General features: G+C 33.9%; 3 protein-coding genes across 4 annotated transcripts; all 3 read right to left on the minus strand.

Moving 5' to 3' along the window:
* Positions 1–796: 796 nt before the first annotated feature.
* On the minus strand, positions 797–2,501 carry LOC114423725. The gene is made up of 4 exons (XM_028390620.1): positions 2,428–2,501; positions 1,866–2,070; positions 1,319–1,524; positions 797–998 (listed from the first exon to the last, which is right to left on the minus strand). The coding sequence occupies exons 1-4, from the start codon at positions 2,499–2,501 to the stop codon at positions 797–799; spliced, it is 687 nt and encodes a 228-aa protein (XP_028246421.1).
* Positions 2,502–24,177: 21,676 nt separating this feature from the next.
* On the minus strand, positions 24,178–26,813 carry LOC114414922 (mitotic-spindle organizing protein 1B-like). Of its 2 annotated transcripts, none has more exons than XM_028379383.1 (2): positions 26,626–26,813; positions 24,178–24,721 (listed from the first exon to the last, which is right to left on the minus strand). In XM_028379383.1, exon 2 carries the CDS (start codon positions 24,671–24,673, stop codon positions 24,449–24,451), a length of 225 nt encoding a protein of 74 aa, XP_028235184.1. In that variant the 5' UTR covers positions 24,674–24,721; positions 26,626–26,813; the 3' UTR covers positions 24,178–24,448. The 2 variants fall into 2 exon arrangements, with proteins under 2 accessions (XP_028235184.1, XP_028235176.1); XM_028379375.1 differs by having other exon boundaries at positions 24,178–24,736; positions 26,626–26,811.
* Positions 26,814–57,703: 30,890 nt separating this feature from the next.
* LOC114414937 (glucose-induced degradation protein 4 homolog) lies at positions 57,704–63,140 on the minus strand. The gene is made up of 8 exons (XM_028379394.1): positions 62,992–63,140; positions 62,784–62,839; positions 59,580–59,723; positions 58,748–58,821; positions 58,554–58,608; positions 58,416–58,478; positions 58,188–58,315; positions 57,704–58,004 (listed from the first exon to the last, which is right to left on the minus strand). Exons 1-8 carry the CDS (start codon positions 63,122–63,124, stop codon positions 57,926–57,928), a joined length of 732 nt encoding a protein of 243 aa, XP_028235195.1. The 5' UTR covers positions 63,125–63,140; the 3' UTR covers positions 57,704–57,925.
* Positions 63,141–72,089: the final 8,949 nt, after the last annotated feature.

Genomic DNA, 72,089 nt, shown 5'->3' on the forward strand with positions numbered 1-72,089 from the left:
CATTGTTAGGGCTAACCTCACACACAAGGCTAAGGTCTCTAAACTATTATGAGAGATCCAACTCTTTAACCATCATGACAGATATATGTAGGGATTTCACACTTAAGGCATCAGCCACTACATCAGCAAATTGTCAGGATGATAGCTAGGCTCAAAATCATAATCCTTAAGAAACTCTAACCATCTCCTCTTACGCATGTTCAAATCTTTCTGACTAAACAAATACTTGAGGCTCTTATGATCATTGAACACTTCAAACTTGAAGCCAAACAGGTAATGCCTTCACATCTTAAGGGCAAAAACTACAACAACCAACTCCAGATCATGGGTGGGATAATTTCTCTCATGAGTCTTGAGTTGTCTAGAAGCATAGGCCACTACTTGGCCATTTTGCATCAACACTCCTCCTAAACCCATCCATGATGCATCACAATACACCTAAAAGGGTTCTCTCGAGTTAGGCAAAACTAGCACGTGAGCGATCATCAACTTTTCCTTAAGGGTTTGGAAACTATGCTCACAGTGGGTATCCCACACAAAAGCTTGACCCTTACGAGTCAGTTTGGTCAAATGTAAAGCTAACTTGGAGAAACCTTCTATGAATCACCGGTAATGTTCCGTTAAACCCAGAAAACTCCTAATCTCAAAAATAGACTTGGGACTCTCACACTCAAGGATAACTTCTATCTTAGAGGGATCTACAGCTATACCCTATTGAGATATCATATGCCTTTGGAAACTAACTTTCTCCAACCAAAACTTACATTTGGACAGCTTAGCATAAAGTTGTCGGTCCTTAAGGGTCTATGGCACAATCCTTAAGTGCTCTTCGTGTTCCTCTATAGTCTTTGGAGTATACCAAAATATCAACTATGAATACCACCACAAAACTATCAAGGTAAGGGTGAAAAAATTTATTCATGTAATCCACAAACACACCAAGAGTGTTAGTCACATCGAAGGGCATGACCAAATACTCGTAGTGACCATATTGGGTCCTAAAAGCAGTCTTCAGAATATCGTCAGACTTCACTCAAATCTGATGGTAACTTGACCTAAGATCTATCTTGCTAAACACATAAGCTCCTACCAGCTGGTCCATAAGGTCATCTATTTTAGGCAAAGGGTACTTATTCTTAATCGTCACCTTATTTAACTGGTGGTAGTCTACACACAACCTCATGGTCCCATCTTTCTTTTTCACTAACAACACTGGGTCTCACAAATTTCTTATCCAATAACACCTCTAACTGTTTCTTAAGCTCAACTAACTCTATAGGAGACATCTTATAAGGGGTTATGGATATGGGTCCAGCACCAGGTACCAGGTCTAAGGAGAACTCTATCTCTCTTAAGTGGCAAATCAAATATATCCTCAGGAAACACTTCAGGAAACTCTCTGACAACAAGAAGGTCACCCATGGAAACCTTTGTCTCTACTTCCAGGTTAAACATGATCATGTACACTTGAGCATCTTCTTTTAAAGATGTCACAACTTGGTTGGTAGAGATAAACATCCTATCCTTACTTACTCCAGAATCATCAAACACCACAATTTTATCAAAATAGTTTAGCAAGACATGGTTGGAAGATAACCAGTCCTTACCCAGAATAACATCAATTTCACTCAAAGGTAAACAAGTTAGATCAATCAAGAATGTTCTACTAGAAATTTCCACAGGACAATTCAAACGCACATTAGAAGTTAACACATGACTGCTAGTTGGGGTCTCTACCACAAGATCATTATTTAAAGAAGACACAAGGAGCTTAAATTTCTCTACACACGAACAAGATATAAAAGAATGGGTTGCACTGGAATCAAATAACACAAGTAAGGGAATCACACTTATGAAACGTTTACCTTGGATTTTGAAGCTTCGACACCGTTAAGAATAAAGACCCTTCCCATGGCCTTCAGACCTTTAATTTGGTCATTCAAATCCCTACCATTCTGCTTATTCTTGAGATATGGACAATCTCTCTGAATATGCCCCTTTTGCTTACAGTTGAAGCAGATCATGTCCTTATCGGTACAATTTAAGGAGATGTGGCCTAGCTTACGACACCTGAAACAAATTATCTGAGTGGAGAAAGGAGTGGGTTTGCTACCACTACCACCAACAAACCCCATAACAACAGTCCTCTGATTGTTGGGGCGATTACTATGTTTCTTAGGAGAGGTTGGGTATGGGTTTCCTTAATTTTGAGGTCTATTCTTTTTATTCTTCATTATGCCCGTACTCCAATAGTAGGCCACCCTGTCTCTGGAGTCTTCATCCCAAATTTGACACATGTTCACCAATAATGGAAACTGACGAACACCTTGATAGTTCACAGCTTGTTTCAACTTAGGCTACAAGTCGTTCAAAAACTTCACACATTTTGAACTTTGACTATCTCTTCCTTGGCAGTGAGGAAAGTACCTCACCAGTTCCTCTAACTTAGTTGCATATTCAGCCACAGTCATGTTCCCCTGCTTGAGCTCTAGGAACTCCATCTCTTTCTTGTTCCTAACATCCTCATGAAAGTATTTCTCCAAAAATAGCCTCTTGAAGATTTCCTAGGTCATAGCTTGACCTTTAACCTCCAAGCATTGGTGAGTGTTTTCCCACCAATACTTAGCTTTTTCCACCAGAGTATATGTACCAAAAGCAACCTTCTGCCCCTCCGAAAATGCCATCAGTCATAATATTTTCTCAATCTCCCTTATCCAATTCTAACCACCATCAGGGTTGTATCCTCCATTGAAAGCAAGGGGATTGTTTTGTTGGAAGTGGTCCAACCCTTGATACTCAGCAACTCTAATAGCATGTCCCTTATTTTGATTCCCTATAGCCTAAGCTAAGGCTTGGAGAGCATAAGCTATCGCACGATCATTCCGGCCAACCATCACTCCCTATGCACACCAAGAAGTGAGAACGTGGAAGGAATACACACAAGAAAAAGAACAAAACAAAATCACACCTATCTTAAGTCCCTACTTAGTTACTCTTGAGAGTTGATGCCTCAAGAAATTACTCCTCTAAGACAGTCCTCTCTCGAGACATTAACACTCATTTTCCATCCTTTGTATTCCTGACTGCTTTCCATATCATCCCATTGCACTTCACAAATTATACAGATGGTCAGTCTAATAACTCATGATAAGGCATTTAAACTCATGGTATAGCATACATCAAGGATACAAACATGTTATGACTACACCACTCAAATCTCTATAACTCATGGAAATACAACAAGGTGAGTAAGTTCCAACTACAAACAACTAGAGTAACTATCAAACAATCAAGTACTCAAACATTAAGCATTCAACAAGGCAACCATAGAATGCACAAAGAAACATAGCAGACTCTCAACTCACTGGCCAAAAGGTTCAACCTGGCTCTGATACCACTAATGTAATGACCTGCCTAGTAGCTATGATATCACTACTCTAAATCGTGTAAATTTCAATTTTTAAATGAAAACCCCGTTTATTTGCTTTTGAAAAATGAGAGTAAATTTTTTGCGATATACATTCAGCAAACAATGGAAAAACTTGATTGAATACACAGACACATACACACACACACACACACACCCCACACACACACATATATATGTAACTCAATACACATCATTCATATGACGGAAAGTAAATTATTTTATACATATAATTAAATATTTGATTTACATCCTCAATTAAAAAAGAATCATAGCACCTGCTACGAAGGAGTTGATTAACAAAACACAACTTTCTCCAAAAATAATGTCAATGTCATCACATCGACTTGGCGGATCCAACAAAAGAATCTCACTCCATGTAATCTATTGTTGTCCATCTGCTCCCATGAACGAAGGTTCGTGATCATTACATGTACCAACCACACGACACAAAAATTAGAAGGGTGAGTTTAATATAAAAGGAATCAACATGAAAATCAAATGAGCATGATTAGTAAGAAAACATTAACAAATATCATAATCATACACAAATGTCCATTAGTCCAACATACATTTAACAAGTAGTCATCAGTTTTCCACAATTCCAATCAATCATGCTTAGTATGATGCATGCACTTGACCTTAACCCTCAAATGCAATGTGGTACCATTCCTTAGGAAATAGTATGAGCGTTTCCATGTGACACTCACACTAAGGAAAACTAGGCGGAAAGTGTCGAGGTCACCCTGTCATGCATAGGCAACTCCCATCCCCCATCCCATGGTGATCAACGTAAGTCACAAGGGAGTTCCAAACTGAGTGACATGCCCCCAAGTACAAGTATTTTCTCTCATGAAAAACTACAAGTACGTATTGACAAAGTTTATACTATTTTCATGTAGTATGAATTATGACACATGGGCACCATCAATGCACTGATCATGGAAATCCACTTTTGGCACTGAGTTCGGCCTCTTGCGCTGAGCGCAACATCTCACACTGAGTGAATTTCCTTTTTTGTTGGGAATTACGGTGAGCGCAGCCTTTGGTGCTGAGCAAATTTCCTCTTGGGTTGGGATATGCGTTGAGCACGACATTTCACAGTGAGCGTAATTCCTCACAGGTTAGAATTGTGCTTAGCGCACTTGTATCGCTAAGCGAGATGTCCAAATGTGTTATTTTGAAAATTCTAACAGTCAAAGTGTGAAGACGTGGGTTACGAACTTACAGTCCAGATTTGAAGGCAATCCAACGGTTAACGAATCTGGGATCGCGGTTTTACCGGAACATGTTTAGGTAAAACTTGACCTAATATCCAACAGTTTTACCGGAACAAGTTTAGGAAAATCCCACAGTTTCAACATAGTTCAATCAAACACCACATAACCTAATATCCAAATCAAGTAATCACACATAACTAACTGACATAACACCTCAACTCATCCAAATCAATCAAATAACACAAGAATTACATTAACCATCAATTTTAAGTTATCAAAATTTTAGGGCATCACAGTGCCAACATATAGTTGTCTTCTAGGAAGGCCTTGGATTCATGACACAAGAGCAGTGCCCTCTACTTTGTACCAGAAACTGAAATTCTTTGTTGATGACAAACTGGTCATTATTTTTGCTAAGTAGGATCTACTAGTCAGTAAGCCAACATCCACTCCTTATATTGAAGTTGTTGAGGAAACCTTGGAGACCTCATTCCAAGGGCTTGAAATTGTAAATGCTATTTATGTGAAGGAAGAGAAGGCAATTACCTAACCGTTAGGTCCTTCCATGATGGTAGCAAAAGTTATGCTAGAGAATGTGTATCAATATGGCCATGGACTAGGAAGACATGGATAGGGTAACATAATCACTTGATTTGGTGCAAAACAAAGATTGATTTGATATGGGCTACAAACCATCAAAACCTGATAAAAGGCAGGTTATGCTTGGAAAAATGGAAAGAAGACTAGCTCAATAGGAAAGCATAGAGCCTAGAATTGAGGGGGTCCCTATTTGCGATTTACAAGAAAACTTTTGGAGTGTTGGGTTTGAGTTTCCTAACACGATAGTAGCTTCCAAGGAAGACATTTCAGAAGACAAGTCTTTCAACTTAGTTCCTGCTTGTCCACCAATCTTCAAGTTCAACCATTGGAAGATTATCAAGCTCCTTATAGATATGAATTCAAATTTAAAACTTAAGAATGACACACTTGAAATTGGCAATGCTAGTATCACATCAAGCAGTTTTGATTGTCCCGATAATCAATAAGATGAAGAAAGCAAAGACAAAAAAGGTATATCTTCAGGGTTATTAAGGTTGGTAAAGCAAGAAACTAAACAGATTCCCCCCATAAAGAACCAGTTGATATAATTAATTTGGGGTCTTAAGATGAGAAAAAAGATGTTAAAGTAGGAACATTAATAAGCGAAAACGAGCACAATAAGCTGATAAAGCTCTTACGTGAATATACTGGTGTCTTTGCTTGGCTATACCGAGATATGCTAGGACTTGATGTTAACATAGTGGAGCATAAGTTGCCATTGAAGCTAGAATGTTCTCTAGTCAAACAAAAGTTAAGGCAAATGAAACCAGAGCTATACCTAAAGATTAGGGAGAAGGTCAAGAGGCAACTTGATGTAGGATTTATAGTTGTTGCCAAATACCCACAATGGGTTGCCAACATAGTTTCAGTACCTAAGAAAGATGGAAAAGTTTGAATGTGTGTCAACTACCGAGATCTAAATAAAGCCAACCCAAAAAACGATTTCCAATTACCTCATATTGGCATGCTATTAGATAATACAACATGTCATTCTTTCTTTTCCTTCATGGATGGATACTCAGGATACAACCATATTAAAATGGCTGAAGAGGATAGGGAGAAAACCACATTCATCACGCCTTGGGGCACCTTTTGTTATAAGATCATGCCGTTTGGGTTGAAGAATGTTGGGGAAACATATTAGAGGGGGATGGTGACTTTATTCCAAGACATGATGCATAAAGAGTTCAAAGTTTATGTGGATGACATGAAGTCTAGCCAAATGCACTTTTGGCGTCAAATCTAGCCAAATGCAGAAGATCATGTAATCCATATGCAGAAATTGTTTGAGCGGCTACGGAAGTTCAAACTATGGCTAAATCTAGCCAAATGCACTTTTGGCGTCAAATCTGACAAATTATTAGGTTTCATCGTCAGCCAAAGAGGAATTGAAATGGATCCTGACAAAGTTCATGCAATCTTGGAAATGCCACCCCTCGCACGAAAAATGAGATTTGAGGTTTCTTGGGAAGGTTGAATTATATTGCTTGATTTATATCCCAACTAAAGGCAACATGTGAACCTATCTTCAAATTTCTACGTAAAAATCATCCTTCGGAGTGGAATAATGATTGTCAGGAAGCAATTGAGAAAATAAAGCAATACTTGCAAAGTCCCCCAATCTTAGTCCCCCCCAGTTGCTGGAAGACCCCTCATAATGTATCTAACAATGCTTGATGGATCTATGGGTTGTGTATTAGGGCAACATGATGATTCTGGAAGAAAAGAGCATGCTATATACTATTTAAGCAAGAAGTTCACTGGTTGTGAAACCAGATATTCATTTTTAGAGCGAACTTGTTGTGCTTTGTCATTGCTGAAGGCACTATATGCTAAGTCACACAACTTGGTTGGTGTCTAAAATGGATCCAACCAAGTATATTTTTTAGAAGCCTTCTCTTATAGGAAGGATCACTCGTTGGCAAGTTCTTTTATCAGAATATGACATTGTACATGTGACACAAAAAAACAGTTAAAGGTAGTGCTCTGGCAGATTATCTAGTACACCAACCTGTTGAAGATTATCAGTCAATGCAATGTGAATTCCCGGATGAAGGCATAATGGCGTTGTTTAACAACAAAGATTCGTCAAAAGGAAGAGGATGGATCATATGGTTTAATGGTGCTTCCAACATCATGGACCACGAGATAGGAGTTATATTACTCTCCCTAGAGAAGCAGTATATCCTAATCATGGCTAGGATATGCTTTAATTGTACCAACAATATATCAAAGTATGAGGCATGCATTTTGGGGTTACAGGTGGTTGTGGAATCAAAAAATAAAAAAACTTGAGGTTTATGGTGACTCAACACTGGTGATCCATCAATTAAAAGGTGAATGAGAAACTTGATATGCAAAGCTAACTCCTTACCAAACCCACATTAAGGAATTGGTTAAACAATTTGAAGAAATCACATTCGAGCACATTCCTCGTGAAGATAACCAATTGGTAGATGCACTAGCCACTTTATCATCCATGTTTGCATTGAGCAATGATGAGGGCATGCCACTTATAAGGATCCAACGTCATGATCAGCCTGCATATTGTCGCTTAGTAGAAGAGGAATCTGATGGGAAACCATGGTACTTTTACATCAAATGTATATCAAGAGTTGAGAGTATCCTCCAAATGCCTCAGAGAATGACAAAAGAACATTAAGAAGACTAGCAATGAGCTTTTTCCTAAATGGGTATGTATTGTATAAGAAAAATCATGATATGGTGTTGCTCAGATCTGTAGATAACATCAATAAAGATAGACTATTATAATTATGTGAGGAAATGTCACAAGTGCCAGACATATGCTGATAATATCAATGTTCTACCAATGTCATTGAATGTACTATCATCTCCTTGGCCTTTTTCTATGTGGGGAATGGATGTCATTGGGCCCATAGAACCCAAAGCGTCAAATGGGCATCACTTCATTCTAGTAGCAATTGATTATTTCACTAAATGGGTTGAAGTTGTTTCATATGTCAGGGTAACTCGAAATGTGATAGAGAAATTCATCAAGAAAGAATTGATTTGTCGCTATGGCATACCAAGCAAACTCATCACCGACAATGCAACTAATTTGAACAATAAGATGATGACAAAGTTGTTTGTTGGCTTCAAGAGTCAACATCATAATTCTATCCTATATCATCCAAAGATGAATGGGATAGTTGAAGTGGCCAAGAAGCACAACAAAAAGATCATTCAGAAGATGGCAGTGACATACAAAGATTGACATGGCATACTCCCATTCACCTTACATGGATATTGTACATTTTTCCGTACCTCAACTAGTGCAACCCCATTTTCCTTGGTGTATGGGATGGAGGCAGTCCTTCCAATTGAGGTTGAAATCCCTTCCTTAAGAGTATTAATGGAGGTCGAGTTACAAGAAGCAGAATAGGCCCAAATGCAATTCGATCAGTTGAAACTCCTTGAGGAGAAAAGGTTGAATGTGATATGCCATGGTCAACTGTATCAAAGGAGACTAAAGAAATGATTTGAAAATAAAGTATGCCCTTGAGAATTTCAGGAAGGAGAATTGGTACCAAAAAAAAATCTTCCCAGCTTAAAAAGATCGTCTAGGAAAGTGGGCCCCAAATTATGAAGGACCTTATGTGGTTAAGAAAGAATTCTTTGGAGGAGATTTGATCCTCACAAACATGGATGGAAAGGACTTACCATATCATGTGAACTCTGACGTAGTGAAGAAATACTATGCTTTAAAAAAAAGAAAGAAATAAAGAAAGCTCACTAGGTTGAAAACTCGAAAGAGCAATCTAGGCAAAAATTAGAGTGACCCGTTGAGTTGAAAACTCAAAAGAACAGCTCAGGCAAAAAATTAGGGTCAAAATGGGGGCAGATGATGTCTTGAGGTTATCAACCAAGGCAACAGGTGCGTTGAATCTAAAGTGGGACAAAAGGCATGATGATTTACATGGAGCATGCTTCTTCAAAGAGCAATCAATATCAATGATGTGATGCTAGCATTATTTATATGAAAAGCGTCGTTTCTACTATCATTTGGTTTCAAGTTCATTGTATATACCTTTCTCTTTGTTATGAAATGACAATCTCTGTAAATATATTCTTTCTTTCTGGAATAAAATTTCCTCTTTTCTTTGTTTGTTTGTTCATCGTGCTTTTAATAATGATGTACTGAAAGGAAATGGTATTTTAAATTTTAAAGCATTACATTTACTTTAATAATTTTTTGAAAGCTACAATGGGTTTGATGAATCCTGACAATGTGACAAGCAGAATAGCCTCACTACTGGCTCATAATCTTTAGCAGTAGCTTGAGAACAACCTAAGGAAGTACTCCGATGTTGTTTGACCAAAGGTGAGACGAGTCATAATTCCTCCATCATCCATGAGCTTAGGGCGCATGACATCATAAGGATTAAGGATCCCTTACTTTCTAGAGAAAATCAAGCAAAAAGGAAAAGTGCAGTCTAATAGTTGGTGTCTCATGATATCTTTGCATCATATCTCATTTGCATTGCATTGCATTTCATGTGCTTCATTCCCATTTGAACTTCTTAGTCCGTGAAGCCTCTAATTTTTTCTTAGACCTTCAAGGGAGTAGCATACGTTCCTTTAGTTACAAAGTTACCTAGCCCCTTGCCCTTTCTCTTCAAGCCAGTACTTACCAGGCACCTTTTAAGCCCAGTACCTACCTTGCACAAGTTACAATGTTTTTCTTGAAGCCCAATACTGCCTGACACAACTTACAATCATTTCAGTTTCAATGACCAAGTTGCCTAACATCAATATTCCATCTTCAAAGCCCGTAACCGACCCAGCACCAGCAGTCAAAGCCCATAATCGACTTGGCACCGGTAGCCAAAGCCTGGAATTGACCCGACACCAACAGTTAAGCCCATAATCGACCCGACAGCAACAATCGAGTCCAACACCAGTAGGCAAGGCCGGAGCCGACTCAACACCATCATTCAATCCCGAAAACGACCCAATACCAACATTCAAGCCCAGAATCAACCCGACACTTGCTACATGCCCAGAATGTACTTGGAAAATGTATTCAACTCCTGAACTCAAGCCTGACATCTGCTCGACAACTTCGAAGAGCCTCTACTTGCTCATCACCACATATTGGGTTCCCGAATAAAATTGATTCACTTCTTTACTTGTCTCTTACCTTAATAATCTACAAAACATCATTATTTAGATTATTTGATAAGACACCAATAAAGAGGGGCAACTGTGAATAACCAATTTTATCTGGAAGAATATTTTAATTTTTTAAAAATATTAAATAAATATAAAAATAAGATATGGTTACAAGAGAAGATCATGTCATCATAAAATATCTTCAGTTACAAAAAGAAGATTTTTTAGAAGATAATAGTTAGCTAAATAAGAGAAGACTGAGTCAAAAGGGATAAGTTGGTTACATAATTGACAAATAGTGGACAGTGGAGAGAAATAGGTGGATGAGTAGGATTCAGTGATTACAACAAAAACCTAGAAGAGGTCTATAAAAACTACACTTACATACCGACAAAAGGAGGATGAAAACAAAATGGAAAAAATAGAGAGGAGAAGGGTGAAATTTATGCACAACTCGGAGGCATATTTAAAAGTTTTGACGGCTATAACTCAATGCAACAATTAAAGAGGCACACACAAAGTTTTGATTTACTCCATTGTACGATTTCTCATGTTGACTTATTAAAATGAATGAAGTGCATTGTTATTTCTCTCTTTTGTTTCATTACGTGCAATTCATATATATTTTCTATAATTTCTTTTTTATGTTAATTTGCATGATTCTTATATATGTTGATTGTTTTTATTATTCTTGCTATCATTCTTTTCGTGAGCGTGTGTGCATCATTGTTTCTAGGATATGAATATGGATTAACTTGTTTTTACTTTATACATAAAAGAAAAATAAATTGTCAAAAGGAATAAATTAGATTGAATGCATGTATGTGCTAACCTCATGCTCCACTCATTTCATGGATGGTGCAAAAAATTCTTGCTACAATTCTAAATCTAGTTCCTGACATATTTTATTTTGTGATGAATTATATATGTTGTGAAAATCGCATGTATAATTCTCTTTTAATCAAGAACAACAAATGTAATTCATGGTAAAATAAAAATTAGGGATTATAACTTTGAGTGTTTGAATCTACTCACTTGTGATGGATGTGATTCTAAATAATCTATTTTTACTTCATGCAATGGTTTGATAATATTAATTGATAGCAATTCTACCTTTAATGTTTTAAAATCATAACAGCTTATAGAATAGCCATTTCCTATCATAAACTCTTGGGTTAGAATAAATTTAAAAAATCAAAATTTTCAGAAATAATATTTTATTAAAATAAGCAACAATTTATGACATTAATTGAATACTGAATCTATCTTTAACATTGTGAATTATGAGGATTTGATGACTAGTCATTTGATAGCTTAAATGTTTGTGCTAAGTTTTAATAGAGTATAAAAAAAGGAGTCTTTTTATAATAAGATTCAAGAATATATTTTTTGGGTTAAAGTAAATATTTATAAAATTAATAATGTTACACAATTAATTAAAGATACCGTGAGCATTATAGAGTGTTAATATCTTCTCTAATTGTAATAGAATCTCAAACTCATTTCTGACTCCAAAATTTATTTTAAAGATTTTTTAATGTTTTTCTTCAATTTAAAATATTATAGTAACAACTCCATTTTAAATAAAAAATTTACATCATTCCGTTGCGATCCCAATTGTGACACTTAATTCCTAGTGCTCATCTGATTTTTCAATGTAATTATCAGTAAATTGTACTGTGAATGAGTATGCAAAATTAACAATAGACCTTGGTTCATGTGATCCTTTGTTTACATCATCATTCAAAGCAGCCTTCGCCATGGCCAAGGTGCCGTCAAAGTTTTCGTTTCCACCAATAAATATCAGCAGTTAGAAAATTCTGGTCATGGTGATATATTATAAGGACACGACTTTTTCATCAGAACTTTTTTTTTTTCTGGTCATTATTGATGAACCTCAATAATTAAAAATGCAACATAATTGGAAATTGGTATATCAAGTATATCCAAACATATAGCCCAAATAGGGCTCATTGATAAAGATTTACTCGGTTTAACAAAAACTAAATTTGACCCACTTTACATGTAATAACATCGGAGTATTTTTCCAAGGCCAGGGTCCTCAAGCCTTAGTAAGGATTTTTAATTCCACTTACAGATTTCCTATCAAGGTATTCAAGTGAACTATTTTGATCCTTACAAGTTGAACCTACCCACATCCAATAGCACATATAGATATTTTAAAGAGATGTATGATTTACAAATATATATATATATATATATATATATATATATATATATATATATATATATATATATATATATGCATTTGCATCTGTAATAATATAGGTTTTCTTCCTCTCTCCTTTCGATAATTTCTATGATCTCTTCATGCAACTCACTGAAAATTAGGGTTGAGCGAAACATCTATTTAGCCCAAACAACTCTTTGGTCCACCCCACTTTAAAATAGCATGTTTGGATAGAGTAATTCAGCAGAGAAATTCATTTTTTAAGGAATTTAAAATGATTCATGATAAAATAGTTTATTTTGATAGAATATTTGAAAGCATATTTAATTTTTGGTATTTTTATGAATCATTTTGATTGAATAAAATAATGAGATTTCAAATTCTCTCAAAAAATATAGAATTTGAAATTCTTTTTTCAAAGATGCTCACTCTAATTCACGTTCTTGCTCGCGACTTTTTCTCGCTCAACACTCACAACTCCGGGTGACCAAAGTTTTTACGGCTGACATCGATATAAGTTGTTTCATTGATGTTGGCCGAGGTTTTTTGGGTCAGAATTTTTTGTATGATGTCAACCAAAGTTATTTTTTGCCGATATCGGCTAAGATTTTTTTAGATGATGTTGGTTAGGGTTATTTTCTCACTAACGTTAGTCATGAGAATTTTTTGTTGATGTCGGCCAACGATTTTTTTTTTTGCCGTTAGTTGATGTTGACCAATGATTTTTTTGGCCGAAGTTGACTAGATTTTTTCTACTGGCATCAATCATGACTAACTTTTAAGTAGACACCTGCTAGGGTTTTTTAGCCGACGTCAACTAGGTTTTTCCACCCAAAGCTATTTTTAGCCAATATCGACTAGGGTTATTTTTCAATCGATGTTAGCTAGGGTATTTTGGCTTATGTCAACTAGATTTTCTTAGCTAACATCGTTTAGGATTTTTTTTGCCGATGTTGACTAGGATTTTTTGGCTGACATCAGCCAGAGCTATTTCTTAACCACGTTAACTATTTTTTTTGTTGATGTTGTCTAGGGTTTTTTTTGCTAACACTAGCTAAGTATTTTTTACTGACATCAGGTATGACTATTTTTAGTCGACATCGACTAGGTTCTTACAGTCGACATCGACTAGGTTCTTACAGTCGACATCGACTAGGTTCTTACAGTCGACATCCACTAGAGTTTTTTCGGTCGACATCGGTCAGAGCTATTTTTTAGCCAACATCAGTCAAGGCTATTTTATAGCCGATGTTGGGTAGGGTTTTTTGTCTGATATTGGTCAGGGCTATTTTTTAGCCAACTTTGACTAGGAATTTTTTGGTCAACGTTGACCAATGATGTTTTTCGACTGACATCGGGTAGGTTATATTGGTCGGCATCGACCAAGCTATTTTTTAGCCGATATTGGGTAGATTTTTTTGTCAACGCCTGCTAGAATTTTTTAGGCTAACGTTGGCTAAAAATAGCCTTGGTCAATGTCGTTCGAAAAGACCCTAGCCAATGTCGACCAAACAAACCCTAGTCGATATTGGTAAAAAAACCTAGCCAACATCGGCTAAAAAATAGACTCAACCAACGTTAACCGAAAAATAGCCCCGGCTGATGTCAGCTGACAAATATTCATGACATACTTTGACAAAAAAATCCTATTTGATGTCGACCGAAAAATAGTCTTGGTTGATGTCAGTTTAAAAACATCACTTGTGGTTAGGCAAAACAACCCTAGTTAAAATTATCAATATTTTGTATTTTTAAGCTATTAAAAATTGAAAAATATTTTTTAATTAATATTTCAAAATTAGATTGTGGTTGTTTTCTATAAAGTTTAGTATTTAAATTTCATCTATTTAAAATATAAAATTGAAATTTTGCTTATGGAGGAAATTGAATTGTCCTATCCAAACAAAGAATTTAAAATTGAAGAAATTTGAATTGATGTAGGCAGTGTCTCTCTCCCCATTTAAACCATGGATTTACCTTTGTATATGTTCAATTCACATTTTCTATAAAAAAAAAAAAAAATCAATTGGTGTTTACAATGATATCTTTTCGCATACAATTATTTTTCATCATGTCCTTTCTTATGTAATCATACACTCGCTTAAACATTCTCAATTGGCAATGGCTTGTGACATCTAGTGGTGGTGGATTGTGATAGTAGGAGAATGGCAATGGTGGGTGGTGATGAGTCTGCCTTCAATGGCATGTCACGGTGACTAATGGAGCAGATGAATCTAGAGGAAACTAGATTGGAGGATGTAAGATAAGAGTGGTGAGATTAGATGAATCTAATGGTGAATAAAAGTGGTGTACCCTAGACCACATGTGAGGGTGATGAACCCTAGAACTCGTCTTATACTAAAGACTTAATTGCAAAATTCATCCCCCTATTTTGCCTATTTCACCAAATCGGTCTTCTTATTTTTTAATTCAGTATTTGAGTCTTCCTATATTTCAAAATACAATATCTTAGTCCCTCAGAGTTGATTTTAACCGTTGATTGTTAAATTGTAAACGTTGACTATACTAGAAAGTTGATCAACATTTTCTTAAAAAATAAGAACTTAAAAAAATGTTTGATGAAGCACACTCTTTTAATATTGTATTTTGAAATAAGAAGCACATGTTAGACATATGGCCTCAAAAATCTTAAGAAAGGGTGAATTAATTTTCCACTAACAAACTTTTAACCCCCCCTTCTAAAAGAGATAGGCTCAGAATGCAGAAAGCAATCAATTTAATAATGTTCTTTAAACATGCAAGACACAATTTATTGCAACAAAATAAATAAGATAAGGGAAGAGAGAATGCAAACACAGTTTTATACTGGTTCAGAAAATTTCGTGCCTACGTCCAATACTCAAGCAACCCACTTGAGATTTTCCACTCCCTTTGTAAAAATCCGTTTACAAAGTCTGAACCACACAGGGACAACCCTTCCCTTGTATTCAGCATTCCTTACAACTTAAGAGACCCTCGGTCCCTTAAACAATCTCTTTGAATGAGAAGAAAGAAAGAAGAATTCTCTCTTGAAGAGAAGGATATTACAATTGATGTCTATGGATGAACTCTTAATGGATTTGTAGGTGTTTGCCCAAGAGTTTCTTTTGAGATAGCATTTGACAATGAAATTCTCTTGGAATCTCTCTCATTTTCTTTTGAGAGGACAAGACATTCTGGACAATAAAAACTCAAGAATTTTCGTATCCCAAGTCACTTATATATAGGCCTTTGATGACCATTCAAAAACATTTGAAAATATGTGACTGTTGGGAGTTATATTCGAAAATCCTTACCAGTAATCGATTACAATAATGGTGTAATCGATTACAAAGTTACTTCTGAAGAGTTATGACTCTTCTTATTTGAAATTTGAATATTTAAACACTGGTAATCGATTACCAACTTACTATAATCGATTACATAATTTTGAAATTTAAATTCAAATTTCTTATGGCTATTTTAAAATGTTTCAAACCTCTGGTAATTGATTACAAGCCATGTGTAATCGATTACATGCTTTCTAAAATATTTAAAACCTTTTCAGAAAGCATATTGGCCACTGATAATCGATTACATCCTTTGGTAATCGATTACCAGAGAGTAAATCTCAATTTAAAATGATTTAGATAAAATTCTTTGGCCAAACCTTTTGCTTTTTCAATTTGGAAACTTCTTCCTAAGATTCTAGAGATCAACTTGATCATATATCTTGATTTTCTTGGATTCTTGGATTCTTGTCATGAATAAAACTTGAGAAGCACTTGATCCTTTGGCATCATCAAAACATCAAAATATCTTGCTTCTACAGCACACTCATGATCCTTGAAATGAAACACACTCTTTTACCACTACACCCAAGTAGTCATTTTAATATTTGGTACAAAATATAGCATTAATATAAGTTTTATACTAAAATAGTTTAAAATTAAACTTTATTTTTTTAATTTATTATATTTTTATAATATTATATATTATCTTTTAAAATATAATATATAAGATTAAATTCTATTTTCTCATAAATTAGAATATGTGAAAATAGTTCAAAATTCAAATTTTGTTCTTATTTTCTTAAAAAATAAGAACTTAAAAAAGTGTTTGATGAAGGACTAGAACCATGATCCTTGAAGTAAGAAGCACACTTTTTTATTACTACACCCAAGTAGTCATTTTAATATTTAGTGCATAATATAATATTAATATAAGTTTTATGTGAAAATAGTTCAAAATTTAAATTTTATTCTTTTTTAATTTATTATATTTTTATAATCTTATATGTTGTCTTTTACAATATAATATATAAGATTAAATTCTATTTTCACATAAATTAGAATATGTGTATTTATATAAGTTTTATTTTTATTTTATATATTATATTTATCTTTTATAATAATGTTTGTGATTTAGTGACAATATTTTTAAATCTATATTAATATATTCATGTTATTTATTGTAATATAGATTACAAAAATAATGTCAATAAATCACATGCATAAATATTTTTAAAAATAAAAAATACTATCGTTTCATTTAATTATGTATCTTTAATATATAATTTAATTCTTTAAAAAATTACATACATGATTAAATAAAGTTAAATATAAATAAAAAATACTATTATAATAAATAACAACAATATCTTAATATATGTAAAAAATACTTTCATTAAATTACATATATAAATATTTTAAAACATAATAAAATACTATCATTTTATGAAGTTGATTTATATAAAAAAAAAAGAATATACATTAAAAATAAAATTTAAATTATATATATTTATTGTATAAAATAAGTTTTGAATAGTCTCATAAAAATACATAAGATTATAAAATATAATATATATAAAATTAAAATAAAGCTTATATAAGTAAACATATTCTAATTTATGCGAAAATAGAATTTAATCTTATATATATATATATATATATATATATATATATATATATATATATATCATTTTAAAAGATAATATAAAAGATTATAAAAATATAATAAATTAAAAAAATAAAGTTTAAATTTTGAACTATTTTTACATAAAACTTATATTAATGTTATATTTTACACCAAATATCCAAATAGTCACGTGGTTATAGTGGTAAAGGAGTGTATTATTCACTCCAAAGACCATGGTTCTAGTTCTTTCTCAAATATTTTTTTTAAGTTCTTATTTTTTAAGAAAATATTTATCAACTTTTTAACGTTTAAAATTTAGCATTCGGTTAAAATTTTGGGGACAAAGATAATGAATTTTGAAATATAGGGGGACTCAAATAGTAAATTAAAAAAATAGAAGAATCGATTTAGTGAAATAGACAAAATAGAGAAACAGATTTTACAATTAAGTCTATACTAAAATAAATAATTTTGAAATATGTATTTAATTATACTAAGAAATTGAACATTTTCCTTTATATATAATTAAAGATAGTTAAATAATTTAAAACTATAGGCACTACTACATATGTAATATTTAACATTTTTTTTCTTAACAATTGGTAAAAATATTGTTAAAAACTTTTGCCAACATTTAAAAAATGTCATCAAATATGAATAAATGTTATTAACATTTTTTCTGACATTTTATCAAATATTGTGCATTTCATGTTAGTAAAACTTTTAATGACAAGAGTTATACATCATATTTGATAAAATGTTACAAAAATATATGAATAATATTTAATGATATTTTTTGAATGTTATCGAAAAAGTTTTTAGTGCATAGCGAGTTTTTAGTGCGTAGGGAGTTTTTAATGCATAGCGAGTTTTAGTTACAAGTATCCATGTCATCTAGAGTTTTAGCTAGCCACGAATTATTCCATGGATACTTTTATGTCATCTACATCTAGAGTTACTAAGAATTACTGTTTTTATACGGTGACTGATTCCTAAATGAATCAAATAATTATTTTAACCCATAAAAAAACTTGTGATTGTAAATTAAGATTTTCATGGAGAATGCAAGCTTTAAAAAATCAAGAAATAGATTAGACCATTTATAGAATTACACTACTTTAGTCTTGAGTAATAAGTCATTTACCGTATACACTAGGCAATATTAGAGAGACAAAATAGACAAACATTTATGCGCACATCCACAAGGACAACCTCCTCCTCGTGCGTTCACGCACACTATTAGCTAAGCTAGGGTGGCAAATTAACAAGAAACCCACTCTTGCATTTACCCCATTTCATACGGGACGTGTCCTTCTTTTTATTTCCCTCTCTCTCTCTCTTTAACTTCTCCTTGCCACTTTTTGTACCAACCGTAACTACCCAACCACGCTCTCCAATCTTTCCATAAAAAATAACATTATATTAATGTAACTTATATATATCCCATCACCATTCATATTTCATAGTATCTATCACACAACTTCACTTTCAGTCACCGAGTACCATATTGCTCTAGTCATTGAGAGGACCTCCATGTTAAACTCCAATGATAATATGACAACAACCCTCCCCTTGTGTTTCACAACTTTCCCATCTTTAGTTGTAAACTCAACCTTCTTAATTGACTTAATGAGTGTTTGGATTTCAGTTTCTTCCAACTGAACTTACTTTCGACTCAATCTCACACTCACATTACTTTTCAGTTTGTGCGGCGGAAAATGTGATTTTTCCATTCGATGTCATTCTAACAGATTTCCAAACACACCCTTAATTAATGTGTTTGGCTTTCTGATATAAAATAAAATACATACATATATAACACAACATATACCTTTATTACAAAGCAAGTAGTTATTTTCCTTTTGCATGCCTGGAAATTTGTGCCAACCAAAAGGCTCACACGTTGTTAAGTTTTAGTTTTCAATTCATGGTTATGTATGGATAATTTGCTATGTGATGAGGTGTGGCTTTCAAAGTCTGCAAATACTTTTGAAGAAGTTATTAGTGACCCTGTTGCACTAAAGAGTTATGAAAATGAAGAGTTTGAAGAGGCTTTTGCAGTGTGTCTAGAGAAGGAGGTCTTGTGCTTGCCCGAACCTGACTATACAAAGTACTTACACTCCAACAATTTGATTTTTCCTAGGTGTAGAGTTATTCAATGGTTTATCAAGGTAAGTTTCCTTTGGCATTTCAAACTTTAACACAAATATATAACTTAACTGCTCTTTTTGTGAAAATATTTTCTATCTTTATTTCTTATTTTAATAATAACTTTAGAAAATTTTACTTTGTTTGCACAAAAATATTCAAAATAAAAATAGATGGCATTTGTAATCATTTGTGTGTAAAGAAAATGACTTCTCAGGCTAAATGGTGTCCTTACCTTGTACTTTGCTCTGTCCATTTTTGCTGAACAAAGTACATCATTAGTCATCAATTAACTTATTCCACTTGATTCTTTCATGTGTATGCAGTGTAGAAGACGCTTTAATCTTTCTTTTGGGACAGTTTTCTTGGCTTTTAATTATCTTGATCGCTTTGTATCCATTTGTCAATGCAATGTAAGGATTGCTGGCTATTTATCAGTTTGCAATATTTGTTGATTACTTTTTGAATATATATGAGAAGTGATAATGAGCATTACTTTTACCAGGATTGGGAATACTGGATGCTTGAATTGCTTTCTATTGCATGCTTATCAATTGCCATAAAGTTCAATGAGATATCAGGACTTTCGTTGCATGAAATTCAGGTGACTAATTGTCATTACATCCATCATTTTATGTCATATGATATATTAATTGTATGGGTAGGGTTATATAGAAGCACTTATAGGATAAGAAAATAAGCAAAAAATAATGAAATAAGTTTTTTTGTAGCTCAAATCAGTTCATGCATAAATTAATTTGTAGAATTTTTTTTAACTGAAGAAGATATTATGAGAGAGTTTTTACAAGTTAGATTATGTATAAGCTAATTTTAACTTATGAAGAAACTCAATTTTTTTTTTATTTTACAAATGTTGACATGAATATATACTGATATATAGAAGTGTTGTGGCTTTGTCTTTAATTTGAAGGTGGAGGGCTTGGACTATTCATTCCAATCAAACGTAATTTTGAAAATGGAGCTGATCCTATTGAAGGCGTTGGGGTGGCGCCTTAACTCTATGACAAGTTTTTCTTTTGCAGAAATGCTAGGTTTTGATTTCTTGGAACCTCATCATCATGTGAAGCTTATTTCACGAGTCACTGATCTCCTTGTCCAAGCTACTTTAGGTATGTGTGCAAATCATGGATCTATTTGATCATAAGATTTTTTATTTATTTTTAATTACAAAAATATCACATTAATTTTTTTATTTTTTATTTTCAAGGATTTGTAAAGAAAATAATGAAAATTTATATAAACCTTTGCAAATAAAAATAAGATATAACATTTTTAAAATTAAAAGTGAAAATAAAAAATGTTTTCTGAAAAACAAGTCCTTAGTTTGGAAAAATGTTTTTCACATTATTTTCATACACCTCTTTATACTTTTTAAATAAAATGTAGAGAGAACAGAAAATATGAAAACAGAATAATAAAAGATTGATGTGATTTCATAATAGGGTCTAGGGTATATATAAAAGCAAATAATGTGAAAATATCTTGTAACTTCATAAGATAAGATGGTGAAAATATCTTCACCAGGAAGGTGTCAACATTTTGCTTATTTATTTCCAAACCATGTTGCAGATCAGAAAATGATGGAATTCAGGCCAAGTGTTGTTGGTATGTCTGCATTGTGGTGCACTCTAGACCAGTTATTTCCACCAACATCAGACACTTACATTGCTTATATTATGAGTATCTTAAACCAAAGCCAGAAGGTAATAACTAATCAAGAGGATATTTATATTATGCTTCTATTTGTACTCTTTATTGATATAAAATAATTTTACGTTTTCATTGAGGTCTTAATTTCTCTTCTTGCAGGATGATATCATCAAGTGCCACAAGTTGATGGAAACACAGACTTCAATGTGTGTTGAAAATCACCATTATTACTGCCCTTTAAGCCCAACAACAGTACTATTGAACACGCATGACTAGCATTTATGATTGCTAAATCAATGTCTTCATCTTTATTTGTCAGTTTGTACACATCATTGATCAAAGGAACTAGAAGAATTACCTAATTAAGTGTTTCTATATGTACGTAGTTTATGTAATTGTGATCGATCTTTATTTTCTGTAGTCAGAAAATAGGTACGAAAGTGCAGTAGGATATTATGTTGGAGGAGAGTGGGAGCAGTCAAATTAATGTGATGAAAATATTCAATAGAGAAAAACAGACCAAATATTTAATAAAGTCAGATTATTCATTGGGTTCATGGATTTTATATTTTCCCTTTTAGGTTAAAAAAATGAAATGCATTTGTATACTTTTTGTAAATTATTCACTTGTTTTTCAGTTGAAGGCTTATTAGATAGTGTTAGTATTTTAGGGCACAAATTAATTTTTGTAGGTTTCTATTTAAATATGCTATGATGTGCCTGTGTTGAATGGCTGGAAAAAAAAAACAAATTTTCAGTGATATATAGTACAGTTTTTGCTATAAGATCCATATTTGCAATGGCTGCTACAGTTTTCTTCAAAGAAAGGGGAAGAAAAAAAATCTTCCAAACTGCAATTTTTGCTATCAAGCCACTATTTGCAATTAATGTAACATATAGCCTTGGGCTAGCTAACTTTTTTAATAAATTGCCACAAAATGGTTTCATCCGTTCTCTATCAGCTTTAACTGGTTGTAGAGTAACTTGACACCATTGAGTGCGACCAAAAAATAAAAAGATTATTTCAGTTTAACCGGTTATCTCAAAGAATATATAATTGTATTAAACATTTCAAGGAGAAAAAACTGTCCATCATGATTCAATCCTAACATGTTCCATATTATCTTCGGTAGAAGTTATATTTGGTCTCTACCAAAAATAAAAATAAAAAAAGAGTAACATTGTTACCTAGTTTCTGGAACTGGATTCTTAAATTAACTGACCTGGAACCTAATTGATACATCAAATTTTGCAAAAGGTGGTGTTGGAGATGCAAGTTGATTAACACTGCTAGATTCAGCGATTTGGGAAAACATGTGCTTAACCTCTAGGACAAATTGAAATCAAGCAAACGTGAATCTATGATGCTCGTAATCGAGCTTGTGCAGTGCGAGTGAGCAAGACGCTTTTAGTGGTCCTTCACTCGTGGACAAAACGCAATTTGTCCTTCCCTTCCTATGAGCATTGCCAAGCCTTGAATGTGCACAGATTGTAACAAATTTTTAAAAACCAGAAACAAGGGGAAAAAATAATACTAAAAACTCAAACTAAACTGAAACCACCTGAGCGGGGCCTTAGAGGACGGGGCATTGGGACAAGAAACAAAATAAAATTTTACTCTTTAATATATTTTCCTAATATAAATTTAAATTTTTTCATATATTATTAACTGCTTCTTACTCAATATCATTTTACAGTTAATTTGATAATTATTAATATTATTACACACGTCTCAGTATACATGTGTGTGTTAGTATAGGTTTATATTCTCTTTCAATAAAAAAAACAGCTTTATATTTAAAATGAAAATTTTGAAATATAATTATAAATTACCTTAAGTTAAACTAATTTTTAATTAATTTAATTGTGTAAACCAAGTTTTAAAAACGATGAGACTGCCTCTTAAATGAATTTAAGTTTACTCAAGTTAATTGAATTTAATCTAATTTTTAAATATGCAAGATCTCTAATAATAAAAAAAAGAAGTTAAACATGTGTTTCAATAGTGTGCAAATCCACGTTGATTAATTTTTTCCAAACATGCACTTCAACTCAGAATCGGTCCATAGTCAATTCCTTAGTGTAAAATCAAACATATGAAATGTTATCTAAATCATATTAATTGTTATTTCAACGCAATTTTAAAAAAAATGTTATCTAAAAACATATGAAACAAAATATTTTTTTAATTAAATATCTAAATTTATATTTATTCTGTAATAAGATCTCCATACTATTTGGAATTAATTTTCAAGGTTTGAGTTTTTGTAAGTATCATTCGGCTGCTGCCTATGAAAATGAATCCTATCTTGTATGTTGTAACGCAAGGGCACGATGAAACTTCACAAACATGCCACCTGGGCTCATTGAACAATGTTAATCTTCATGTTAACCTTTGAACGTGGCATCTCCCCTGCCCTCATATGAAATGAACCCAGTCATTAATTCTACTCAGTTCATGCCAAAGTACTTTCATTTTCTAGAACTTGAACCGTTTCATTGTACCATTCTTCCCATTGCAGTGACTAAGGATCTCATCTCTTGTGTTATCCCAACTTCACCATTTTGATTAGTAATGAGTGCCATTCCTTTCTTAAAAACATTATTTTTCTTTTTTCAAAATAAATGTGCAAAATTTTTAGAATGGTTCAACTAAATAGTTTAATTTCTCCCGCCATTTGTGATTTGTGGCGATGGGTTTCTCGATTATTTTATCAATTTTGCTGCATTCTTAGCAACTTTGAGAAAGAATACAAAGGCAAGAGAGTGAGTGATAAATGAGACGAGCAAAGTAATGAAAAGGAAGATAGAGACAGAAGGAAGTGTAAAGTAAATGAAAAAGAATTGGCTTGTGAAAAGATCAAGTTGCAGACTAGCAGCACAAAATGGTGTTAGAGCTCTGTGCAAGAATGTAACTCAACTATTTTAGCCATGAGAAAATTTACTCAAAGATAAGCCTTCAAATAGAGTTCCTAATTGCAACATATCAGTTTTGTGCTATAACAATGCCACTATACATCTAATGAAGAACATGCAAAAGAACAATCAAAGCACACAGAAATTCAATGAACCAGATCAAGAACAGATAAACAGGATGGATTATAAAAAAACTTCAGCCAGCATAAACAGAATGGCATATAATAAAAAAAAAAATCCATTTATTTATGGCAAAGAAGAAGGAGCTGCAGGAAGTGATGATGATAGAGAGGGTTTCTCTTTTCTTAGTTCCTTGACAACAGCAGCAAGTGCTTCAGGATTGACTCCAAGATCACAAAGTGCTATAAGAACAGAAAGTGTGTGACGGTCTAGACCAGTATCAAGTATATTGGACATATGGAACGCCAGGTCAAGAGATTCTCGAGCAGTTCGTGCAGCCTCCGGATCCATGCTTTAAAGCTGAGAACTGGGCAGAGTATGCTCAACTCACCAGTATCACTAAAATGAAAACACCTGAGCACAGGTCAGACATTCAGACATTAGTGTGTTTGGATAAATCATTCGAAAATTGAATTACCTACATTAGTAAATATTTTTTCTTGGATAAAATAATTAGGTTTCTTATTTTCTCTTAGACAATTTATCGTATGGGGAAATAATAATTTCCTTCTTTTGCATAAATCTCTATTTAGATGATAAAATTTGACAATAAAAATGAACAACAACAACAACAACAACGCCTTATCCCACTAGGTGGGGTCGGCTACATGGATCAACTTAAGGAGAAAAATTAAAGCTAAAATAATTCAAACATTAAAAATGCAAATACATACGCATACAGGCACTAAAAAAACCCTGTGAAATGCGTGTAGAAGCACAAGTAGAAACCAATCTGAAAACAGTAATGATCATCAACAAATACTATAATACTAATGATCATCAAGATGGACATAATAAGTCAAAATGGCTTTTGAACAAAAGTATACTCCATCATTGCCTTAATTCTAAGCTAAGGCAATTCGTTAACTCCACAGGGCATGCAAAAAGAGTTGACATCTAAAGTAACAGTAGCAAAATCTAAGCTAAGCTAAAGTGTGTTAAACTGGCTTCAAATAGATATGAACACAAAAAATCCCATGGCAGAACAGAATCTGTCACTTTAGGCTAGTCTTCAGGTTGGTTCTCTTCCATGTTGTAATCTATAAACTTTCACACTATTTTAAAGTTCTTATAGAGAGTCTGCCAGAACACTTTCCAATTTTCAAGTTTCAACTTACTTATCTATAATACCATTAAAACTTAAGCACAAGTCCCTTTGAGGAAAACCATATTTTTTTTTTAAATACCATTAATAAAAAAGCAAAACTTGAACTATTTCATTAAATATCAATTGTCTATTGCTTCTTCTATTGCCATTTGCTTGCAATCTACTTTTTAATGAAATTTAAACACTTGAATCAGAGATTGAAAAAAGTAACTTCTGAAACTTTTTAGAGTAACAACCAAATTTTCATTTTTTTTTCTTGTTTTAACAGTAGTGTGGAGGTGACGTATATTAGTCATTGACCATATGAATCTGCTGCCCCTGTTTGAATCCTGAACAGCATGAAAAAAAAAAAAACAGAACAAGTATTGGCATCACGTGCCCTAAAGAAATATCATTGAAGCATGACTTTCCCAAATGGTACACATGAGTCATCACTTTTCTTTTTGCCATTAGGTGGTAAAAGAATTTCCTAGTTTATTGTTTTTCCATTATAAATAAATAAAAGTTCGGTCAGAAGAGAAGACATACATATGAGAAGATAAGTAGTCTTCAAATACATGTTAAAGCATGTTTTGATTTTTGTAATCAATCCATGTTTGTTTCTATGTCAAAATTATGTAAAAGACGCAGAAGCAACCGAGAGTTGCTTCAGAGTTGACACATGTATGTTGGTGCCAAAAGAAAATCCAAACACCCTAATAGATAGCAAGGAAAAGGAAGGGGGGGCTTAATTTTGAGATGTTCTCCAATCTTGATGAATATCAGTAATTAAAAAAAAAACATTTAAAAAAGGGTCACAGGCTGAATGCCAAAGAGAAATCAATTCTGAAATGTAACATAAGGGCACATGGGCTCAGAGAAATTGTTTGCTTGATTTCAAGGGTAGCAAATTTTTAATTAACTCATTTCCATCTTTAATTTTACATTACTTAATATGATGTGCTGAATAGAACATATAACTGTGCTCCAACAGAAACAAAACTGACATATTATTATAATACAATAATATCCCAAAGGACCCAAAACAATCTGCTTCTTCCTGTATTCATAAAATCAAGCATCTAATGGTTATGATTCAAAAGTAGCACTCAAACCCTAGAGCAAGGCCTAACAAACCGTAATACGTGCTCATTACCTGAATCCGGTGACTCACTGCCGTTGTTGTTGTTGTTGCTGTTGCCGTTGCCGAGGCCCGTGAGACGAACAACAAAAATCAGATCTCCTTTGTCGGGGGTGACACCGAGAGCAAATGCGGATGAGAGAGAGAGAGAGAGAGAGAGAGAGAGAGAGAGAGAGAGAGAAATTAGGGTCTTGTGTGTGAGAACTGGTGGGTGTAACAAACTTCTAATATGACTTTGCTGAGTTACTGGAACGGTTAAATTTTTTAGTGCCGAAAATAGAGAGAGAGAAAAACATTTATTACGTCACGTATGTACTATAAAAAAAAATCTCACGAATTTGATTCTTGCCCCCAATTTAATTTACCGTGAATTTCATGTAAACTCATAATATTTTTTTTGTTTTTTTATACAATGTTCCTCTTTTAATAGATAATTTTAACTGTTTAAATAATAATATATTTGTGATTCTAATTATTTAATGTTGATCTTATAATTAATAGAATATTTTATTATATGTTATATTTACATAATTCTATTTTGCATACTTATGTTAATTATGTTAATTGATAGGTATTTGAGAAAGATACTCTCTAACTAAAATTTCAATATCTCTAAATTTGTCGAAATAACATAATACTTATTAGACTATCTAGATTTACTGGGATCTTATTTTATTGTAACCAACTACATCCGTTAAGTGTGCTCCAAGACAATTTTTATATATTGAAAAAAAAATCAAACACACATGTTTTAATAATTTATGAGAATATAAAGAATATATTCAACTATTTTTTATAGTTAATCAAAAATATATTTTACAATAATATACTCATAATAATATTCCCGTATTTTATTCTCAAAAATAATATTCACGTAACTAAAAAAAATTATTCATGAATTAAACGCCGGCTAAGATGTTGGTAAAATGGTAACAACCCTATTTTCAAAAAAACTAAAACACTGATGCACCGTAGACTCAAGACAGTTTTATGATTAATTTGATAATAATAATAATATTAGAATATTGACAAATTTGTCCCTGAAAGATAAAAATTCAATTCAAATTTTAATATCCGAAAGTGAAAAAAGTATGACAATCTATTTATTCCTTAACTTCTCTTTTTTAGCGTTAATGAAAGAAGCTACGTGACATTTTCAAGGACAAATTTGTTAATGAAAGAGTCTATTTTACATTTAAGGATGAAAATGACTATTTATCCAAAATATAATTTAATATTCATCTTTACTTTTTTAATTATAGTAAGCATAACGTTACAATAAACACTTAAAAAATAGAAAATCAAGCATAAGTTAAAACAAACATAATAATAAGCATAATATTAATTAATAAGGATAATCAAGTGATAATACTTTACTCAAAATATGATACTCAAACTAAAATGCACAATCATTAAGTTAATTCTAACAAAAAAATAAGACTCAATTTGAGTTTATCACTACCTAATGTCGTCATAATAGAAAGTTCATAACAAAACTGACAGATTATTCTTATTATTATGTTTGTTCTAACTATGTTTGCAACATATAAAAAGGGGAGAATATGAATATTACATTATATTTTGGTTAAATAGTCATTTTTGTCTCCAAATATATAGAATGCTAACAAATTTGTCTCTAAATGTGTCACATATGTTCTTTTATTAACAGTAATGAACAAAAATTAACAGATTGATAAATTTATCACACTTTTTTCAATTTCAAGAACTAAAATTTAAATTTTCATCTTTTGGAAACGAATTTGTGAGCATTCTATACATTCAGGGACAAAAATTGTTATTTACCCACATCTCAATATATGTGTTAGTATAAATTTATATTTAAAATGAAAATTTTGAATTACCGTATGTTAATACTAATTTTTAATTAATTAATTCTTTGAAAGCGATGTCTTTTACACGAATTTATTTAATTTGGCTAAAATCAATTGAATTTAATATAGGAGATCTCAAATGAAAAAAGGTTAAGTATGAGTTTGGTTGAGTGTTTATAAAAAAATTGATTTTGAATAAATTTTGTAAAATTAATTTTGAACTTGTGTAATTTATATTTTGGATATTTTTATCATAACAAGTTAATATTAAAACTGGTGGAAATGTGTTGGATATGTCAATTAGCTGGAAGCCTCCGGAGGAAGGGAAGTTTAAATTGAACTGTGACGGTGTGGTGACCGGGGATGGCAATGCGTCTTGTGGGGGAGTGAGTGGTCAGAGACCATTGTGGTGGGGTGTATGCTTACAATCTGGGAACTTGCTCTATACCTCATGCTGAGTTTATGGGATTAAAAGTGGCTTGGTCGAGAGGTTTCACTAGTTTGAGTATGGAGTCTGATTCGAAGGTCACTATTTCTAGGTTAGAAGGGCAATGTGATTCAAGACATGGATGTTATCAACTAGTGCAAGCTATCAAAGAGCACACCAACAGAGGAGGTAATTATTCATGGGCACATATCTTAAGAGAGGCCAACCAAGTGGCTGACTCGACTTTCTTCTCATGGAGAGGGACATATTTTCGATTTTCTTGTCTTCTTATGTTCAGCTCATAAAATTAATATTAAAACTTATAAAAAAATTTATTCATCAACACACATATATTCAAAGTTATTTTAACTCAAAATACATACTTAATTCATCAACATAAAACCAAATATACATAATTTTATCTAAAATCATATTAATTATTATTTTAACATGATTCTAAAAAAAATTAACAAAATCAAACGCAAAATAGATTAATTCTGTAGATCCTTGAATTTTTTAAAAACTTTTAATTAAGTTTTTGAATTATTATATTTAATTGAGTCTCTACATTTATATTTATATTTAATTGTTATTTGAGGTTAATTTTCAAGGTTAGGGGTAGGAATTTAGATTCTTGAGCTAGGTGGTTTGACAAGGCAAATGAAATTTAAAGCAAGCTAGATAGTTTCTTATGTGAAAGCTTGGATGACCCTTTGGAGGTTCCACCGAATTGGCTCTTCACTTAGTTTACACTAAGCTATTAGACACAAATAGAATTTTGGGTGGTCTCTTGGAGACTCCCAATACACCCCTAAAGAATGTCCAAATACAAGATTTTGCAATAGAAGAAATTCAGCACTCAATTGTTCTATTACAACAAATTTAACAAAACAATTAAGGTCTTCAAATTTGTCTTCAATACTTGTTTGTTTTCTTAAGTGTTTCAGTCAAAATTTGGTGAGGCTTTGGTTGCTTCAAATCCAATGGTGCTCATAGGATGGTTAACCTCCAAGACTCAAAAATCTTGCTTCAAGCAATGCACCAATTTCCTCTTTCAATCCTTTTTGTATGCAGCACTTAAACACACACAAAAAAGAAAAAAGACAAGCAAGAAATCAAAAGGTGAAATGAAATCTAAACCAATAGAAAATTTAACATGACATTAATTCAATGAGATTCAAGAAAAAATAAAGAAAAAGGACAACACCACAGGCCAAGGTGGAGCACAGAGGAAGTCCTAGAATGACACTAGATTAGATTGACAAATTAAAAACAAGACTCAAAGCAAAATTCTAGTTATGTCAATTTGGCAACACATATAAAAGATGAACAACTCCAAGAAGTCAAATAGGTTTGTAATACAACTCAAAATAAAGAACAATTTTCAAGCAATCAAGTATACACATTTTTTTTATATTTTTGTTGTTGTTCTGGACGTGTATTTTGATGTTAATCTTTATCACCTTTTCTTGCTCATTTCTTTTTTGTTTTTGTTCATTTTTTTTCCATTGTTTTTGTCCAGATGTCTATTTTATCCAGTTAAAATTTTAGCTCAAAACTAGAAGTATTCAAGTCACAATGGAGTTAAGAAGATAGTGTGCTAGAACTTACGACAACTAGAATTTCAACCTAGAAATCAAGAGTAGTGTTTATGCTGCTTAAGGCTTGGATAGTTACAATTTGTGTTTGCTTATGCTCAATTGTCTTGGATAGCACAGTTCAAGAGAGCTTAAGACTTATTTTGATTCACAACTAGCAACAACTCAGCACCACAACTCAATTTCTTCATAGGCATCACATAGGAAACTTAGAAATAAGAAAAGTTCAACGACAAGGCTTCTTCAAGGAATTGATTTAGAACATGTTATGAACTAAATAACATGCATGAATTAGACCCAAAATTCAAATGATAGGCTAAAAATTGCAAGAATACATGGACAAATGTATCTAGAATTCAATCAACTAAATCAAAATTCAGCACAAACTCAGAACATAATGTGACAATTATTATGACTAAACATGACTCTAAAACAACATGAATGAAGTGATTTACACTTAGATTTTTGTGTTTTCTTTTCTAATCAATATTTTGCAAGAAAATTCAGATCTAAAGGTTCAGCACAAGAAGATTATGACTGAAAAATGATAGAACCTAAAATCAACACAAAAACATGATTTAAGAGTAGATCTATAAAATTTGAACCATAGAAATGTAAGAACAATTATAGATCTAAGATTTAATCGGTTTATTTTTTTTAATCTACTTTAAACAGCACCAAAGCACAAGAAAATAGAGAAGATACATGGAGAAGACGATGAAGAACAAGGAATTAAAGTGAATTGACCAAACAAAAGATAGAGGAAACAAAAGAACATCACCTAGATGAAGATACTCTGATAACCACATAATGTTGCTCCATGTAGAGCTTGAAGGCCTTGTATCTTCTTCATCAATGGAGTCCTTTGCTTCTCGAAAATCAATGACAGCTTAAGGTAGGAGAAGATGAGTGGAAGGAGAGGGAGAGATGGGAACGAAATTTTGAGAGAGAGAAGAGGGAGAATGAGGTCTGAACTTTCAAGTCTAATTTCTCAAAATCAAAGTTCAAAAAAATGCACACAAAACTTCTATTTATAGCCTAAGTGTCACACAAAATTGGAGAAAAATTTGAATTTCTATTCAAATTTCACTTGAATTTTAATTTGAATTTGTGGAGCCAAATTTAGAGCCAAAATTTCACTAATTATGATTAGTGAATTTTAGTTATGTTCAGCCGAATATTAAATCCAAGATTCTTCATTAAGTGTATTTAGATGTCATGAGACATGTCAAACATGAAGAACATACACAAAGTGTGACTATATGATGTAACAATGAGATGTAACAAGCAAATACTCATGTCTCCCTTAGGTTGGTCCGAAATTTAATTGGATTGGACTTTTACCAATTCAATGAAATTTCTCTCCCAACACACACATCAAATAGTGAACTTAATGCATGTAAAATTACAAAATTACCCCTAATCCAAAAACTAGTCTAGGTGTCCTAAAATAGAAGGACTAAAAAATCCTACATGATTGGGAAATCCTCTCTATACTATGGAGCCATAAATACAAGACCCAAAAATAATGAAATTCTAATCTAATATATAAAAAAATAAGTGGACTCATACTTGATCCATGAATCTAAAATTTATCCTAAGACTCATGAGAATCCTATGATCTTCTCTTACATGTCTGTCTCAATCTTTTTGGAGTTTTTAATCCAATGCTCTTGGAGAATATGATTGCATCAACAAGCTTATTGGCACTGGTAAATTCAGTAATGTGCTTAACCTCTAGGACAAATTGAAATCGAGCAACCGTGAATCTGTTATGCTCGTAATCGAACTTGTGTAGTGTGGGTGAGCAAGACGCTTTAAGTGGTCATTCACTCGTAAGACAAGACGTAGTTTGTCCTTTCCTGCGTGTGAGCATCAGCATCACCAACTCTTGCAAATTGTAATAAATTTTTAAAAACCAGAAACAAGGAAAAAATTAAAACTCAACTAAAATTGGTTTCAATTTTTTAAAATTTTAAAACTGAAAACTAAAAACCATCCTGGATGGAAAAAAAAAAACAAATTAGTGACAAAGAGATTCAAAGAAGGATATTGGAAGAAAAGAAAAGCTCAGCATAGTGTGAAAGAAGCTATTTGAGTTAGCTTTTTAATAAGTCACTTGTTTTTTTTTAAGAACTTTGCTAAAGAAGTGTTTGGCCCAAGTTTTAATTTTAAAGAGAGAAAAAGCTGGAAAAAAAATTGGACCAAATATTACCTTCTGCAATTTTTTCAAAATCAATTATTTTGATCCTAAGTGATTAATATGTTTTGTGCCAGTAACAACAGTGGCATGTCTGCGATTGTAAGGGATCAATATGGTTGCGTTTTGTACATTGTACGTATCCCGTTAATGAAATATTAGTTAATAAAAAAGTCATTTTAATCTTAGTTGATCATTTATGGTCAAACCTTAATTCTAACGTGACTCATTTGACGATAACATGATGCAAATATGATCAAATTTAAAAGTCTATGTAAACTCATGAAACTTTTATAAACTCAACGTATAGAATAAACTGTTAAACTCGTTAGAGTTTACATAATATAAAAAATAATATTAAAATACATATTAATGACATATGTGCATAATAAAATACTCTTTACACAACAATAATTTAATATTTCAACTTCGTGAGAAAGGAATATTTTCATACGTATGATAATAGTTGTTATTAATCTTTATTTTATATATAAGTTTTATATATGCCTTATATGTGCAAAAAATATTTCCTACGGAGACGGATTTCTAAATAAATGTTGCATGTAATGATCAAGTGACTATTTTATCCTGTAAATTATTTGTCTGATGTTTATTATATTTTTTGAAATTACATTCTTTATATATGATTACTGGTGCACGTTCAGTGTGATGCACGGGACAGATTATTCATAGAAAAATAATAAATCAACATTAATTCTTATTAGAAATATTAATAAATCAACATATTTATATTTATTAGAAATTACGTTAATTATATATACGTAATTAATTAGTTTAACATTTGAAAATAATATAGTATATTATAAAAAAATATTCACCTTAATTTAAAATAATATTAATTGCATTTAAAAAAAATGTTATAATTAAGAATATATATACCAGTTTTAATTTTATTTAATTATCTCAATTAATTAAATGGACAGAGAAGTTAATTTAAAAAATTAAACTAAAGACCTACTCCAAAATGTTGCACAAAAAATATTAAAGACCGCAAATTAGAAACGGAAACAAAAAAATAAAGCCAGGAGACACGCCTTGCATCTAACAATAAAAAGTGCACAACTGTGAGTTAAACACTGTCACGTTTTAACATACCAAGGCATGCACCTGGGTTTAATATCCAGTAAAGCATAGTAATGTAAATCCTCCTTTGCATAGCTCCATTGCCAGCAATTTTCTATTATATATACCTTGATTTAATAATGGTATAATTTACATAAACAAATAATAATGTACATCAATATTAACTTGAGAACTATAAATCAGTAGATGAAAAGAAAGAGACGAAAAAAAAATAGAAAAGAAGAAACGCGGAAGATGACCATCAATGCAAATCATGGACCATGAATATATAGAGAGAGAGGAGGAGGGAGCGTGAATCTTGGAAAAAGAACAAAATATTTGAATTTTTTTTTTATTTGAATAGCCATCGAGTGGTGTGTGAGAGAACGAGTGAATGAAATAATTTCCTTATTTGAAAGGTAAAATTATAAATTTAGTCTTTCTAGTTATCTTTAATTTTGATTTTGGTTCCCCTTTAAAATTATTCACACATTTCATTTTTTTTTATATCCAATCACATAATTTTGGTCCCTCAGTCCAGATTTGGACGTTGACCGTTAACAATTTATGTTGACTGACACGTGTCAACTTCTAAGGAGTCCGTCGAAGGGTGCGTGATTTTTAATTGAGTGTGGTAAATTTTATTTTACAGTAACCCTAAAACCTAATCAAAATACCTAAAAGCCTCATATCCCGAAATCCATAAAACGTTCTGCGGCCAGTGGCGACCACCAAGCTTATGGATTCTTCGAGGTAACCTTCAAGTTGTTGCATGATTCCGCGGGCAATCGCAACCCCTTAAGCTTCTTGCTTGTTCGTTGCCGCCTGGTTCGTTTCTTCGAGGCAAATCGTTAACCTTCTGGGTTGTGGAAATCCCAAACACGTAAGCTTTTTGCCTCCTCGTCGTCGCCTAGTTGGTTTTTAGAAGCAAGAGTATCATCCTATTTGGGTGTCAGAGGTGGTGGTTGAAAAACGTGGTCGTCGCCTGAAGCATGTTGTCATCAGTGTTGTTCCTATGGAAAGGAGTTCCTCGTCGTACACCTCGGAGCCCCGAAGTCGCGTGATGTGTTTGTGTAACCTAGAGACTTCACTGGTGACATCATGGACTGAGGATAATCTAAGGTGACGTTTTTATGGTTGTGGTCTATACAAGGTAAGGAATAATGTAGGTCGTGGGTTATGTTATGGTTTATTTGTTGATTATTTTTGTTTATTTTGGGCATGTAGGTTACAGGTAGGAAAGGGTGTAATTATTTTGAGTGGCACGATCCAGTTGCAAACAGTCATCAGAAGAGGATTATTGTAGCATTGATGAGGAAGGTTGATGAATTGAACTTTAGGGAAAATGATTTGCAAACCAGGATTGATGACAAGAAGATGAAGGGAAATTTTTTAGGAATTGGATTGGTTTTTTCTTAGGTCTATGTTTGCTTGCTGGGGTTTTTATTATGTTGCAGGGGAATGTGATTTATTGGTGGTAATTTGGTTGTTATTGTTTTGATTATGTAATGGTTTAAGAAGATTTTGGTTGTTAGTGTTTTGTTTATGTAATGATTTAATTTGAAAGTAATGGTGATAAGTTGGTTTTTTGTACTCTGCCCCCTGTAATTGTTGAATTATGTTAATGAAAGAAAATTTTATTGGTTTTCAACTTTGGTATTCAAATTTGAAATTTGTTTTCACTGAAATTGGACAAATTGTGTTTCGTTAGTGGTTTGTGCAATGGTATTGAAATTGGATCCAACTTTAATATGTTAATGTCATTTTATTGTTTCTGTAGTGGTTTGAACATAACTAGAAAACATGGATTTAACTTGAATTTTAAGAACAAAATAAAGACAAAAATCTGAACCAAACAAAGTAGTAACTTGAACTAAACAACAAAACATAATTACACAAGAGTGGATTACATAGCCTCTTTAAACAGTTACTTAAGCATAAATTGAATAATTATTTAGATAAAGAGTGCATTACAAAGTCTCATTGAACAAAGCCAAAAAATATGAGTTCTGCATCCTAAAAACTTAAACAAATAATCCATTTGTGCCTAAGTCCTCCTTGTCGACTCCCTTAATTGATTTGTGATTCTTTCACCATTTTCAGGCACCTTAAAATGAGAAAATCTGAATTTTGGAGGACCTTCATCATCACTTTCATTTGGAGTATCCAACTCATTAGAATATCCATCTTCATCATCAAAATCAAAATTTGATAAGTCTACTTCATTAGTCTCAAATGTGGGGTGACTACTTTGACTAAATGTCTAGGGGTCCAACGATTTTGTCCAATCCCAACTTTCTTTAAAGTCATTATCTGAAACTTCACTACAATCACTTCTATCATCATCATTTTCCTCAATCTCAACATCATCCTCCACCACACCTTCAACAACAACCTCCATCTCACCTACAACACCAGCCTCATCTTCACCTTGCACTTGAACCTCCACCAAACCTTGTTCATCAACCTGAACCTCAGCCTCCACCTGAACCTTAGTCAAAGGTTGTCCATTAACATGCTCCTCTGCCTCATCTTCACCCTCCACCTATGCTTCAGCCTTCACTCTATCAATTTCAACAACCTCATCTCCCTTAACATTATTCAACTTTTTTGCAGATTTTTCAAACACCCCCTGGTCCACATACACTTCTACCACATCAAAGCCAGAAAAATCTTCAGCCAATTGCAAAATATCAGAGTCACAATTAAGTGGCTTCAACCCTCTACTGAGTTCTTTTCGAGGGTCCCTATACCATAAGCACTTGAATGATTTGTACCCGAGAGAGTTAATCAGCTTCATGAAGTCAATATAGGACATAGTATCCACATCCCAACCCCATTCTTCTTCAACAATCTGACCATTGATATACACAGTAAATGGCTGATAAATGAACATCCCACCATGGTGAATCTTTAACTTCACTGTTTGTTCTTCAGTTGGCTTGCAAAAAATTAATAATAATAACACAAGCAAATGGCTTTATACAATTAAACTCATTGAAGATGTAAATTAAATAAATAAAAAACATGAATGACAACGAAGCCCAAAAAATGAATAAAAACGACACTCACCAAAGGTTTTCACAAGAAAACAAAACAAAAGCCAAAATCGGGACCACCACAAAAAAAAAATACCATTCATGTTTCCAAGTGAAACGATAACCAATGAAGGGTTTTTTTTATAAAAAAAAAAGCAACACACACCCCGTGGAATACAAAATCGGGACCACCCCACCAACGAAGACATAAGGGACCACCACAACAAAAAAAAGCACCAAACACCCTGTGGACCCCAAAAGCTGAATAAAAATCCACACTGGAAAACACTCTGTGCACCACATCAACAAACAAACCCCATAAAGGGACCACAAATATCTGCCATTATAATATAAAGAAAACTTCAATAAAATAACCTAACTTACTTGCAAATAAAAGGAACTTCCATCTCCCTACGACAATCAACAATGACACCTCAAGCACATGAGATTGCCTTAGGATTTGCGCTTCCAATGTGGGATTTTCAGGGAGAATATACACAAGGATAGATTTTCGATATTAACATTGAAGGGTTGCGGTAAAAATGTTACTGGGTTAAAAGTCACGCACACCCTTTGACGGACTCCTCAGAAGTTAACACATGTCAGTCAACGTAAGTTGCTAACGATCAACGTCCAAATCTGGATTGGGGAGCAAAATTGCATGATTGAATATAAAAGGAAGACTAAATGTGTGAATTATTTTAAAGGACGATCAAAATCGAAATTGGAGCCAACCAAGGAAACCAAATTTACAATTTTACCTATTTGGAAATGAATGTAAAAATTGTTGAGAAAGTCATTTGCACCAACCGGATAGCATGCAGGCAAATTTTCCGTTTATAAAAATATGATTTTCATTTAATTAAAATGACTAATGTGATGCATAATCAAATGCATTTGTTTTATGTATACCACCCAATTATCTTCTAATTACTATTTTAACATCAATTAATAAACTTTTAAACGTAATTTTCACACAATCTTTTAAAAGCAAAGGCCAGAGGATTTAAAATCTATAATCTAAAAGCATAGACAGCAGTAAAAAAAAATTACATATTTAATGTTAATTTAAATTATAATATTTACATTACTTCATTTGCATATAAAATAATGCATGAAAACTATTGAATAACATTTCTTTACATAGTTATTATTGTTTTAAAAATTAATCAAATTCAATTACATTTTAAAATAATGCATAAAAACTATCGAATAATATTTTTTAAAATAATTGTTATTGTTTTAAAATTAATCAAATTCAATTACATTATTTGACAAATAATTATGTATGCATCACGTGGTTCAATCTATCCAAATTAATTCCATATATTGAGATGCACGTCAATTACAAATAAAAGGACCAATTTTTAATATAAGTTTTCAATACATTTACTAATATATCATTTTTACTTTCTATTTCTTGAACTGGATTAATATATAAAAAAAAAAAGAAGTAGAAAGGGACTTGATTTTGGTTCGTAAACTACATTTACTATGCCTATATTTGGGCATCAATTAATCTCGTTGATTGATTTGTTTGCCCCCTAATATACATTAATTAATTTAATGATATTAAATTGAATTCAAATAATATTGATATAAATATGGTTCGTAATTGAATTAATTAGCTATGAAATATTATATGATGATATGTGTCATTCGAAACTTGAAAAACAATCTTAAATACCATATGAACTAGAACCTTTTCTGGATTTGTAAATTTATAATTATAGATTTTGAATAAATTTTTCTTAAATGTAAAACAATATTTGATAAAAAAGTACAAAACATTTGGAGTTTTTCAAAAAATGCTTACCAATAATTAGTATTTTTCTTTAAAAAAATTGATAAAATCTGGGTTATAAGCCGGGATTTAGGGTGCACATGTTCACTAAATGCAAATATATTAATTGTTTCACTATAAAGTTGAATTTTTCAAATTTTGTCATAATTTTTTGTTTAAAGTAACATTCTAGTTGACACCAGGACAATTTTGGCATAAAATGCACGTTATTCTTTTCCGGAAAATACATTGCACTCCCATGACCATACCCTTTACTAACCCTTTTTTGTAAACAAAAAAACCACCCGTTATATGCACTCTTAAGCTCATCCTTCTTTAAAATTCAATGCTAACAATGAAAATTTAAGCCACAAAATCAAATTTACCAACATTGAAATTTACAATAATTTTAGAAAAACTTCCCCAACCTTGAAATCTCCTCCTTTTCTTTATTCTCATAAAAGCATAAAATTTAGACATGTAATAAAATTAACAACCACTCATGGATTAAAGGCTTGGGAATGTGTATATGCTTCTTGTAATGATCCACCACCTTACATGGAATTAGGAACTAACTCAAGCAGAAAACTTTATTTTAATTCAATTAAAACTCTTCTATTAATTTAATTATGGAAGTATTTGTAAATTTTTCGCGTTTTAAAGGTCCTAAAGCTAAAAAGCAAGATATCAAGATAAAATATCACATGATATGTATACATATCTGAAAATATCATGTGCCCTATGACACTCAAACGTAACATGAACATATACAACATCAGAGAAACTCAAGTACCTCTGAACAAACATATAAGCTTAAACAACTCTATACAGATATACTACCTAAACTTTGAGCCAGTGAGCACTATACATACCTATAAAGAGGAAACAAAAATGAAAATCACGTCTTCACATTCAAGTATGCATGTACATGAAGTCTCCGAAAGACACAAGACCACCTCCTAGCCATCTACTCCCCAAATACAACAGATACGAGATCATCAGAGGCACAAACCACACGTGCAACAATATAAGAGTAAGCTTACGAAAAATAAACATATTAAAACAATATAAAACTTAACCATTAAAGCATGATCTACTATCATCACATATATTAAAAAATATGTAGAAATCATACATCAAGCATAAGTCTTAGAATTCATCAACCATTTAAGTTACATTCAGAGAGACCCTCACTTGATGTAAAGCCAAGGTTTAGTTCCTGTTATATGTGCCTGGAAGGATGTAAAATGGGTTTTCTAGCTGGTTGGTAGTGTGACACCCTCTACCCCATACATATATGTACTAATAATAAAAGGAAAAGGAATCAGAATTATTTAAAAGTTCTTAAAACACATTTAAATAAAATCCTTTCAAAAGGATAAAAGGCTCACATTTACTTTTTTTTGCATCATAATAAAACTTGTCCAAATAAATAATAAAATCATCTCGGCTCAAACAAGGTCGTCTAAGACTTCATGCAATTAATGTAGAAACCTATACCCTAATGTCACATCCTATCAGAGCATTGTGTTCCTGCGTTCTCTAGCATGGGGTTTTCCATAGCCATTCACCTAACCATATACTTCCACGAACACAAAGTTCGAGATCATTACAGGATCCAAACACAAATAACACACAGAGAGTGAGTTATCACATTCCTAACTAATAGAGAGAAACGAGACAACTAAATATACATATCATGTAAATGAGATACAACTTACTTAAACATAGCTCACGTAATTTCACCACTTTGTCGCGTAACATTACATCACAACACAACACGTCTCATTCATTTTCACATCATTCACGTACTCAAAGATCAAAACACAATATCACTAAATCAATCAATATCAATAAATACATAAGCGTTATGCAACAAATACACTAAGACTCAATCCTATATGCAATGTGGTACCATGTTAGTGAAAAACCTCATCAGGCGCCTAGGAGTACATGATAAGACAAACCACACACTAGTAAGTCAGGTCACTCTCACTTGGTAAAATCATAGGGAGACCAATTAGGGTCATGTTGTTTTGTGAGAATGCTTCAACCATGTGGGATCGACACAGGCTTAAAGGAGCACTCAAACCGGGTGTATTTACCCCCAAGGCCTACACTCCGAAGAGTCCGTCAGGGCCTCTCCCTCCTGATTCAGGTCCAACCCAGAAAACATTTAGCACGCATACTCTATCTATGAATTGTACAAAACACACGACTCCTCAATTGTTCTCAAAATAATTTTATCTCGTCGCACTTGTGATTAAACTCGTCGGGTCCCCACAGTCGATCCCATCACAATACTCATAACGCAAAAACTCGTCACTCTTAAAGGGTCTTACAATTGTGTGATTGCATAATTCATAGCTCACAACTCAATACACACATCTCAATACACATGTATTTCACCATTCATCACAAGTTCAATTTGTCACTTACTCACAATTTGAACCACAATTTCATAATCTCAATGTAACAATTTATACAAAATGCTTCTCACAACATGTGGAGTAAAACCCCTCAAACAATTCCACACAATCATATTGAAATCAATGAATCAAATCATAGATAAAAAAATATGAAAACACCAAGAGCACTTAAGTTTATCAACCAATTCGCATTAGGACATCAATTGGTCCATCAACACAACAATATCGTATTTATAATTGTAAAGGAAAATTATAATTCAATAAACATCCCAAAATAAATCCCAATTTAATCCCCTAAGGATTCCTACATATGTTCATTCTAACTCTAATTGCGATAAATTCATCCCTTACATCTAAGCGGGCTCACCTGTGTATTCTGACAGCGATAGCGGCATCTCTAGCAATTTCCTGTGATTCCTCAAGCTTTTCCTCTTATTTGCTCTGATAGGGTTTCCAAGCGTTAGAGAGAAGGAGAAGAGATTAAAGTCTTCATTTTGTACTATCTTCATGCGATTTACTTTTCTCTCTCCATGAATATTGTTTCGCAAATCCCGACGGTGAAGGTGTGCAGAATTAAATTGCAAACCAGGTGTCTAAATTTCACGATGATCCAACAGTAAAAAAATCTTGGATCATAGTTTTACTAGACAAGTTTTGAGTCTCTGTGGGAAAAGAGAAAGCTACAATGCGAAGGACATTTTTCTTAGCTCCCACATTTTTTCACAATTTCCAACAGTGAGAATGCTCGGAAATAAGTTGCGAACCTGGTGCTAAAAGATCATGACGATCCAACGGTTAAAAGTCCGAGATCATCATTTTACTAAGACAGGTTTGAGTGTATGCGGGAAAAAGAGAGAATTTTGGGAAGGGAAAAGAAAAAAAACGAAATTGAGAGGAAGAGGAGGCGTAGTCTGAAAACTGACCTAACATGTCTATATTTATAGCTATGATACTCACAACCTATTATTTATCCTATTTATTTATTTTTATTATTTTATAAAAAGTAACTCTATTTTATTTCCTATCAAATGAATAAATTAAATATATTTTTTTTCTTCAAACCATTATTTTAATATAGTTATTTCTCCTTATTTATTTAATTATAAAAACCTCACCATTTTCTAAAATTCTATTTCTTTTTTTAACTATTTTTTTAATTTATTTACGAAAAATGGGATGTTACAATTCCATCCCCCTTAAAATAAGTTTCATCCCCGAAACGTTGTCGAAAGACCGAGAAAAAGATATTACGCATATGGTTCTCAATACCAAGTTGTGTGTCCAGTCAAAGCTCTTTTCAGTGACTTTGACCACAAGATTCCTCTGCACTTAGTGACTAAATTTGGCAATCATCGTTCACTCAATGATAATATTTCATAAATTAAGTTTTCTCACGAAAGTGACATCTCAACAATAATAGAATATGAATGACATACTATTTGGAATTGGGTAATATCATAGGAGACACTTATGACAATCTGAAACGAACAAGCAGATACAAGGAAACATGATTAACCACATGACCGACTTTTTCTCAAACATGTGACGATTCAAGAAAAAAGGTATATGTTTCGAGACTTCAACACTCTACCAATCCTAGTCCACATGCGATTCTCGAGAATACATGATTTACCTACCTTCGGATCTAAGCTTTTTTTTCTTCAACGAGATCTTCCCCACTTTGGTATACTTGACTCATAACTCTCGCTTAGGTTCAAGGGATTCTAACAGTTTCCTACCTGATCCAAACTCGGTGCTAACAAGATAAGCAAAGCATACCACTCTTCCCTTCCCTAAACTCGTTCAAGCTTAAGGTAATCTTGGCACACCCATACTCACACCACTATATAAATTTTGCACGTAAGGTTGAGGGTCTAACTGTTATTTACGATGTCTAACTCTCTAACTAGGACACTAGTCACATCAAGGGTTTATGATCGAGGCCGTACCCGAATCAAATAAACATTAAAATGTAGTAACTAGGAAGTGATCCTAGGTCGTTTCCCAACAAGCAATGATAAACCAAATGTTCATAACAGATAGTAGGGAATAGTAACAAATTTGGGGGGGGGGGGGGGGTTGTTTGCTTTTGTAAATTAAATAGCGAGTAAAATTGAATTAGAAAAATATCAGAATTAAAATACGTTGCTTCCCCTTGATTCACAAGCAAGTCTCTTATCCTAGGTTGCGAGAATTTATCCTTTATCAGTTTAACCACTTAATCCAACCCTAAATTAAATTACTAAGCAAAATTTAACATAAGGCATTCATTATGTGATTAAGCAACACATACACCAATTACTCATAAACGATCATTAAGCATGAACGTAAATTAAGCGCAGAGACAATTAATCAAGTACTAAGCATGCATGAATTAATAGCAACAAATTTAGAGTAATTAGTGAAGAGGAAAAACTGAACAGAATTTAACAGTAATAATAGAACCTCAAAGAGAACTGCGCTTGATCCTCAAGAGAAAACAACGCTGGGGACTTAGCCTTCCATTAATCAATAGATAACGAACTTATAAATTGAAGAACGAAATTTTATTGCTACTGGAATTGTAGAACGAAAAAATGTCTCAAAGAAAAAGCCTAAAACTAGAAAACGAAAATAGGGGAGAGAGAAGATAGGGAAAGAGAACCTAAACTAGAACCTTGGTGCTGTTATATAGTTTTCCAGCCCCAAAGCTTACAAATCTGTTTTAAATCCAAGCTCATAAATAAATTAAATTCAAATCTAGATAAGATAAGATAAGATAAGATCTAGATTAAATAATATCTAGATGAGATCAAATCTAAATAATATCTAGATAAGATAAAGATAAGATAAGATCTAATTTTGTAGAATAAAATAGTTTGCCCTCTTCAAGTCCAAGCCCAATTCTGGATTCAAGCCCAATGCTTCATTAATTCTTGAAATTAGATTAAAAACATCAAATTAGCTGAATGGGCCCAAATAATAAAAATGTCTAATTAATTTGACAATTAAGACTAATCAGTACTTAAAATGGTGCAAAAAGAGTTAAGAAATAGGAGAAAATAATGACACATCAGTTTCCTACTCAAGCTCCAACTACTAAGCTAGCTCGGTTGAAACTAAACTCACAACAAGATTCTTAAGAATTCTACCCAAATCTTCTACCTCGGATTCAACTCCCAAGGTTCTAACAACGTATCAGACTAATAGTAATGCCTCCAAAGTATGAAAGCGAACACCATGGCTACAAACTTTAGATCATGTGTACGATAAATCCTTTCATGAATATTGAGTTGTCAAGAAAACATAGGTCGTTACTCGTCCTCATACAAGCACTCCTCTAAACGTTTACTTCAAATATTTTACTACTTCAATAAGGACCTACTCGGCTAAGATAGCACTCAATGTTTTACGGTGGCCGACTTCTCTATGAACTTAGGATTTACTTCTTACAGGGATCTCATCGGAAGCTTAAACTTACTCGAGTCATCTCTAACCAAGGTTAAGGTTAATTCAAGGAATCCTAGAACAACTTCCTGGTTCAGCTACTAGTTATTGGTGCCTCATCTTAAAGCAACTTCTGCCTAAGAAGGATTTATAGTTATCTCTCACCTAGACATAACATACTCTACGGGTCATCCTCATCTAACTAAAATGGATATCAAAACTCTTAGCATGAAACATGATTCCTAAGGGTCTATGTCATACCCTAATTTCATTCGGGGACTATCGTTTGTTGATCTTTTGATCCTTGCTAGTCGACTTATGATGTTGAACACCAGTTACAATGCAAAGCAAGGAACCATTCAGTGTTTCAATTAGGAATGCAAAAAATACCAAAAAAGAGAGGCATAAGGGTTTTTTCATTGAGTTTCCTGGACCCTAGCTCGCCCAGGCTAGCCTCTAGCTCGCCTGGGCCCCCAAATTACTTCAGGGTGAAGGAACCAACTCGCCTAGGCGAGCCAGTTACTTCAGGAGTAAGCATCAGCTCGCCTGGGTGAGCTGCCATTGCCCTAAGTGCCCATTTTCCTATAAATAAGCGTGCTAGGGAGGCTAAGGGGAGGTTCCAAGGTTTAGTAGTGATCAATATCTACGTTGTTCCTTGTTCGGTGTTCTTCGTGCGACCATCGGTTAGTTTTGTTTTTATGATTCGAATGTGATCTATGCACCCTTAGGGGTCCCCCTTGTTATTTTGTGCATATTCATCTCCTCCTTCTATCATCGGTAATCTCATTTTCTTTGTAAAGTTCAATCTTAACCGATCACTAGTGTTGTAAAGTTGTCTTTAAGAATAGTGAAATTAATAAACAAAACCAAGATAAAACCAACTCATAAATAACTTCTTTTTATCAAAATGTCACTTGAGATCGTTTCAAGGTCCAACGCCTTAACGATTTTCTCTGCTTGTCAAATTTAAAAGATTGTTTCAAGGTCCAACGCCTTAATGATTATCTCCTCTTTTCAAAGTTTAAAATATCGTTTCAAGGTCCAACGCCTTAAACAAATTTTTGTTTGCAATTAAAATGAATCTTTCAAAAACATAAAAATCAATTTAACACACAAACATTCAGACTTAAAGAACTACGTAGGTCTGAATTTCTCATCGCACCTGAAGATACATAGGAGCAAGGGCACCCCCTTGTCAACCCCAAAAAAGTAAAAAATATAAAAAGGGAAAATAAATAATTTTGAAGTCACGTTGCGCACACTCAATCAAAGGTTGTCATTCCTTGTGACGGGCGCGTGGGATGCTAATACCTTCCCCATGCGTAAACAACTCCCGAACCCTTATTTTCAAAATTCGCAAACCTCTTTTTGGTTTTTCTAACGTTTTCCCTTGAATAAATGTTGGTGGCGACTCCCGCGTGTTTTTTCTTTTTGAAAGATGCACATCTTATTTTACCTCGCCTTCTCGTCGAAGGGTAGGTTGCGACAGATGACGACTCCACTGGGGACTTGTTAGAGAGTTAAGCCATTCGATCAGTGTGCAATGTTTTATAATGATTTCTTCTTTATTTATGCTCCCTCTTCTCTTTTATCTTTCGTTTTATCCATATTTGTGTATAAACTTTGCTATGTTATTGTGTTTGGTGTGTGTCTGTCTACCTATTACATTCGTAGTTAGAAATATTTTTGTTTTATGCACACATGGCGCCTACACCTTTGCACACACATTGAGATATTATGCCCTATACTCGGGTCTATGTGATCCATAAGGAGTGGAGGTCGATCTGTGGTCATGCTAGGTCTTCAACTCGCTTGATAATAGTGAAGCCTCATCTAGAGTTTTCCTCTTTTGGTGATGCATTGTCGCCGATAGTCCCTATCGCCACAATGTATTATCTAAGAGGATGATATCTCTAGAGACCGGTAAGGTTACATGAAAGTACCCTTGGGAATTATCACTAGAAGTGGACTTTTGGATCCTTTCCATTAGGTTCCTGAATTAGGGGGCACATAGAAAAATCACTTTGGCTTGTTCCTTGATGGCATCATGCATCTATTCATGGCATCGTAATGGACATATCATTCTTGCATTTACCATTTATCATCTTCAAGCATTGCATTTGCATAAGTTATTGCATTATCATACATCTTCATTTAGCATGCTTTTGTTCTGCCAATTGCATACATTCTATTTTCATCATTCGCATGTTATGTTCACTCATGCATGATCTCATGCATGATCTTGACACATAGTTGTTCATGCCTTGCATTTTCCTCTAAAAACAAAAAAAAAAAACGTTTGATTGACTGTGTTTCAAATAAAAAATAAGAAGTACAGACATTGATGTGACCTTATGTTTATCATTCTTAAAAGTTGTCTTTTGAGAGAAAAGTGAGTTGTTAAGAACAAGAGTCATTCAACTTAATCTATCAATTAAATATATCTCATCCTTGAAAATTCATTTTCGAGAACTTGCACAATTTCTTTCTTTTTTCCTTGCTACAAGGTCATGACCAAAGACAACAATAGATACCTCAAAGCCCTACATTGGGGCAATGAGAGGCTCCATACATGAGCCTCAAGCACACCTAGGGGCAGATCAGAAGTTCTCACCCGGTAGGTTGAAAACTCGAAAAGGCGGCCTAAGCAAAAATTAGGGTTAATAATAAAAAAAAAGAATCAAGAGCGTGTTTATCAGGGGTTTGGTCCCAAAAATCCAAACTACAAAAGTATCTAGTCAAGATTTGAAATGACGCATGACCGTGTTTCAACATCCCAAACACTAATTTATCCCTTGCTACTCCCTCCGAGCTAAAGCATATTTGTTTTCTAAAAACAACACGAAAAAAACAACAAAAACAAAATAGGAACCCTGAGTAGGAACCACCGCTAAACCGGCGGGAAGGGTAATGCAAACAACACATGCATGAAGTTGGGCAACAATGAAAAGAAAAAGAAAATAAAATCCGCCAAAGGCGAGTGAAGAAAAGAGAGACAAAAGATTTTCAGATTTTACAAGGAAGGCACAAAAAGTGCAATAAAGATTAATGTATAAGACAAAAGGAGTAGAGCCCAACATAAAAGGTACAAGCAACGCTCTCGACGTTCTTACTCAATGTAACCCTTAAACACTCTTTGAGCCTCTCTAATCCTTCCTTTCATAGCCCTCTTACTCAAAATTTGCATACCTCTTTTTGGTTTTTCTAACGTTTTCCCTCAAATAAACATTGGTGGCGACTCCCACGCATTTTTTCTTTTTGAAAGATGTACATCTTATTTCGTCTCGCCTTCCCGTCGAAGGGTAGGTTGCGACAGTCTATAACAACCTCAAGATACACCCCATAATCCAACTTAACTGGAAACATACTAAGCACTAACCATCGAAACCACTATAAGAGCTAACTCAGGGTGGGATATCCTATCACGCATTCCACAAACACACAAGGGCATCAATTATGTTAAGACATGACCAGGTACACATAGAGGTCACGATAGGTACTAAGTGTCATACCTTAATTTTGTCTAGGGACTATCGTTTGTTGATCTTTTGATTATTTTTAGTCGACTTACAGTGTTGAACGCCAGTTACAGTGCAAAACAGATGATCATTCAGTGTTTTGATCAAAAATGCAAAAAATACTAAAAAAGGGGCAAAAAGGTCTTTTCCTTGGTTTTCCTAGACCCTAACTTGCCCAAGCTATCCTCTAGCTCACCTGGGCCACCAAATAACTTCATGGTGAAGAAACCAACTCGCCTGGGCGAGCTCATTGCTTCGACACTAAGTTTCAGCTCGCCTGGGCGAGCTGTAACTGTCCCAAAGTGACCCTTTGCCTATAAATAGGCGTTCTAGGGGTTGTTTTAAGGGTTCCAAGGTCAGAAATTGAGGGAATTAAGAGAGGAGATAAAGAAGAAAAAGAAGAAAGAAGAGGAAACGAGGCCGAGGAGCTACCGAATTACGACCGTAATCGATTTCTACATCGTTCTTCGTTCATCATCCGGTTAGTTTTTGTTTTAAGGATTTGAATGTGATCTATGCACCCTTAGTGGTCCTCTTTCTTGTTTTGTGCATCTTCATCTCCTTCTTCTATCATCAGTAATCTCATTTTCTTCTTGTAAAGTTAGTTTTAATCGATCATTAGTGCCGCAAGTTATCTTTAAAATAAATTGAAGGTTAATAAGCAAAACCAAAAGATCGTTTCAAGGTCCAACGCCTTAACGATTATCTCCGCTTTTTAAAGTTTAAAACATGGTTTCAAGGTCCAACGCCTTAAACGACTTTTATTCGCAATTAAAATCAATCTTTCAAAAAAAATAAAATCAATGTAACACACAAACTTTCAGACTTAAAGAACTACATAGGTCTGAATTCCTCATCGCACCTGAGGATACGTAGGAGCAAGGACAATGCCCTTGTCGACCCCGAAATAATAATAAACATAAGAAGGGAAAATACATAATTTTGAAGTAGGCGCGAGGGATGCTAATACCTTTCCCGTGCATAAACAACTCCCGAACCCTTATTCTTAAGTTTCGAAGACCACTTTTTGGTTTTTCTAACGTTTTCCCTCAAATAAACATTGGTGGTGACTCCACGCGTTTTCTTCATGAGAAGACGCCATTTTTATCTCGTCTCGCCCTCCCGTCGAAGGGTAGGTTGTGACACTAAGGTATTCCTCAAAGCATCCACATACTTTTTCCAGATTAAGGTAAAGAGAACTAGGATTTATCTCGCTAATCATACAACTATCATCACTAATCCTTTAGGTCACTATCTTACGCAAGAACACTCACTCTCGAACCCTTCCATGCTTAGCAATTAACACCTTACTAACTACCTTACACTCTTCTTAAGGTTTCACACTAAACCTCTTAACTATTCTTCACAACTTTTCCAACTACTCCATATTTTTAAACAACTCTTTACCAGACATCTCCCAGGAACTACTGTTACAATTTTCTATAGGTACTACTACACCTACAAGATTCTCAATTTCGCACTTAGGTGGTAACTAAGCACATCCTCAAGGAACACAAGTACATGACTTACTAAGTTTGACTTTCGTCTACAGGTAACAAGGATCATGCCTACTCAAATATTTCCTCTCGAAACACCTTAACATGATTGGCAAGGTGAAGTCTCTCTATTCGTAACAGGAGTAACAACATGACAGGTTATCAAACAGTTTAACAAGACATGATTGGAAGATGAGCAGCCCATAACTAGATGAACACTCGATTGATTAGGAGACGATAATTTTAAATCAAGAAGGATCACTCATTTAGAATCAACAACATATATTCCAAATGAATTCTAGAAACAAAAACATGACCATAATGTACACCCATATGTAGACGTTAACAACCACTTGATTGTGACAGAAACATTAGTAATAAAAAACTATTTGACATAGGCTCACAACAAAAAGAATGAATTATACTAGGGCTTGCAAGTATAATCGAGTTACTTGACTTCAGCACACAACAAAAGAAAATGGGTTGTACTAGAACTGGAAGGTACAATCGAAATAGTATTCCTTATGAAATATATCTTAATGCATGTCATCGAACTATAAGGCATTAGCATTGCTACGAACAAGGAATCGCAAGCAACCATACAACCTATGCAATTAAGGCAGAACACCATACTACAAGCATACATAGAATTATAAGGTTCCTATAACAAGTATATAACGTACATATAAGAAGTAAGAATTAAACAATCACTAAGGATGTATTAAGGAATCACAGTTTCAACAATCACGTTTATGATCACACACAAAGAAAAGAAGGGATTAGTTGACACATCTTAACACATCAATTAAACACACTCATTCACAACACACCTGCAGGTTCAAGGTTCTCTACGACATTAATACACCCATCAAGTTATCAAGACCACTTGTATCACCTAACAACTTGCCATGACATCCTACCACACTTCACGAATTAAAGAGATGGTCAGTCTCATAACTCGTGACTCAACAATGGAATTATGGTATAGCAAACATTAAGGATGCAAGGCACATCACAAGCATTATTAAGTCTCATTTGATCATGCAAAGGAAAATAAAATTAATAATCCAGGCATGCTCAACAAAAGCATTCATAAGTAATCACAAAAACGCACACCAGAATATGGTAAACACATAACACACTGGCTGAAAGGTTCGATCTGCTCTGATACCACTAAATGTGACACCCTTTACCCCATACATATATGTACAAATAATAAAAGGAAAATAAATCAAAATTAATTAAAAGTTCTTAAAACACATTTAAATAAAATCCTTTCAAAAGGATAAAAGGCTCACATTCACTTTTTTTTTGCATCATAATAAAACTTGTCCAAATAAATAATAAAATCATCTCGGCTCAAACAAGGCCGTCCAAGACTTCATGCAATTAATGTAGAAACCTATACCCCAATGTCACATCCTATCAGAGCATTGTGTTCCTACGTTCTCTAGCATGAGGTTCTCTATAGCCATTCACCTAACCATATGCTCCCACGAACACAAAGTTCGAGATCATCACAGGATCCAAACACAAATAGCACACGGAGAGTGAGTTATCACATTCCTAACTAATAGAGAGAAACGAGGCAACTAAATATACATATCATGCAAATGAGATACAACTTATTTAAACATAGCTCACGTAATTCCACCGCTTTGTCGCGTAACATCACATCACAACACAACACGTCTCATTCATTTTCACATCATTCATGTACTCAAAGATCAAAATACAATATCACTAAATCAATCAATATCAATAAATACACAAACGTTATGCAATAGATACACTAAGACTCAATCCTATATGCAATGTGGTACCATGTTAGTGAAAAACCTCGTCGGGCGCCTAGGAGTACATGATAAGACAAACCACACACTAGTAAGTCAGGTCACTCTCACTTGGTAAAATCATAGGGAGACCAATCAGGGTCATGCTATTTTGCGAGAATGCTCCAACCATATGGGATCGGCACAGGCTTAAAGGAGCACTCAAATCGGGTGTATTTACCCCCAAGGCCTACACTCCGAAGAGTCCGTCAGGGCCCCTCCCTCCTGATTCAGGTCCAACCCAGAAAACATTTAACACGCAAACTCTATCTATGAATTGTACAAAATACACGACTCCTCAATTGTTCTCAAAATAATTTTATCTCGTCGCACTTGTGATTAAACTCGTCGGGTCCCCTCAGTGGTTCTCATCACAATACTCGTTGCGCATTAACTCGTTACCCTTAAAGGGTCTTATAGTCGTGTGATTGTACAATTCATAGCTCACAAATCAATGCACACAACATCTCAATGCATTTACAGGACAGGTTTTGAGTCTCTGCGGGAAAAGAGAAAGCTGCGATGTGAAGGACATTTTTCTTTGCTCCGACAGTTTTTAGCATTTTCCAACGGTGAGAATGCTCGAAAATGAGTTGCAAACCTGGTTCTGAAATATCATGACGATCCAACGGTTATAAAATCTGAGATTGTCGTTTTACTACGAATGGTTTGAGTGTATGCGGGAAAAAGAGATGATTTTGGGAGGGGAAAAGAGAAAACGAAATTGAGAGGAAGAGGAAGCGTAGAATCTATCATCAATATGAAAATTGACCTAATATTTCTCTATTTATAGCTAGGGTACTCACAACTTATTATTTACCCTATTTATTTATTTGTATTATTTTATAAAATGGAACTCTATTTTATTTCCTATTAAATGAATAAATCAAATATATTTTTGTTCTTCAAACCATTATTTTAATACAGTTATTTCTCCTTATTTGTTTAATTATAAAAATCTCACCATTTTCTAAAATTCTATTTCTTTTTTTTAACTAAAAAACATTTTAAATTTATTTACGAAAAATAGGATATTACAGGTATGTCATTCATGGGGGTGGATGGATGTCATCTAAAGGCAAAATATGGAGGAATATTATTGACTACAGTGGGAAGAGATGCTAATGATCAATATTTTCCTCTTCCATAGGCAATTGTTGAGTCTGAAACAAAGAAAACTTGGAGGTGGTTCTTAAAATTGTTGCTTGAAGACATTGGGGATATGAACATTCATAATTGAGTGTTTATATTAGATCAACAAAAGGTCAGTATCTAATTTACTATGATTGTTTTCTTTGAATAATTTTTGACACTGCTAATATTTTTCCACTTTTTAAATTATGTGTTGGTTGTAGGCCGGGTTTGGTTCAAACATTCCAAGAGATATTGGGTATACAACAATTTCAAGAAGAAATTTGGTGGTGGCACATTGTTAAGAAGCTTGATGATGGGGGCTGCCAAGGCAACTTATGTAGAGGCAAGGGATTCTAAAATTCAACAAATTAAGGAGATTAGTAGAGAAGCTTATGACTAGTTGGATAAATTAGAAGAAAAGACATGGTGTAAACATGCATTTAGCGTGTATCCTAAATGCAATGTTTTGATGAATAATCTCTGTGAAGCTTTCAACAGCACAATTTTGGTTGCTAGAGATAAGCCCTTATTGACAATGTGTGATTTGATTCGAAAGTATGTAATGAGGAGGTTTGCAAATTTAAGGGAGAAAGTGGATAGAATCCAAGGCAATGCCATGCCAAAACCAAAAATGAGGCTAGAATTTGAAAAAGAAAAGAGTGGGAATTGGTTTGCTACATTGGCTGGAAATTTTCATTTTGAGGTGGCACACTCAATGTCACCTAATAAGTTTATTGTGGATTTGCAACGTTGGTCATGTACCTACAATTTCTGGGATGTAACAAGAATTCCTTGCAAACATGCGGTGGCTGCCATCAATTACAACTGTCAAGAGCCTGAAGACTTTGTTCATTGGTATTACTTTAAATAAACCTATATCAAGTGCTATGAGCATGAAATCAGTGCTAAGGTCCTACTCATTGGCCAATAATTGATGACGAAGACTTGCAACCACCTGAGTATTGCAGAGGTCCTGGACGTCCTAAGAAGCTCAGAAGAAGAGAGCTAGATGAAGCTCCTAAGCAACCAAATTTAGAAGGATTGGCACAAAGTTTAAATGTAGTAGGTGCCATGAAGTTGGCCATATTGTTAGAAAATGTCCACTTCCAACACCACCACCACCACCAGAACCAGAGTTGATAGATGAACCTGCAACAGAAACTCAAGTAGATCAATATGAGATGGTTAATCTGTCCCAAAATAACCATGTTGCTGAAACAGGTGAAACTGACCTTGTTTTGTCCAGTTGGACAACCTACACTGACATAAAAAAATGTTAATACAATTTTTAATGTTGCAAACATTTCTGTTATAGCTACTGATCCAGTAAGTTAATGATGTACAATGATAAATTTTTTGAATTTCTTTATTTGGGAAATCTCACAAACTACCAACCATGGACTTGTTTTAATGTGCAAGTAACTACAAAGAAGACCACAAAGCCAAAAAGGAAGAATGATGGACAAAACATTGAAGCTACAAAAAAAAAAAATATCTAACACATCAGTTGGAAAAAATATTAGGAAAGACAATATTTGGTTGCTCAAAGTCTCAAGAGAAGGTAAATGTTATTTGAATATGTTTTGCACCTCTCATTTTTTGGATCTAGCTAGTTTGCCCCGTATAAGTAGATTTATAGACTACTCATAGGGGAAGATACTTTAAACACATTTAGTAAATAAATCTAAGCAACAACCAACACCAATATTACCTGCCACTTTCAACTGTTACATTGTAACTCAAGTTGTTGCAGTTGCAACCAATATTAGGGTGAGATAGGTTTTCTTTTTTTTTGTCCTTTTTATGTTAAATTTCCTCTCTAGCATAAAAAACACTAACAACTAACATGTTTATTATGTAATAAGGTTAAAGAAGTTCAAGAAATGAAGAAAAGACAACAAGCAAGTCAAGATTCTCACCAACAAGTAGATTCTTCCTATGTGAATGAACAACCACTGGACTTGGATCCATTTGTGGGCACGCAACCAAGTCACACATAAAGAAAAGAGTGGAGTCTAGTGTATTTTGTTTAGGAAAATGGGATGGAACACTTTGTTTTTTTTTTGGCATTTAGTTTAAATGATTACTTCAAAAGTTTGTGGGAATGGTCATAGTCTTGAACTTTCGTAGTTGGCCAATTAGTTCATTTTTATTTTGGCAATTGGACCATACCAACTATGATGCACTATTATTGATATGAATAAATAATACTTTCTCACTACTTTCATTGTTGTCTTTTCTTTTTGGGAAAAATGTAAATTATATTAAACCCAAAATGATACAACAATAAACGAGGCATACCCCGCAGCTAGAGAAAATCAAAAGCCTCCCTAATACAAGAAGGTCTATATCAAGATGTTAAAACAAATGCAACAGGTGCACTTGTCTATACATAAGAAACTTAATCTTGCTAATAACCTCTATTACAGAAAATTGATAATCTTAAAAAAAATCAGTTTGTTCCTAGACAGCTAGATGCAGTAGACTGTAATTGCTATAGCCAGACAACGAAATTTTACTTGAACACCTGATGTGGATCTGCCCCTAATTAAAGAGTCAGTAATGCACTGCAAAGAAGTGAAACGCTTGCGGAAAGGAGCCAAATCACGAATGTGAGCCCAAACTTGGAGAGTTTTCCTGCAAGAAAAGAACAAATGAGCATTTGACTCAGCCTCATTTGAACATAAAGGGCAGAGAGAACCCTTATTCAAAAAAGCAGCTTTGTCAAGAGTAAGCAGCCGATTCCTTTTAGCAAGCCATAGAATGAAAGACATCTTAGGGGGGATTGCTGGGTTCCATATAACAGAACACCAACTAACAGTAGGCTTGACACCTCTAATGTATTCATAGACTTTGTCAACAAGCAATTGTTCATTGGTGCTCCAAGATTGAATCCTCTTTTTGGCCTCTTCCGTACTTAGCTCTTTGGAGATAATAAAGTCCCTTATTTGAATGATTTTCTTTTTCAAAACTGAATTTGATGAAGAAGTATTGTAATTTCACGCATCGCTCCCTCTGGAATAGTAATGGTGAACCCACCAAACTCATAGAGAATCTTTCTTACAATGAAAGTCTCACAGGATACGGGAAAGAAGCGCAAGGTTCCAGCCCTTGAGATTAAAAAGGCCTAAACTCTCTTCTTTTTTCGAAGAACAAACTACTGACCAAACAACCAATGGCTTGTTTTTGTCAATATCCGCTTTGTCCCACAAAAAATTATGGCACGAAATGTTGATCCGGCGCAGAACAGATTGAGACAAAGGAAAAATTTCCATCCAGAAATTCACAATTTGTTGTCCTTTTAATTCAACTGCTTTTTATCATTTTGAGTGAAACAAATCCACGCATGAAATCAATGGGAATTCATTTCAACACTTGCAACCAACATTTGATATCTATCACTTCCATTTTTAACAAGACCATATATTACTAAAAAAACAAGACCATGTAGGTCCTCAACTAAATGTCACTTTCATGTTAAAACTAATTCAAACTTTTGATTTAATACCAAATTAATTTCAACTCTTCAAAATTAATATGAATATAAAAATTGAATTAAAGCTCTCTTACAATGTGTCATATTAATATACACACCAAATTGGAAACAATAATGTCACTTTCGTATTAAAACTATTCCAACATTACAAAATATGTTGTCTTCTACATTACATCATATTACGTCAAATACACATAATATTTCATCCCAAGCCTACACTACTCACATTCACCAAAACCTCATATGCTATCTTTCTTTAACACAACCCATACACATAATATTTATGACTGTGTCCCACACACCCCAACAACACTCACCAGTAGTAATCCCTTTCTTCTCTTAACTGGATGCTTCTTCTGTAACTTTCCAATTTTTTTTCTTGCCTCTATTAATAGTTCATGATCAAACCCATTGTTACTTTCCTCTGCACTAGCCACATATAGATCTTCATTTGTCCATTTAAAGAAGTTGCAGGTGTTTGGGGTATGCAACAAACAAGTCATTTAATTTTTAAGTATTTGACAAACATAAATACCACACAAATCCAACAAATAATCACAAGGTCCTGCATTTCTACAATCCACTTCGTTTTCTTTCCCTTTTGTCTCCCCTATTAGTTGTGTAAATGAATGCTCTTACAACACAAAGACATTGCCTCCTTTTCCTTGATGAAAACAAAGGCATTCCCACAAAAGAATGAGACACATCAGATGTGTGAAACCCACCACGTGATCAAGACGCCATGTTCAAATGTCCTAGCTACTACAAGCCTCAATCTTCTGCTACAATGCTAAAAAACAATGACAAACAATCCTATGTTTTCTTCAATTTAGGGCTCTGTCTATCTCGTATAATAATAAAATTAAAAAATAAATAAAAACCCACCTCACTCCATTTAAAACGCATGACAACAACTGATTAAGAGTCCATTTGTCATGTCACCAACCTACTTAAGATCATCTTAACAAAAGGACCAGAAAACATAATTTGAAAATTTTAGGGACTAATAAAAATATTTTTAAATTTCAGGGACTAACAAACACACCTTCTAATTTTAGGAACTAAAACATAATTAAATCTAAATTAGACAGAAGTGTTAAATAAAAAATAAAGAAAATGATACTTCTAAATAACTAAACATTTGTTACTAATCAATAATGATTCCTTTAAATTAGTTTGATTGATTTGATTCACATTAATAAAGATTTATATTTATTTTTTGAGTATTGGATCGTTAATCTTGTAAATATGCCAAACGTAGATATATTTCTTACTAGCTAAAATTGGATCGTTAATAGAGTAAATATGCAAAACGTAGAGATGTTTGGATTTACCAAATTGGCTTATATTTCAGGATTTTTTTTTAAACAAAAAAACTAATTTTATTTCAATTATCTTCATGTTTGTTTTTTGCACTCCTCCAGAAAACGTGAATATGCCTGTGTGCTTAGAAATTGAAGCATCCCTGGCAGCGAACTTTCTAGCACAAACAACGTGCCTAAAATAATTAAAAATATTTTGAAACGATATCATAAAATACTTAAAATATCAAAATAATATGTGCAGATATTTATACAAGACTGATTTGCATTTATTTTTTTCATTGATCGGATCAGTCTGGCATGAGCCCATTTGGTCCACCAGGCTAAACGGGCTAAGCTAAAATGGCTCATTTCTATTTGGGCCACCTTTTTGAGAGCCCATCCTGACCCTATTTGCAGCCTTCTGGCCCAGCCCAACCCATCGGGTCAGGTCATTTTGCCAGCTCTACATATTAGTATAATTTTTGAAACTCCAAGAAAACCAGTAAGTCATGTAATCAACCCTGAAGTCACTAGTAAGTGGTCACTAGTCACAACATAAAATATAAGTGGTCACTAAATAGCACTATTTTTGTTTTTTTAACAAACTTATTCTCCCTGCTTTGATTCTGACAGCAATAAACTCGAATTTTCCACATGTTCCCATTCATATACAATACTAACAATTAGATGATGAATCTTGACATACTAAATGTCACAATCTATTGTAACTCATATGATGAAAAACTGAAACCTGATCTTCCATCATTGGTGGATTTCAACTCAAGCTTCTGGTAAGGGCTGCAAAGGGTCCATGAGTTATCATGTCAAAAACTTTCAAAAGATATAATAAAAAAATGAAGCAATAAAAAAATGCTAAATGATCTGATAAGCACATGCATGAGACTAATAAAAAGTTTGCTCAAGTTTAGGCTGAAAAACTGGGACCACAATAAACCAATTGGAAACAGAAGAGGAGAGCACCTGCTATTGGGATCATAATAGAATCCACTGATAGAGCCATTGCTGCAAGAGAAACAAATGTAGTAAAATCCGGCTATGGTTAATCCACAGTCTGTTCCAACATTCACGAAGTATTGCTCCTTCCACCTCTGCAACAAAGAATTTAGTGCAATTTGTAAAGGTTCTCATTTCAGATAAATATATATTATTTTCAGCATTGTTATTTTCTCTTGGTGAAAATCAATTTACCATGAATATGTAAGGATAGTTGCTCAGGTCCAAAGACTTGCCACCATCAGCCTCCACTTGGCCCTAGAAAGTTAAAGTGCATTAGAAACACTACATGCGATGCAGTCTTACACATGAATCCAAAATTTAAATTGTTACCAATAAGGGAGAAAAAGATGGAAATTTAGACCAGTGCCTTATATCATCCTCTGGACTGAAAAACATAAGGAACAGAAAAAAAAAAAAAAAAGTTAATAAAAACAGAGTATATATCCAAACTAATTCATGGGCATCATCAGTATTATTGAAATTAAGCTCCACTTGATTTAAGAGTTGATTGCTTAGTAACATACGATGCCTCCCATTTACCGGTGAAGAAAGTATAGTTCTTTGTATCAACTATCTCCCCTTCCCAGAACGTTACTACCTGATATAAACCATTAAAAGATAAAGTGAATGCCATGGTGATTTTTCTTTCTTGCTAAAAAGTTTCAAGAATGTAAATCGGGGTATATAAGACAAAAACTGAAGTTAAAATATATTTGCTCTACGTTACACACCATTCAAGAGTATTTTGAAGAAGGAAAATAATAAATATATATCTACACTAGTCTAGTCTTGATTTAAAATATTGAAGTTAAAATCCCTCTGAATATGTTTTTTCGACACAAAATATCCTATACATTATCCACAAAAGGGATAAACTCATAGAAACTAATTTTTGGCCGGATAATATAAAATGAGAAGATTGATCTTTAACAAAGAAAATTAATAATTAATAAAATCATTACCATGTAAAAAATGCTAAGACAAGTTCTACCATACAGTAGGTTAACAACAATCTAAAAATTCAAAGGCCAGTTAACTACTTTGTAATTTAACAAAAACTACTGTATGCCATCAAATGGAAGCTGAACACACATCATTAATGCATTTATATAAACCGTTTGTTAGGTAAGTAATAAAAAGATAGGTTATTCTGATAAGAATAATGTATTACAGATTAATGTTGTCCTAAATCTTCAGATTCAATTTGTGACAAAACAGTAATTAACAGTTTAACACAACAAATAGTCCAAATTAAACTAGAACAAAAATTATAAATATGCATGTTTTCTAAATGATGAAAAGTTGTCACTTTTCTGTTTCACTTTTAAGAAAGATGAACCAAAAGGAATTGCTTACTGGTGTGTCTGCCATAGGAACATTAAGAGCTTCCATGGTGCCACACAAATACCCATGCTCAAGGTCACATCCTTGTATACGGACATTTACTCTCCATGCTTCATCCTTTTGTACACTTGAGACATTCTGGGTGCCAGAAAAGGCCTGTAAACATAAACACCTTGAGTATATGGCATAAGGTGAAAGACAGAAGATGTGAAACCTAATTCAGTGGAAAGTTGAAGTTGTGTTCTCTATGACTATGAAGTGTGGATACGGCAACCAGCAAACTGTACACATGGATAAACGCATACATACAGTATGCCCATATATATTTACCCAATATAGCTGGGCTCTTTACTCTTTCTTTTTTCTTCTCAAATTCTGAAGCAGTTAGATACCAACCAAAACTAGTAGCAAGTAATTGGCTCCAAGCCAATGCACTTAGGCTTTAAAATTAACCAAAACCAGCATTTGTTCATGTTTCCAGAAGCTTCAGAAAATATATTTATAAGCTCCCTAATCCTAGTAGAATCTTCAAATATAGAAGTCTCTGCAGGACCACAATGCAGAGTTGCAGACCATGAAGTGATGAAACTAATCACTAATTCCTCTGTTCCATTCACAGGCTGTAAATATTCTTTTTATTGTATTGGTTTCAGATTCATTTAAAAAGTATTTTATTATATATATGTAAAAAGGTTAATGAAGTATAAGAACACTAAACACGTGTGCATCTTCTAGATTATTATTTAATCAGGAAATGTTTAGCTGACAATAGCTCTTAATGGACTAATGTAAACAACAAGAAACATCAATACATATTCCAAATTTTGAGGGGATGCAAGCTTTTTGCATACAATATAGTTGTGGTCAGAGAATCAAGAGAGGAAATAAATGAGAAGTTAGAGATGTAGAACATACCTAACCACAAACATGGTTTAAGTATCTAGGGTCCATCATTCAGGACTCAGAGAAATAGAGGGAGATATAAATCATAGGACTCAAGCAAGATGGATGAAACAGGGGAGCACATCTTGTGTTATCTGTTTATCAATAAGAAAAAGATATTTGTTTCAAGTCATGGCAGGGCATGGATTCTGGGTATAACCCAGCAGTGGGTTCAAGCCAAACAGGAGATACCCACCCAAACCAAATCTAATTAGTCAAACAGGCTTCTGTTGTGAATTCGAATAGCAGTGCGGGTGGCAGTGCCAAATAAGGACCCAAATCAGGAGCAGAGGCATGAAACATTTGCCATACCAAGAGTATGTTCGCCAAAGGGAAAAGAAATGTTGCTTCCAATGTGAGAAGCCATTTGGTCCTCTCAATAATGTCCTGAAAGAAAGTTTCGGCTTCTCATTTGAGAGAAGGTGATGATGGAATATCAAAAAGGGGAAATTAAAGCTTCCGGACTGGTGGAGCCTTTGGTGTTGATAAAACTAGTTTGTGATAAAGCACTCACTTTAGCCTTGATGACAAGGCCGCTTATGTCCCGGAAAGCATTGATAGGACAGTTATGTGATGTGTTGCACTTGTATGGCAGTTATTGTGTTTAGTAACTGTAGACCAGTTAAATGTGTATTTCTTAAATAGAATGTATTACAAATTTCCATGAAATTGTGCGTATTAAATTATTGGAGTTGGTTTGAAGGAGGAGACTCCTTGTTAGGGAAGAGGCCTTTGTTAGCGTTGTACTATAGATTCTAGATTCTGGTTTAATTGCAGAACACTTTTGATAAAACCTTCCAGTTTGTGCCCAAACTCTTGAATCTAACAGATGAGAAAGTGTTAAATGAGTAGATATACTAGACAAGATAGAATTAAGAATGAATGCATTAGGAAAAAAGTTGGGTAGCATATATTGTAGAAAAGTTGGTAGAATTTCGCCTTAGGTGGTTGCAGAGTGCATGAAGAAGACCTAAAGAAGAGCAGATCATATGGAGTGCAATCTAATTACTAGAGGCAGAGAGACCAAGAAAAACTATAGGTGAAACAAATAAGGATTTAGAGGTCAATAATTTGTCTATAGACACAATTTGAAAGAAAACATTATGACATCATTGATACATTTAGCTGACCCCAACTAGTGGGAAAAGGCTTGGTGGTTGTTGTTGAGTCAATATATATCCAATAGAACAAATTAAGTTTGAAGTTATCATAGAAAAGAAATCTGTCACATGGTTCTAAGACATAATGTACATTGTGCACTTAAATACTTGCCATATAGAATCAGAAAATGAAATATATATGTAGTACATCACTAATGTAAGACGTAACTCTAACTATGCCATATTTTTCACTTTTTAGCCAAACTTTACAAAGCCAATCCTAAGGCCAGATAAAACAAGACGACAGTTACATAAGGCAGTCAGAAGCCAACAGCCACTATAAAACCTTGGTGAATGAATCTTTTAGGACATAGATCATTGACTGGCCAACCCACAAAATGAAATGCGTATCACAAGTTCACAACCTGGCTAATTAACTAATTTTGAGGCTTGAAAATTGAAGTAGGTTGTTTAATTAATTGCTTGCAATTAGAGTTGCTGATTTCTGGCTATTAGAGTTGATCTCTAATAAAATTCCCTAAGATCTTTAATACTTGATCAGAAATTGACTACACATCACATACTCTATCCCTCAGGCCTTTAGAAGGTCCTAAATAAGGGAGGCAAAAGAAGAAAATCCCTGCCCACTAAATGTCAATTGTCAAGTAGTTATACAAAGATGAAGTGAAAATGGACATTATATGGATATGTAAGGTCATTTCACTCAATCCACTCTATCATGTCCTTTTCTCACATATCCCTGGTAGGGCTCAGCTTCTTAAAATGAATTTATAAGCTCAAGCAAAAGAATCATCGCCCAACGCCATGTGGTACTACGGACTACAAATCAATCTTCCAACAGGTGGAATCATAACATGTACAAACAAGCATCTACGATTGCCATTGACATTCAATTTGTGCTCAACCACATTTGCCCAATGAATTACGCCTCAGATACCCATATAAATTTCCATCATCAGAGGCCAGTAGTAGTACTAGTTGCTAATTCCAAGTCAATTTCTTTGATTAACAAAAAAATACATTTTATCAAGTTGTCTTAAAGAAGTATTAGATACTCCGTGTTCCCTTAAACAAAGAAACCGAATTTCATAAACCCTATTGGCAAAGTCTAACAAACAAAATATCGAAAACAAAAACACGGGAATATGAGTACCTGCCCAACGCCTAGAAGACTACAAGATTGGCACGAACTCCTTCCCGAATTGGCACCTAACACAACACACATCAAGTCTAATAATAATAATAATAACACATAAAGAACTTGTTACTACCAAAGGAAAAAAAAAAAGGAGGGAAATTCAGATACCAAAAAATAGAGAAGGGTACAGAAAAGATGAGAAATTTATTGTTATTATTATTACCTGAAACCTGAGAAGAAGGTGCTGCGGTATTCTCCAATACTCTCACGGGCATGTTTCTGTGATTGTGATGTGAAGAAGATGCAGCAGAAATTGCTGGGTCAGTGTGGCAATTCGAGAAAAACAATACAGACATGAGTAAATAATGAATCCTGTCCATTCATTTTTTGTTTTAAAACAAATCTAAAGCTGAGATTAAAAACGCACAAGAACCGTGGAGGAACTTGTTTAGACGTAGGGGCGGGTAAGCGGGCCGACTTGTCCCGCGTAAGGCCCGCCCACATAAGTTCGCATTGGCAATGAATCGGATCAGTCCGTCCCGCTTCTTACGCGGACCAAATAAATTGGTCCGCTCCCGCGCCGCGGATCAAACGGGCCGATCCGCGTGTCTAGTTTTAAAAGAATTTTAATTTAAATAAAAATACAATATAATCAAATTAAGTTCAATACAAATATAAATAAAATCTCAATAATTAGTCAATTACATCAATAAAATAAATAATGTCTTAACAAAAGAAAATCCTAGCAATAAATCTAAAATATGAAATTTAAACATCTCCAACAACAAATGATTTCATATTTGAAGTAACTTGAGCCTTCTCCATGTGAGTCGCGTTTTGTTTTCCTTGTAAGGGAAAAAGTCGCATGACTTGTGCGCATGTGTGACTACGTGGTGGAGAAAAACCGTGAGGAGAAAAAGTGTTCTTAGCTTGCTACAATGATAATTGCTAGCTTTAAATCTTTATCTTATCTAATATATATTTTTTATCTGTTATTTTAAAAGAAAAGTTTAAAGTGAAAAAGAGAAAATCAAACCTAATATAATTAGGTCACGATCACACAAATTAAATCTAATGCGAGCTGCGGGCAACCCGCGGATCCCGCGGGCCAAACCCACAAAATCCACGGGTTAAGTGGGACGGGTCCAAAAATATGATATAACCATAGATCATTTAAAAAAATTGGTCCGTAACCCGCACGGGCTGCAGGCCCCACGGGCTAGTCCATGAACCTAGGCCCGTTTACCCACCCCTATTTAAAGGAGTATCGACAAAATTAATTTTAAAAGAAATTAATTTTGTGAAAATTGATGTTAGAAATGCACACACAAGCCCGAAAGCCCCAATTTGAGCCGTGAACGAATGAGGCTTAAATTGATGATGGTTAATGTAATTTCGTGTTTTTCAGTTTTAGTTATTGTAATTTTATTGTTCATTTATAGTTTTTTTAAGTATGTATTTTTTTAATTTTGTTCAGCGCAAAGTTATAGCTTATAAGAATTAAAAATAAAATCTTAAAGGAACTTACATGGATGAAAAAAATGAATTATAAGAATCAAAATTAAAAATATACAAGTTTATCCGAACTTAAAAATATATTTAAACGAACGAATTTATAGTATTATATTATATACATCCAAGATTATTTTCTAAAAGAAATATTCACACATGGTATTTTCTAGAGATATAAACAATTAATCCTTTGTTAATTTTTTTATTATGATTACACAATCAATTTTTATATAATTAATGCTGATTCTTTTTGGTTTTGATTCATTGGAATTCTTTATATATTTACATACCAACAAATCAAAATTGAAAGCCTCTCATTTTGTTCATCTTTTACATTTTCTTCCTTTTGTTTTTTAGACTTTTTTTTTCGTTGAAAGAGGTGAGCAATGAATAGGTATATTATTCCTCATTTTTTTGTGTGTGTTTTGGTTCAAGTTTTGTGTTAATCTCTCTCTCTCTCTCTCTCTCTTTTTTTTTTTTCAATTTATGTGTTTTTATCTCAAATTGGTATATAAGAGATTTGATTATCATGTTATTGCTCATGTACTGTATTTGTTTTTTAGCTCTTGACGGAAAAAAGGAACAAGATTCGTTCGACTTGTCTTTCAAATAACGATCAAAGCAAGATTTTAATTTCATATTTCTTATTTAGAACATTAGGTACAATTCAATTTTAGTACAAAATTTTATATTATGTAAACTGAATCATGTAAAATAACCACATCATGCAATTGGTTTTGTTATACCAATTTATTGATTAATTTATATTTAATATACATAGTAATAATTTAAACTTAAATAATGTCATAAAAGTCAGTGTATGAAAAAAATATATTTTCTTTAATGAAATAGCAAGATAATTGAAAAAATAATTTAAAAATAGAGTAAGTTATACTTATACAACTTGTATTTTTTTTCACTTGACACTCCTCCTTTTTTTACCCTAAAAAAATCTCTTAATTGTTTAGCTCACATTACATCCATATCTCTCCTACTTAAACACTTTAATAATCTAATAGAAAATAAACACATATTGATCACACACCTTTTAATAAAAAAATTATATCTAAAATACCTTCATCTTTTTCCTTTTTAACTCCATAAAATACATATTACCTTTAAACAAAGATAGTGCCTCTTTAACTCCATAAAATACATAAAATACATGTTACCTTTTTAAACAAAGATAGCGCGAGTAATCTCCAAGTCCAATTGCCCTAAGAAAAATTGTTGCACTTTCTTCAGCAGCACTGTTTCCTTCATTTACCCGTAACATCTGCTTGGTACGCACTGTTAAACTCAGAAAAGGTTAGGCCAAAAACTGTTGCTCCTCATAGAGATTTCTCATATAAATACACTTTAATTACAATCTGTCAAGCTGATTTTTAGCCCAATAAATAGCTAAACTGCCATATACACAATTACAGCTAATTATCCTGATTTTCAGCCCAATAAATATCTAAACTGCCATATATACAATTACAGCTAATTATCCTAATTAAGAGAGTAATTGTTACAAATAAATGTGCAATCCCATACAATTTGCTATGACATTTAATTCTGTGCTGTGACATTTAATTCTGTTGACATCCCCCCTCAAATTGATGCCCGGAAATCGACTAGCATCAATTTGCTAAGTAGAAAATTGTGTCGCTGGCGTGTTAATGTTTTAGTGAAAATGTCAGCTATTTGAATGGAAGTTGAGATGTGTGGTAGACTGATGACTCTTCGATCATAGGCATCGCGAATAAAGTGACAGTCAACCTCAATATGTTTAGTCCGTTCATGGTAAACTGGATTTGCTGCAATCTGTATGGCACTGGTGTTGTCAGCATGCAGCAGAGTTGGTTGTGCTTGAGAGAATCCAAGCTCTGTGAGGAGACCACGCAACCATATTATTTTGGAACAAGCGGCAGACATCGCGCGATATTCTACTTCAGTGGAGGACTTTGAGACTGAATCTTGTTTCTTACATTTCCATGAAATAGGAGCATTCCCTAGGAACATACACCAGCCAGTAGTAGATTTTCTTGTGTCTGGACAACCAGCCCAATCAGCATCACTGTATGCTTGGAGTTGTATGGAGGAATCAGCAGGAAAAAACAAACCATGCTTTGGGGTGCCAAGGAGGTATCTAATGATCCGTTTTACTGCTGAAAGATGCAAATGCCTCGGAGATTGCATGAACTTACTCACGGTGTGGACAGCAAAAGAAATATCTGGGCGAGTGATAGTTAGATAGATGAGACTTCCCACGAGCTTGCGATAGTGAGTGGGATCATCAAGAAGTTCACCTTCATCTCTCCGATATTTAACATTAACTTCCATGGGAGTGTCAACAGGGGTGGCATTTGGGAGTCCAGCTAGTTGAACCAAGTCTTGAATATACTTGTGTTGACATAGAGAAATGCCTTGGTGATGATAATGCACCTCTAAACCCAAGAAATAAGTGAGATGGCCTAAGTCTTTCATTTGAAAGGTTGAATGCAACTGATTTTTTATTCTAGAAATAGCATCTTGATCTAAACCAGTGACCACAATGTCATCCACATAAACAAGAAGCACCACGATGCCTTTAGGAGTCCTTTGTAGGAAAAGAGAGGGATCATACTGACTTTGAGTGAATTCAAAAACAAGTAGTGTCGAGCGAAACTTTTCAAACCATACTCTTGGTGCCTGTTTTAATCCATATAAAGAGCGTTTCAGTTTGCAAACAGTATTAGGTGAAGGGGTAGGCATACCATTAGGAAGCTTGATGTAAACTTCCTCCTTAAGGTCACCATGAAGGAATGCGTTTTTGACATCCATTTGTTGTAGTGGCCAAGATTGTGAGGCAGCAAGAGCAAGAATAGTGCGCACAGTTGTCATCTTGGCGACCGGTGCAAAAGTCTCATCATAGTCCAGTTCATATTGTTGCTTATTTCCAAGCACAACTAAACGAGCTTCGTAACGATCTATGGATCCATCCGAGCGCAGCTTTATAGAGAACACAAACTTGCTACTTAAAGGCTTAACAGATGTGGGACACGGGACTATATCCCATGTTTGATTTTCTTCCAATGCTAGAAGTTCAGTTTCAATAGCTTTCTGCCAACAAGCATTCTTCATGGCCTGGCTATAAGAGGAAGGGATAGGAATAAAGGATAATGAGGCTGTCATGGAATGGATATACCTGTCTGGGGGCTTAATAATGCGTGAGCTGCGTCTTGGAGGAGCTGGTTCTGGTTCTTCTACTGGATCAGCAGCCAAGGAATTATCTCGAAGGGGCCCTTGAGGTTCTGTCTGTTGATTTTGGTTTGCAGTGCTACGTCTGCTGTAGGTCAAGAGAGGTTTAGGAGATGGTTCTCCTGCATGAGAGTTAGAAAACAATGGCAAAACAGAAATTGGAGGAGAGGTAAGGTCAGGATGTGATGCAAAAAAGTATACATTTTCTTGGAAAATGACATTTCTAGATACTCGAATCCTACGGATGGTAGGATCATAACATAGAAAACCCTTTTGATGAGGAGAATATCCAAGAAAGGCACATTCAACAGATTGTGCAGTGAGCTTGGTGCGTTCTCTTGGAGGAAGATGGACATAACACGCACAACCAAAGATACGAAGATTTGAGTAATTGGGTGGATGACCATATAACCGATTGAAAAGGGATTCATTACCTATTGATGGAGATGGCAATCGGTTGATAAGATGAACTGCAGTGGAAAGGGCTTCACACCAAAAACGTGATGGCACATGAGACTCCAGCAAAAAGGTGCGGACAACATCAAGCAAATGGCGATTTTTTCTTTCCGCTACCCCATTTTGTTGTGGAGTTGAGGGGCATGACCTTTGGGATACAATGCCATTGGATTGCAAGAAGTCCTGAAATGAGTGTGACATGTATTCTCCCCCATTATCAGAGCGAAAGATTTTTATTTTTGACGAAAATTGGGTCTGAACAAAAGCATGGAAAAATTTGAAAGTGGAAAAGACTTCATCTTTTGATCGCAGAAAATAGACCCAAGTGAAGCGACTATAATCATCAATAAAAGTTATGAAATATTTATAATGAGCATGAGATATAACCTGTGCCACCCCCCAAACATCACTGTGGATGATTTCAAAAGGTTGTGTTACATTAGACTGATGTGTTGGAAAAGGCAGAATTTTACTTTTACCAAGTTTACAAGGAATACAACCAAAGTGAACAACATTGAGAGATGAATTGTGTTTATTTCCAAGATAATTAGATTTGAGCAAGTCATGAAGTACATTTGCCTTTGGATGTCCAAGACGCTTATGCCACACTTGGTAATCAACAATAGCAGAATTACAAGAAACTAAAGGCAAAGAAAGACTGGAAGGCAATGAGAATTGGATTGGGAAAAGGCGTCCAACTTTAGGCCCCTTCGCGATTATCTTCCCTGAGTGTTGATCCTGCACAAGACAACCAGACTGTGAGAATTGTACTTGACAATCATTGTCAACTAATTGACCAACTGAAATGAGATTACTAGTGAGACCAGGAGAAACAAAAACATTGGTTAGAGATGGAGAAATATCACCAGTGGCTATGATAGGCAAAGGATTTCCATCAGCGGTGTGTATCTTGAGGTCTCCAAGATATTTTTTGATATTAGTAAGAAATTGAGCATTGTTGGTCATGTGGTTGGAAGCCCCCGAATCAAAATACCAAGGGGAAGAGGATTTACCTAAGAATCCTAAAGCAGAGAATGCTGAAATGATCATTTGTTGAACCATTTCAGGGGTCATAGTCGGAGCAGGATCAGGAGATTGTTGCTGAACAGGTGCTGGATTTACTGAATTATTAGGAACAGATGAATCAACTGAGGCTGTAAAAGCTGTGACATTTCGCTTGGGTGGCCTTATGGGGCATTCTTTAATAATATGTCCATCCTTTTTGCAGTAGTTGCATAATTTGTTCGGACAGTTAGAAGCATAATGTCCAAATTGCTTGCAACAGAAACATTGAACAGTACGCATGTCATGGCTTTTTGGTTTTCCTCGGGCCACATATGCCACTGGAACAATAGCGGATTTGTGATCTTCAATGATGGACTGTGTAAGAAGGCGCTGTTCTTCACGCAACAGAGCATTAAAACATGCATCCAGTGATGGTACAAGATTTCTATGCATGAGGTTGGACCGAATACCTTCAAAATCAGATCTCAATTTCATAAGAAATTGATCACGTTTAGTAGTTTCATGAACTGTTTGGACTGAATTGAGGCCTTCAGAAGGCAAGTCCGCATAAACTATATCAGTGTATTCAGCCCAAAGATTCATGAATTGAGAGTAAAAATCAGAGATGGAGAGACTATCTTATTTAAAGGTAGCGATGTCGTGTTCAAGCTGAAACCTTCGAGCTTCATTATTCTGACTGTAGACTTTCTTCAAGTAATTCCACATTGTGGCTGCTGTCTTGTAAGACCGAAGATTAAGGACAATGTTGGGATCGACAGAGCCTAGGATCCAGGCCATGACTTGAGCATCTTTGACTGTCCATTTGGCATGTTCAACCTTAGCTGTGTCTTTGTCAGGGACGGGAGAGCTGCCGTCAACATGACCCCATAAGTCTTTTCTAGTGACAAAGATCTGGAATTGGAATGCCCAAGCTGAGTAGTTTTTGCCATTAAGGCGAACCAAGAGAACATCATACTTTTCGGTAGACATGGAACAAGGGATGGTAATCTGGATTGGGAAAGAAATGACCAAGAAACAGAAAAAAACAAGGACTTGGAGAGAACTGGAACTTGGACGAGGCTGAAAGAACAAGTAAAGAAGTGCAGACTAGGGTCTTGGATCGAAACCTAGGCTGATACCATGTTAAACTCAAAAAAGGTTAGGCCAAAAACTGCTGCTCCTCATAGAGATTTCTCATATAAATACACTTTAATTACAATCTATCAAGCTGATTATCAGCCCAATAAATAGCTAAACTGCCATATACACAATTACAGCTAATTATCCTGATTTTCAGCCCAATAAATATCTAAACTGCCATATATACAATTACAGCTAATTATCCTAATTAAGAGAGTAATTGTTACAAATAAATGTGCAATCCCATACAATTTGCTGTGACATTTAATTCCGTGCTGTGACATTTAATTCCGTTGACACGCACCAACTGAAAAACCTTCCTCACACTCAGTTCTCCAAAATGAATATATGATGACAAGAGTGAAGTGGAGTCTCCACCAACCTTTAACTTGTTTTTGGAGTAGTGAAGTAGGTGATGTTCAACAAATTTAGTTAAAGCCTTGTCAGTCTTGTTCCAACCTGAATACCATGCTCTTCCTAATAATGCATTGCTGGATTTTTCTTATTCATCCTTAAGACCTAGTTTTTCAATTGAACATTTTTCCAAATTTTCCTACAATCAACCGAAGAAGAGAAACAAAATCTTATATGTACCTCTTTTTTTCTATGCTTGATGTTTCATGTTTACAAGTATGTCAAATTGTGGACAGGATGGTATAATAACAAAACAACTCCAGTAAATACCCAATATCAATTATCATATTATCAAGAAACAATCAAATCATAGTATGAAGCACTCAAGCACTCCTATCAATGTTGGGAGCATCATATCCATATGAAGTGTCAACCAAATGATTTTCTATTCATTTATTCAGTATTCTGGATAGATTGCATGGCTTCTAGTTTTGTGAAATAGGGAAGTGAGAAATCGAGGACATTGTTTTCCTACATGAAAAAAGAAACCATGTTTGCCTACATAAAAAGCCTGATGGCAGTAGATGATATTCTCATATGGTCTCCAACATTTGGTTCTGACAGGATGGTGTCATATTTTAAAATTAAAGACTGCTTTTGTCAAATCAAATGTGAATCAGATAATTCTCCACTTCAACCATATAGTACAAACTCTATAAAAAAACATGATTTTGTTTTAACTATAGCAGCTCAATAGTTTTGTGTTCTTTTGCAAACTTATCTAAGCATGTTCTGTTTAAGTCTTAAGGATGTAGAGCCAAGTTTTCACCCAGTTGATGTACACCAAAATTTGAATTCCACACCAAAACTCACTACTTTGAATAAATATAAACAATATAATTATTTAATGAGGATGAAGCTTGGCATAACCATAAGGTTGGCATCTAGACGAGGAAATAATCCCTCTGTCAGTTTTGATCAGCACTAGTTCAGCTCCAAGTGATTTCAACCACTTATCCAAGTGGGCAAGAGACTGCTTCAGCCACCACCTCGACATTTGACCCGGATAAAATTGTCCTTCCTCTTTGAGGCACCAAATATAGACAGGGAACACATAATCATCCTTGGCAACAGCAGCTAATGCAGGATTTTCCTCAATTCTAAGGTCCCTTAAACTATAAGTACTTCTGCTTAAGTTTCCTTTTTTATACACAAACAAATACAATGCTCACCTTCAAAACGATATAGTTTTCTTATTGAATTGAATAAGAAAACTTGGATTTGGAATTTTGTCAATAACACAAAGCTATTTATAGCCTCAAATCACTGTAAAAAAGGACTACTCCTTAGATATGAGACCAACTTGGAAGATTATCTTATCTGAATCTCCAATTCCAACTTCTTTTCTTCTTTCTTTTCTCTGTCATGCAACCTAAATCCAACTCATAGAAACCTTATAAACAAAAAAAATGACTAACTGATAGAAACTCTTCAATTTTAGCCACAAAACCACTTCAAATTGCATGAGGGAAGGTATCAAATACACATGAGCTAGATAGTTTATGAATAGTTCATTCATATTCACACAGTACATTCAGATGAGGGAAGGTATCAAATACACATCAGGTT

The sequence above is a fragment of the Glycine soja genome, chromosome 1, assembly GCF_004193775.1.
Source record: "Glycine soja cultivar W05 chromosome 1, ASM419377v2, whole genome shotgun sequence".
Classification (NCBI taxonomy): Eukaryota; Viridiplantae; Streptophyta; class Magnoliopsida; order Fabales; family Fabaceae; genus Glycine; species Glycine soja.

Coding starts and splice junctions, on each gene's coding strand:
- LOC114414937 (XM_028379394.1), bottom strand. CDS start 63,124: ATGTCTGTATTGTTTTTCTCGAATTGCCACACTGACCCAGCAATTTCT. Junction 58,609..58,747: donor ACCGGTAAATGGGAGGCATC/GTATGTTACTAA, acceptor TATGTTTTTCAG/TCCAGAGGATGATATAAGGC. Junction 58,005..58,187: donor TATTATGATCCCAATAGCAG/GTGCTCTCCTCT, acceptor GACCCTTTGCAG/CCCTTACCAGAAGCTTGAGT.
- LOC114423725 (XM_028390620.1), bottom strand. CDS start 2,501: ATGGAGTTCCTAGAGCTCAAGCAGGGGAACATGACTGTGGCTGAATAT. Junction 2,071..2,427: donor AAGTTAGAGGAACTGGTGAG/GTACTTTCCTCA, acceptor AATTTGTTTCAG/GTGTCGTAAGCTAGGCCACA. Junction 1,525..1,865: donor TCGAAGCTTCAAAATCCAAG/GTAAACGTTTCA, acceptor GGAGTAAGTAAG/GATAGGATGTTTATCTCTAC.
- LOC114414922 (XM_028379383.1), bottom strand. CDS start 24,673: ATGGATCCGGAGGCTGCACGAACTGCTCGAGAATCTCTTGACCTGGCG.